The sequence below is a fragment of the Catharus ustulatus genome, chromosome 20, assembly GCF_009819885.2.
Source record: "Catharus ustulatus isolate bCatUst1 chromosome 20, bCatUst1.pri.v2, whole genome shotgun sequence".
NCBI lineage: Eukaryota > Metazoa > Chordata > Aves > Passeriformes > Turdidae > Catharus > Catharus ustulatus.
Window position 1 is genome coordinate 9,462,550 of NC_046240.1, and position 57,668 is coordinate 9,520,217.

The 57,668-nt window shown below is 50.7% G+C and overlaps 2 protein-coding genes across 3 annotated transcripts; both read right to left on the reverse strand.

Annotated features, from left to right (window-relative positions):
* Window positions 1–19,689: 19,689 nt before the first annotated feature.
* On the reverse strand, window positions 19,690–25,368 carry RGS9 (regulator of G protein signaling 9). Its single transcript, XM_033076643.1, has 2 exons — window positions 22,138–25,368; window positions 19,690–20,715 (listed from the first exon to the last, which is right to left on the reverse strand). The coding sequence occupies exons 1-2, from the start codon at window positions 22,758–22,760 to the stop codon at window positions 20,565–20,567; spliced, it is 774 nt and encodes a 257-aa protein (XP_032932534.1). The 5' UTR covers window positions 22,761–25,368; the 3' UTR covers window positions 19,690–20,564.
* Window positions 25,369–25,744: 376 nt separating this feature from the next.
* LOC117005202 (regulator of G-protein signaling 9-like) lies at window positions 25,745–51,632 on the reverse strand. Of its 2 annotated transcripts, XM_033076641.2 has the most exons (17): window positions 51,470–51,632; window positions 45,506–45,602; window positions 43,036–43,086; window positions 42,771–42,877; window positions 42,292–42,343; window positions 41,220–41,278; window positions 40,760–40,836; window positions 39,317–39,398; window positions 38,934–38,996; window positions 33,576–33,605; window positions 32,895–32,956; window positions 30,343–30,456; window positions 29,385–29,500; window positions 28,748–28,835; window positions 28,112–28,250; window positions 27,440–27,525; window positions 25,745–26,216 (listed from the first exon to the last, which is right to left on the reverse strand). In XM_033076641.2, exons 1-17 carry the CDS (start codon window positions 51,530–51,532, stop codon window positions 26,045–26,047), a joined length of 1,458 nt encoding a protein of 485 aa, XP_032932532.1. In that variant the 5' UTR covers window positions 51,533–51,632; the 3' UTR covers window positions 25,745–26,044. The 2 variants fall into 2 exon arrangements, with proteins under 2 accessions (XP_032932532.1, XP_032932533.1); XM_033076642.2 differs by lacking the exon at window positions 25,745–26,216 and having other exon boundaries at window positions 27,444–27,528.
* Window positions 51,633–57,668: the final 6,036 nt, after the last annotated feature.

Below are 57,668 nucleotides of genomic sequence, written 5' to 3' on the forward strand. Positions count from 1 at the left end.
TTGTGTTTCTCTTTCCATTATGCATACCCTTCCCTTTCCCCTTAATGATTTAGTGATGTTTGTTCCCTCACACTGCGTGCAGACCTTGCAGATCAAAATAGCCAGTCATCTAAAAAAAATTCTTTATCCTTTGTTCTTCAAAGAAACCAAATAATCTCAATCCTTTGAGAGAACTCAAAGGGTGAAGGCAAAGCATCAGGACTGATGAGAACAATAGCGGTGCATCCCCCGACGGACCAGCATCTCCAGTGCTGTGTGGTTATTAAAAAAAAATATAAAAATTCCTTCTAGTGAAAATTCTTGGGTCAATTACTTGTTGCCACAGGGAGATTTCCTAGGAATTTTATTGTTGTGATCACCGTTGGGTGATTATCTGCAGCAAAACAAAGGTGAATTTTGATGCGAGGAGATGCAACGTTTGGTAAATCTTAAACAACAGAAAGTAGAAGGGGGTGGAGTGATGGGAGATCAAAGTCACTGTGATTCCTGTAAGGTTTTGGAGCCAATGCTGGACATTCAGTGCTGCTTTCAGGGGTCTGAAGTGTTTTTTCATCACTTTGGAAGGTTAAACAGTGGGCAAAGAGCAACTGGCCATAAAACCACAACATTTGTGCAGCCCTGACCGTGCCAGGGTCTCACTGCCCATTTCTCACTCCTGGAGGTGCTGCAGGAAAACCCTTCAGTCCCCATGGGATGAGAAAATCAGAGTTTTCCAAAGCACACACCAGACTGTCATTTGGAGAAGGACAGATCTCTCTGGGCTGAGAGATTTCAAACCATCATTTCCCTCCAGTTTGGCTTTTGCCCATCACATTTTGGGCCCCTTCACAGTGCCCAGACCTCAGCCCCAGCTCCCAGAAAATCAGGAACAAATGCAAAATGGAGTGGAGATGCTCCTACAGATCGATTCCCCCTCAGCTGAAAGAACCTTTTGGATCCAAATATAAATCACCTATAATTAATTCCCTTTCCCTACAGGTTTGCACACAGGGAGCAGCTTCCTGCAGGATGTGGCAGGGGCAGAGGCTGATTTGCTTTTTCTTTGTGACCAAAGGCAAAAGGAAATATCAGAGAGGGACAAGGCTGAAGCATTTCCCACACTCTGGACTGGTGCCTTCCTTTGACAAAAGCAGAACAGTAATTCCAGTTGTCTTTTTAAAAATGAAAAATAATATAAAATACAGTATATGGTGTGAATTGCTGTGGGTTTTCCAATGAGCTTTAGCAGAAATGCTCCAGTTCACACCTGAAATCTGCACAGATGGCAATGCCTTGACTGGAAGCACCTCCTCAGAATCTGACAACCCCACTGAAGGATGTGAACCCCACTGGTGTGATGGACACCAGACCTGTACAGAGATGGGATGGACAATCTTGGTGTCCCCACCCTCTTTTCCACGTGGCAGGAGTTTGGGGTTTTGCTCTGTTCGTGCTGCCACCACACAGGACTAACACTCCTCCCAGTAACTCCATCCTAATCCCCCCACTCCTGCTCAGAACAGAATTTACACATCTGAATCCATCCCAGGGGATCCTGGGGTGCCTGCAGTCACTCACAGAAGCAAAGGCACTGCCATGGCAAGCCTGGCAGGAGCAGGGCTGGGAGAAGGAATGGCTCCCACTGAACTGAAGAGAATTAATCCACTAAATGCATGTTCTGGGGAAGATGCTCTGGGAGAGCAGGGCTGGTAGGAAATGCCACCAGGAAGCTGAAATGTGTCTATCAGGGCTCTGCTCTTTGATCACTCAGCATTTACACATCACAGAAGGATGCTCAGCTCCACAAGGTGCACTCAGCCAAAAAGGAAGCAGGAGCAGCTGATCAGTATTTGTGTTTTAAAGGTGTGCAGTGATTCAATAAACACCAAAAAACAGTCCAGTCAGCCCCCCAAGGGCAGCAGCACCTTGCACTCAGACAATTTACAGATTTTACACAAATTTCAGCCTCACTGCTCACCAGAGCAGTGTCAGAGCAATCTCAGCTCCTCTTCCAGACCCATCCTGCAGGATCTCTGCTATGTTATTTACAGCAGGACAGTGCTGTGGAGACACATTTTGGGTCTAGGGATGGTGTTCTCACCCATATTTCAGCCCATATTTCAGCAGCACAGGCACCTGCAGCTCACAGACCCAGCACCAGACTGGGGGCTCTGGGGAGGAGAAGCTCCCCTGCACCTCCCACAGCCAGGGAAGGTGTGAAACACAGATCTGCTTGGCTTACACAACCAGAACTCAGTGCCATGGGAGGGATTTTTACACTGTGTGGTTAAAACCACGCTCAGAGGAATATAATTTGGGGTTCAATCAGAGAGCTGGTAACTCAGGAGGGCAGAGCCCTGGGGCTGCCTCTGCACCAGTGCCTGGACACAGAACCATGGAATAGGAAGGGACCTTTAAAGGTCATTTAATCCAAGTGTGCAGGGACTCCTCCCACTGTCCCAGGGTTATTCCAGCCCCATCCAGCCTGGCCTTGGACATTCAGGGATCCAGGGGCAGCCGCAGCTGCTCTGGGCATCCTCTGCCAGGGCCTGCCAACCCTCCCAGGGAAGGATTTCTCCCCAAAATCCCATCCAAGCCTGTCCTCTGTCAGTCTGAAGCCATCCCCTTGTCCTGTCACTCCAGGCCTTGTCCAAAATCCCTCTCCACCTCTGTCAGAGCCCTTTAGGGGATGGAAATGTCCAGTCCAAAATCCTGGGCTCTCTTGGATCCTTACAGGTCCAGAGCTGACCTGAGCTGTTCCCAAAACCTTTTGCTCAAGTTTTCAACTTCCTTGAGCAAACCTGGTCCCAATCTTGAGCTGATTTATAGTTCAGCATTTAAACACAACAACAACAAAAACAACAACAAAAACTGTTCTTTAAAACGGCAACTTTGGCCATAATTTATGTGAGGCCAGATGGAGCTTGTTGTTTCCAATTAAGTTTCAGCTGGATTTTGTAATTTTAGGGTTTTTTTTTTGTTCAGAGCAAAACATGAAAGAAGGAATGGAAAGCATCAATTAATTCACATCAAACTTAATGGGAGGGTGGTTATATAAATGTCTGGGAGCAGAGCAGGGTCCTTCCAGGTACATCCAGCTGCAAATGAAGACAACAACCCCTGGATTTCTTCCCAGTGCCAGCCCTGACTCCGTGGTCCTTGGATCAAGTGTGCCATACACAATTCTGTATCCAAGATATTCTGACACCATCTCGTAGCTACTTTCCTTGAGATCCTGGTATTTTAATAGCCAGGATTAGCTCACAGCAAAAGCTGAACCTTTGACATTTCTTCCTTGCAAGCAACTCACAAATTGATGCTAATATTTGGCTGTGCTCAGCAGAGACCGAGTCAATACTTACAAAACTCGCTCCTCCCTGAGCTTCCAAGGCTGGGTGTTTTGTTTTGTTTTGTTTTGGTGGTTTGGTTTTTTTTCTTTTTTTTATACAGGGGGGAATATCTGGAACCTTTTAATGGATTAAAAATAAGTTGCAGTTGATCATTTGTTTGCGAGACAGAAAAGGCTTCAAAGATCCACAAGCGGATTAAGCGGGAGCGTCGGGGATGATTCACAAGCTGATACAGGCCACCAGGCAGGAAGTCTCAAATGACTTGCTCCTTTGTGCCTGCTTCAAAGCACCCCTGAATGACTGGCAGCCCCTCTCTGGGGACACCGAGGTGGCAGCAGTGCCACCAGCCAGGTGTGCCAGGTCTGGGCAGCACGAAGGGAATTTGCCTCCCCACTCACCCCACCTGCAGTTTGAGGGGGATGTTGGTGCCAAAATGTGCTTTATAGCCAGAACCTTCTCCTCGTGTTGTTTTCCTACCTGGCTTTTCTTTCTTTGTCTTCTCATCCCTGCTTTATCTCTTTTATTTCTGGGCTGGGCAGAGGAAGCCGTGTGTGTGTCAGTCTGCAGCCTGACCGAGCGTCCCCTCGTGCCCCTGCCTTGTGCCAAGGCTCCTGAGCCAAGGAATGCCACCCCAGAGGGGACAGGGGTGCCTGGTGCTGGGGGAGAGGGCAGCTGAGGGTCACCTTCAGGATTTATGGCCCTCTGAACACAATGGGAAGAACACCCCTGACAGAGCTGGGCTGTGCATGAAGCCTGGGGCTGACCCACGCAGGAAAATCTGAGTCAAGGCTTGGAGGAGACAATTAGGAGTTGTAAAATCGATCCCTTTTTCTCTCTTTTTGCTCTAATTCTGGGGGTAAAAAAGGCGCTGTGTGCAACAGCACTCCTCCAAAGCTGGGTGGGGATGGGCAGTAGGGAAGGTGTGGGATAATTCCCAATTGCACTGCCCAGCCTTGGCAGCCACAGGGGGCTGGGGCTCAGGAAAGGGTCCTGCACTCCAAGGGACCCCTCCTGCCTCAGTCCTGAGTCTCTGAGAGCTGGCATTTCAAAAAAACCTGAAGGGAGGTCAATCCATCACTAGAATTTTCCCAAACACATCCCATCCCTGGAAATATCCAAGGCCAGGCTGGGTGGGACTCTGGGCAATCTGTTCTGGTGGAAGATGTCCCTGCACATGGCATGGGGGGTGGAACAAATGATCTTTAAGGTCCATCCCAAGCCAAACCAGCCTGTAATTCTCTGAAACTTTTACTCAAAGGCTGCCAAGGAAAAGTTGGACCACAGGGCAGGAGGCAGAGAGCTCAACAGATCCTGGAGGCCAAGGATTAAGCCCATTGATCTTTGCAGAAAGGCTGCAGGAGATGAAGGCTGCCCACATTCATTCCAGGCAGATACACAAGCAGCAGCCACATGCACCATGTGGCAGCAAAACCTCCAGAGTTCGTGGCAAAGGATGGCAAGGATTTAATGGAGTAAACTGTGAAATTAGCTGGGAAAACTCTGCATAAAGGGAGGAGAGATATTCCATGTACACGTGTGGGATCATTATATTACAGAGACTTTCAACACCATCTCATAAGGAACACTGAAAAAGACCTTACAAGAGACTAAAAAAAAATCCTGCACCTCTTCACATCCTGCACTTTTAACCAAAGGCCTAACTTGCACAGAGAGCAATGCTTTTCATATTTAAATCCCATCAGCACGTTTGCAGGCCAGGAGGAAATATATCCAGGCTTTGGAGCCCAGCTATGAAGGGGGAAGGTATGGAAATGGGGTCAGCTGGGAAAAGAGGCTGACAGACATCCCAGGGTGGCCACAGCTCAGTCTGGCTGTGAAAGGCAGCAGCCACTCTGCTTTTCTGAGCCTCCTCCATCCTGATGTGGGGCTGGTGCTCTGTGCAGGAGCAGGAGCTGCTCCCACATCACCAGGAGAGCCTCGTGCCTGCAGGTGGTTTCTAGCCATGGGAGGAGCTGTAAAAGTGATGGGAGGTCGTGGAGGTCTGTAAATGTTGTCTCCTGTGCCATGGAAATGATTTCTGCCCCAGGCAGGGCACACCAGGGGCTCTGGTCCCAGTGCCTGTCCCTCCTGTAGCTCTGGTGTCTGTGCAAACCCAGCACAGGAGCCAGCAGGGCCCTGAGCCTGCTCCTCTTGGATCCTGCTCCAAGTGCTCTCTCCTGGGTTTTGGCACTCTCAGATCCCTATCCCAGTGCTCTCTCCTGTGTTTTGGCCCTCTCAGATCCCTATCCCAGTGCTCTCTCCTCTGTTCTGCCCCTCTTGGATTGTGCTCCCAGTTCTCTCTCCTGTGTTTTGGCACTCTCAGATCCTTATCCCAGTGCTCTCCTGTGTTTTGCTCCCCTTGGATCCTTATCCCAGTGTTCTCTCCCGTGTTTTGGGCACTCTCAGATCCTCATCCCAGTGCTTTCCTGTGTTTTGCTCCTGTTGGATCCTGCTCCCAATGTTCTCTCCTATGTTTTGGGCACTCTCAGATCTTTATCCCAGTGCTCTCTCCTGTGATCTGCCCCTCTTGGATTGTGCTCCCAATTCTCTCTCCTGTATTTTGGCACTCTTGGATCCTTATCCCAGTGCTCTCTCCTGTATTTTGGCACTCCATCCCTGCCCCTCTTGGATCCTTATCCCAGTGCTCTCTCCTGTGTTTTGGCACTCCATCCCTACTCCTCTTGGATCCTTATCCCAGTTCTCTCTCCTGTATTTTGGCACTCTCAGATCCTTATCCCTGTGCTGTCTCCTGTGTTTTGCCCCTCTTGGATTGTGCTCCCAATTCTCTCTCCTGTATTTTGGCACTCCATCCCTGCTCCTTTTGGATCCCTGCTCCCAGCTCTCTCTCCTGTGTTTTGGCACTCCATCCCTGCCCCTCTTGGATCCTTATCCCAGTTCTCTCTCCTGTATTTTGGCACTCCATCCCTGCTCCTCTTGGATCCCTGCTCCCAGTGCTCTCTCCTGTGTTTTGGCACTCCGTCCCTGCTCCTCTTGGATCCCTGCTCCCAGCTCTCTCTCCTGTGTTTTGGCACTCCAGCACACAGGCAGCTTCCAGCTACTGGAGCTGTGGCTGCTTTCATTTGCTGCCAGAGAAAACTCTGAGCCTGCAGCCCTGACCAACCATCAGGCCTGCAGCTCCCAGCCCTCAGAGGTCTTTGAAAGCAGCTCTTTCTTTTGAGTTTGGGGGAAACCACTGGCTTTGGTGAGATCTGCTTCTTCTCTTTGGATCTGGGGTGTTCACGTGTGCACACTCCTGCTTGTGCAGACTCACAAGTTTGCAGGGAGCTGGGAAAGAGCTGTCCCAGCCCAGCCCTGCTTTGGGGCCCTGCTGAGCACCTTTACCTGGGCTCAGAGTGAGGAGGATGGGCAGGATGGACACAGCTCAGTGAGGATGGGCAGGATGGACACAGCTCATGGTGAGGATGGGCAGGATGGACACAGCTCAGTGAGGAGGATGGGCAGGATGGACACAGCTCAGAGAGAGGATGGGCAGGATGGACACAGCTCATGGTGAGGATGGGCAGGATGGACACAGCTCAGAGTGAGGAGGATGGGCAGGATGGACACAGCTCAGTGAGGATGGACAGAGTGGACACAGCTCAGTGAGGAGGATGGGCAGGATGGACACAGCTCATGGTAAGGAGGATGGGCAGGATGGACACAGCTCAGAGTGAGGATGGGCAGAGTGGACACAGCTCATGGTGAGGAGGATGGGCAGAGTGGAGATGGACACAGCTCATGGTGAGGATGGGCAGGATGGACACAGCTCATGGTGAAGAAGATCAGCAGAGTGGAGATGGACACAGCTCACAGAGAGGGGGATTGGCAGAGTGGAGATGGACACAGATCTGGTCACATCCTGCTCAGCTCTCACACACAGCCTGGCACTCACCTCCCTCAGCCCCAGCCAGGAGGGGACCTGTCTCTAACGTGTCTCCAAAGTTTACCTAGCCAGGCTAAAAGGATGGCATCTTAATTAGATGGGAAAAGTGCATCAAGCTCATTAACTAATTACAAGGGAAAGTCCCTGCAGCAGATGCCTAGATTGCCTAAAGTGCTGCTTACTCTTAACTGCTAACTTTGAAAAGGATTCTGCTATTAAAGCATTATTTTGTTCCAAAAGCACAACAAAGTCATTTATTTTTTATCGTGCCTCTCCAAACTCATCCCTTACAGCTTTCACAAAGCATTGTGTGGGAGAGGCAGGGGCTGGGGGCACAGGAAGGCATCCTCAGATTGCTGGGACCCTTCCTAGCTGCTTTGGGAGGACTTTCCAGTGCCTGGCACACTTCAGCTGCCTTCAACTGGTGCCTCTACAGCCCTGTCAGGAGCAAAATATTAAACAACCTGAGGGATGAGGGCTGAAGCATGGACTTATCAAGCAGCCAAGAATAAACTCATGCAATAACCTCCCTGTGATCAGCAGGAGATGCCCTCCTTTCCTTTCTAGTGGGAGCTGATAAAGCAGCAGGAGGAGATGAATCTTGTGGCTACTCCTCGTTGCACCAGATAAGGACATGAACTAGAAATGCCATTTCTATCTCTGAGCACCCAGCCCTGCTCCTGCACCAGCTGGGGAGGCACTGCTGGGGCTGCACTTGGAGATTTTGGGAAGGAATCCTTTCCTGGGAGGGTGGCAGGCCCTGGCACAGGGTGCTCAGAGAGCTGTGGCTGCCCCTGGATCCCTGGAATGTCCAAGGCCAGGCTGGATGGGGCATGGAACACCCTGGGGTAGCGGAAGGTGTCCCTGCCCATGGATCTTTAAGGTCCCCTCCAACCCAAACCCTTCACCCCAATAACATTTCCTCCCCACTAACTCCCAATGAGAACCAAAGACATTTCAGAGAGCTGCAAAAAGGGACACAAATCTTGCAGAAGCTTCCCAAAGGCTGAGGAACCCCAAATTCTCCCTGAGGACACAGCTGGAGCTCCCCAGTGCCCTTGGGGAGGAGGCAGTGCTCTCCATGATCACCCCTACACAGGAGAGCTCTCCAGGTGTCTGTTCCCCAAACCACAGACAGCAAACCCTAAATATCTTCCCTCCTCCCCTCTCGCTGAAGGAATGCCTCAAAACATTTCTAATTGTGTAATCTCAGCTGTCACACGACCTCAGCCACAGAAAATGGCCAGATTCAGGGGAAATTCTTTGCCTAAACCCATCATTAACTCTTCCCCCCACACCCCCCTGACCCATTTTAAACAAACAAACAAACAAATGAAAGACCCCACAGCCCCGTAGGGGTGTTGTTGTTGTTTCCCTTTCCCTGGAAAGCCTGAGGATTCCATGGTCAGGGGATCCCAGGCATTGAGGGAGCTGTGGAAGCCACCCAGCCCCAGGCACCACCCCAGCTCACGGGAGCATTGTCAGCCAGCAGAGCCATAAATCCCCCACAGGACAGGAACCTGGAGACCAAAGCCCTGTAACTCAAACAGGCTCAAAGCAAAAGAGTCCCTTTAGTGTGAGGGTGGTCTGTGTAAAGCTAGGAGACACCTGCTAGCAAGCCCTGAGACACAAGCATCTGTGTAAACTTGCCCCCTCCCTGCGCCCGCAGCCCTTAGGAGGTGTTGAATGAAGCAGTTCTCATGAAAAAGGCTCTGTTTGGGGCGGCTCTGAGGCTGCCATGCACCTCAGGCAGACAGAGGCAGGGCTGTGCAGCCCGGGGAGGATTAGCAGGGAGCACAGGGAGCCCTGGTGATGATGGTGCCACGCTGATGTGGTGCTGGCTGGGGGCTTGGGTTGGGTGTTGGGGTGAGAAGAGCTCGCTCCTGCCAGGGGCTGGGGCAGCACAACAACACCCAGGGGAGCTGGGGAAAGCAGGCAGTGAGGGGGGAACACCATGAGCAGATCTGAGAGGGATCAGAGCTTGGGGGGATCCCCAAGCACAGATTTTGGCCACCCAGCTCTGGTCCTTCAGCCCCTCGGATCAGCAGCCAGCAGGGTTTGAGCTCTGATTTATTTTTAATTGGGAAGCAAAAGCTAAACAGTGAACCCTCTATACACAAGGCCATCACACCTTCCTATGAATTAAACAGTGGAAATGCTTGAGAGCTGGCAAAGCTGAAATCTGGAAATACCAATATTTCACCAAAGCAGTTTTTAATATGCAGAAGTGTCATACACATTGCTCTGAAGTTCCTAGCTGTAGGTGAAATCTTCTCATCATCAACTCTCAATATAATATGTGCTTATCTTAAAGGACATTTACTTTCCTGTGCTTACAGTCTGTATTTGAATTGTCAAATGACACTTTGCTGAAATTATTAAAACCTAGAGGTCACAGGGAGCCCGACTTGAAAGCAGGAACACACATTCTTTCGTCTGAGCAAAAGTGCATATTTGGAATTTTAAATGCAAATTTTTTTTTGGAGGAAGAATCGCTTTTCTAGCAGCCAAGTACAGATGGAACGTTTGAAAGAAGGTTCTGCTTTAATTTTTGACAAGTGCTGTGAATAGACACCCTGCTCTGCTGGGAGAGGGGAGGGATGAGGCCCGACCCCAAGGGAGCCTGGAGGGGGTGAGTGGGGGTCTCACCCTCACCCAGCCCTCTCTGGAGGGTGTTTCACAGCAGGTCAGAGCACGCCAGACTGCAGTGAGCTGGCAGCTTGGTGCCCTGGAGAGGCTCTGAGAGCACTGGGGGCTGCCCCCACCAACCTCCAACCTCTGGCTCTTGTCCCAGCCCAGAGGGGAGCAAGGCTCTGGATGCTGGGATGTCCAGGTTCTGGATTCTGGGATATCCAGGCCCAGGATTCTGGGACACCAAGGTTCTGGATTCTGGGACATCTGAGCTCTGGATTCTGGGATACCCAGGTTCTGGATTCTGGGATACCCAGGTTCTGGGACATCCAGGCTCTGGATTCTGGGATATCCAGCGTCTGGCTACTGGGATATCCAGGGTCTGGATTCTGGGATATCCAGCGTCTGGATTCTGGGACATCCAGGCTCTGGATTCTGGGATATCCAGGCTCTGGCTGCTGGGATATCCAGGTTCTGGATTCTGGGATACTCAGGCTCAGGATTCTGAGATATCCAGGCTCTGGATTCTGGGACACCAAGGTTCTGGATTCTGGGACATATGGGCTCTGGATTCTGGGATATTCAGGCTCTGGATTCTGGGATGTCCAGGTTCTGGTTTCTGGGATGCACAGGCTCTGGGTTCTGAGATACCCAGGCTCTGGGTTGTGGGAGATCCAGGCTCTGGGTTCTGGGATCCCTGCCCAGCTCAGGCTGAAGGAAGGCAGGCTTTGTCTGGCTGATATACCCTGACTCCAGGAATGTTTTCTTTCTGAGGGATAAGGCTTATCTGTTCCCCTTGCTCCTAATTCTTTTTAGGGTGTTAAGTGAACAGATAAAAAGGGGAAGTAAAGATGTTCAGCATCTCTCTCAATAAAATTCCCCAGTCAGGCCTCTCATGTGACATTTGCAGGTCAGCTGTAACCATCCTGTTGTGTAGAGGCTCTCCTCAGGATGAGCATTCCAGGACATTCCCCCCTGTGAGGCCAGACCATGCCAAAAATGCTCAGGCAAGGTGCAGGGAGGCAGCAGCATGAGAGGGGAGGAGAAGCCACAGGTGCAGAGCTCATCCTGCCCGAGCAGTGAGGATCTGGAAACAAAAACCCCTGGGGCTTTGCAGGGCAGAGCTTTCCTGACACCTCTCATCTACCCCTGGGCTGGTTTTTGGTCCATATTGCACCAGCTCCTCTCCCCTTCCCATCCCTCCTGGAGAGCTCCTCGGTGCTGATCTGAAGTTTGGATGCAGTGTTGTTTTTATAATTTCACCATTATAAGCCGCACCATTTTGACTAAAATTTTGGTCCGAACCCAAAGTGCGGCTTATAATCAGGTGCAGCTTATATATGGACAAAGAAGGAAAAGTTGCTGTTTTAGTTTGGAGGACAGGTGTCTGCTGAGAAAGGCAGGAGCTTCTCTTTGAAATGGAGAATGTAAACCCCCTCTCTCCAAATTATTATAATTTTGAAATCAAGGGGTTTTCAGGCAAAAAATGGGAATTAGGAATAACAGTTCTTTTCTAGGGAAATTAAAATAGAAATACAGTACTACAAAGAACAAACCCCAAACCCTGACACAGTCAGAGTACAGCCTGACACCCGTCAGGCAGGGTGTTGGCAGCAGTCCCATCCCATGGTGGCTGCATCCTCCTGCAGTGACAGATGTGGCTCAGTTGGAGCAGTGCTCCTGTACAAGGTGCAGTTTCCCTCCGGAGCTCCAGTGGGGATGTGGAGAAATCCGGTTTTCCTCTGGAGTCCAGTGGAAAAAGGGGCTCCCTTAGTGTCCCAAACCTCTGTTTTTATCTTGGTAAGAAATGTTGGGCTCTTCCCCCTGGCTGGAGCAACTCCCAATGGGATGCAGTAATTTTATCAGTGCCACAGTGGGACTCAATGGCCATGAGCAGAAAATGACTGGCTGGAGGAAGGATGGGTTGTGAAAAGATAAAGAACAATGCCCTGCCTGGTTTCAATGGATGGCCCATTAGCAGAATATCTGCTGTTGAGATAAGGATCACTGCCCCCACCTTCAACAGATGGTGATAGAACAGATCCCTTTTATCACACTCTGGATTGTAATGTGCAGCTTATAATCAGGTGTGGTTTATGTGTGGACAAAGAATGAAAAATTACTGACACCCGGAAGTGCGGCTTATACTCAGTGCAGTTTATAATCATGAAATTACTGTAAATGGCATTATGACAAATGATGAAGGATTAAATTACACTTCAATCAAATCATGCCAAACCAGTAGGGATTGAGGTCCCAGTGGAAAGTATACATGGACTTCCTCAGCTTCCTGATTTGAATGACTTTGTTCTTCTTCCAGAGAAAAGGGGAGGGGGGGCACGAAGGAGAAGAGAGGGAAAAGGGAGAGGAAAGGGGGGATTTGGCCTAAAATGAAACATTTTCCTTTTAAGTTGAACATTTGAAAATGGCTGGGAGGAAAGAGCTGAAACACTGTAATGGCTGATACTGAAGAACAGCCTGGGACTTTTGCTTTTCGAGAACAGAAGCCAGGGCGAGAGCTGTGGTGTGAAAAAGGCAACGCTGTGTGCCTTGAAGGGGAAGGTGTTTGCAGCAGCCCACCTCCTGCAGGCACTGAGAGCCCCCTGCAAGGCACTAACCCAATTAGCTTTGCTAGAGCTGTGCCGTGCAAAGGCAAAGGACTGACAGTGGTTTTGGTAAAGGCTAAAGACAGCTTCCCTCTGCCTTGCACTCCATCGGAGGCGCTTTATTATCTTTGTGTTGCCACACCTTGCAGAGCTTGGCTCCAGAGCCTCCAGCTCTGCAGCTCTGGCCGGCCAGAACCTCTCTCCTCACTCTCAGCTCTGTTGTGAACAAATCCTGCAGAAACAGCCACTCCAGGGATGAGTTTGCCTGCAGAGAGACAGACAGACAGACGGACGGACAGCCAGGCAGACCCTGCACTTTAGGATTTGCTTTAAGCACTTTGCCCTGAAAGTTGTATTCAATACAGCCCACCTCGAGCTGATTTCTGAGTGCAAATCTTGGGTGCTGTGTCCAACAGAGCCTGTCAGTGGCCAGGCATTGATGAGATGCCCAGGGAGGTGGTGCAGTCACTGTGGAAGTGCTCAAGAGCACCTGGATGCACTTGGGGTCGTGGTTTAGGTGCTGGGTGATGATCCTGAAGGTCTCTTCCCACCTTGATGTTTCTGTGATCAGTGGAAGCCCAAATAAGCCAAGCAGAAGACACCAGGATCCCCTTTGGCTCAAAGGGTGTCACTGAGGAACAACTGGGTTGATTCAGGGGTGACCCAGTCCAGGATGGCATCAGTCTGACAAGCTCAGAGCAGCTCAAAGCCTCCCTGGCAGGTGAGAACAACATTTCAGTGAGTTCTGAGAGCTGTGGCTCCAGTCTGTGTGTGAACCACAGAGCCAGAGGGGGTACAAGGCCTTTTCCCACCTCCCCATTTGATTTTTCCTGTCCTCACACAGCACACACCACCTGCACACGGTATCTGTGATGGACAAGCTCCTCCCTGCTCACATTATTATATTATTGTAATAATCTAATCTTGCCAAAATTAAAGGCAAAGACAGCACTCCAGCAGGTCTAAAACACCGCTCTCAAGGCAGGACAAGACCAATTCCACTGAGGAAAGAGCCAAGCCCACAAAAGCACACATGTGCACAAGTATGCTCAGGCACACACTCCTGCACCTGAACAGGATAAAATCAGATCATCCCTTTCCCAAAGTCCTTTTGCCACGATTTTTCTCCTCATAATAACAGGCTTTGCAAAGTATTTTAAAGAACAATTCAGCAATAATTCCCAGGAAACCATTTGTTACCTGTGGCTAACGTCGTATCTGCTCACGTGGCAGCCCAACTTTCTGACACAGAAATCCAGGAGAACACTTGAAGAAATCAAGACCCAAATTGGTTCAGCCTCTGAGGATAATAACGACTTAGAAATATGTATAAATTTAAGTGGTTTTGAATAAGGACAGCGTTTCAAAAAGCGCTCGAATTGTTACTTTGAAATAAGCCATTATTTTCTGCTTTTTTAAATTCCAGTCTTTAATAGGGGATGAGACCCAGACTGCCAAGAACCAAGGAGAGTTTTTGATGCAAATGAAAGCGGCATTTTAGAAGTGCAAGTGTCCCATAATAGAGCCCACAGCACATTGCCAGCTCCCAGGAATATCCAGGGATCCATCCAGGCTGGGACACCAGAGCAGGGGGATTTAGAGGCCCCCTGACCTCAGGGCTCACACCACAGCCCCACATTCAACTGTTTCCAGCCACAGAAATCCCAACCTGGGGTCAGATCCAGACACACACAGGGAAGGGATGGGTGACAGGAGAGCTCCCTGGACTGGTTTTACTGGTTCTGCCCCTGCCCAGGGTCCCAGGAAAAGCTCAGTAGGGTTGATAAGGAAGGGCCATACTTGGAGGGAAAATCCTCTGGCAAAGAAGCATCAGTGGGATGAATCACTGGGAGTGACTCACACACCCAGCAAGGAGTTCAGGATCTCCACACTCAAACCCTGCATGGACACCATGGACACCATGGACAGCATGGACAGCATGGACACCATGGACACCATGGACACCATGGACACTATGGACACCCATCCTGGCAGTGCCAGAGCCCCCAAACTGCTGCCTGGTGGGTGAGAGGGGGAAGAAACAGCTTGTGGAGAAGGCAGCAGCAGCAATCAGGAACTCCCTGTCCTCTCCACACAGAGGGAAAGGAGCAGGACATGGAGAGAAAGGAGCAGGACATGGAGGGAAAGGAGAAGGACATGGAGAGAAAGGAGCAGGACATGGAGAGAAAGGAGCAGGACATGGAGGGAAAGGAGAAGGACATGGAGGGAAAGGAGAAGGACACAGAGAAAGGAGCAGGGGACAGAGAGAAAGGAACAGAGCAGAGAAAGGAGCAGGACATGGAGGGAAAGGAACAGGACAGAGGAAGGAGCAGGGCACAGAGAGAAAGGAGCAGGACACACAGAGAAAGGAGCAGGGCACAGAGAGAAAGGAGAAGGACACAGAAAAATAAGCAGGACACAGAGAAAGGAACAGGACACAGGGAGAAAGGAGCAGATCGTGCCTTGCTCAGCCCCAGCCATGCCATGGCTCCTCCCAGGTGGCCAGGACAAAGTTCTGTCCTCTGCCAAGGACAAGCTGAAGTGGTGGGGAGGAGATGGGGAGGGGTGAACCATGGAATCATTAAGGCTGGGGAAGAGCTTTAGGATCATCAAGCCCAGCCAGCACCCAGAACCACCCAGAACTAACCCAGGTGCCACATCCTCGGGGTTCTCGAGCACTTCCAGGGGTGGTGACCCCATCAGTGACTCTGTGGTGACTCTGCCTCCAGGGGTGGTCACTGTATACCTTGGGCAGGCTCTACAACCCTTCCCATGAAAAATTTCTGTTAATATCCAACCTAATCCCACCCTGATCCATCCCCAGAGGATCCCTCATGCCAGGGGCAAGTGGGAGGAGTGAAGCCTGGCACAACAGGGGAGTGACAGAACAGGAGCTGGCCCTGGACAAAAGGCCCAATTAAAGTGTCCTCCTGCAAACAAACATCCCCACAGCCCAACTTTTTCAAAGAGGGCTCAGGAAAGAAAAGGGCCACGGGATCGGCGGGATCAGCCTAAGTCATGTACATCTATTTAACAAGAAAACTCATTGATAAGCAAACCACCTGATGCTTGCACAGCAGAAAAGAAAACACCTGGTTCTGCCTGTGGGTTGATAAGCCAATATCTTTAATCTTTTTTTTTTCTCTTGATGACTGAAGTACACACTCTGTGCGGCCCTATGCTCCAGCCACATTGGTAATAGTAACAAAGCTTTGATGTCCCCCTCATTCAACAGAATGTTGTTTAGTTCAAAGCGAAGAACAGAGGCAATTCTTTGCTTTTAAATTATTAGCTCCCTAAGTCTTCTGTAATGATATAGTTTGACTGAAGTGTGCAGTTTATTAACTACATAAAGACGATATTATTAGAGCGGAGAAAGGCAGCCGAAAGTTTTGCCTTTCAGCTCAGCAGCAGGGGTTTTTGATACTTTGATCTCAATCAATGCTAAATGTCTTTGTGAGATAGAGGGAGCAGCAGAAATTACCTTTGGCACCATGACTACATCAATTATTTAGTTCTTTTTCTTATAAATTAAAGTGTTCTTCAACTTTTACCCCAATTTTTTCTTCCTCTTCCTCTTCTTTTTTTTTTCTTTTTTTTCCTTCAGTTATTGGGGGGGGAAAAAAAAGCTGACTGGAAGAAGTCTGGCTGTGAGTATTAATAAAAATTCCACTGACCTTTCCCAGTCCTGGTCTGGGAGGGTCTTCTCTGTGTGAGGAGGTGGATTCATGGGCACAACAACAGCAGAAGGGGGGCTTGGGGTAATATGCTGTTTAATCAAATGTCTGTGTAGGCTCTTATTCCAAATTTGTCTGTATTTAGCCTAATTTCCTTTTTTTCCTTTTTTTTTTTCCAGTATTGCTACTATGAATGCAGCTGGAAAAATGGGACACCTGACAAGAAAGGTGGAGGGAGACTTTTACAAGAGCAAGTAGTAACAGGACAAAGGGGAATGGCTTCCCACTGCCAGAGGGCAGGGTTAGATGGGATATTGGGAAATATCCTTCTCTGGGAGGGTGGGGAGGCCCTGGCACAGATTTTCCAGAAAAGCTGTGGCTGCCCCATCCCTGGAAGTGTCCAGGGCCAGGCAGGAGCACCCTGGGATAGTGGAAGGTGTCCCTGTGGGGCTGGATGGGCTCTAAGGTCCCTTCCAACCCCAACCATTCAGTGATTCCAGGAGGGCTGAAAGCAGAGCTGGCCCCTGGGGCTGCAGCAGCTGCCTGCACACTGATGCTGCGTTGCAGAAACTCTCATTAAAGCCTCTGGTGTCAGGGGATCCCACCCAGAGCTGTCACCAAACCCTACCCACACAGAACTCCTGTCCAGCCTGCAGTTCATCCCCTAGAGCCAGTAATAAACCATCCCCACAGCTGAGTGATCCCATCCCAGGAGGGGTGACAGACTCCTTCCCTGGGACTAGAGGTGAGCCAGGATAGCACAACTCAGCGCCTCCCTTGGATAACAATAAATGAGTGGATTTTTCAGTGGGATTTGTGCTCTTTTGGTACTTCAGGGGAGAGGCTGGAGCACAGCCAGGGGAGGAGGGGACCCCTGCAATCCTGGGGACAGCAGCTGGTGGTGCACCAGAGTGTGTCAGAAACCACTGCAAGCAGAACCTTGGCTGGGAACACGAGCAGCAGGACCACGGAGGTGCTGAGGAGGTGCCTTTAAACCAAGATTTAAAACACTGACCTCTGGCCAGGGGAATTCTTTGTGAGCAAGAAATAAAAGAGGTCTTTGCAGAGGTGTTGAGGCATGAACTATGAGAACTTCAATATATTTATGTGTAGAATGTGTTGGAGAACAACATAATTCTGTTTTCATGGTGATCAAAGTTTTGCAAGAAGGAGGACTTGAGACAGTGTGCTGAGCTGCTATGGCAACGTGAATTTTAAAAAGTAAACTGACTTGCAAGAGCTTATCTTTTCCTCTTTTAGTGTGGTGCAGAACAGATCAGGGAACCTCTACCTGAAAGGGATCCTGTGAGGTGCTCACCTCTGCAAAATGCATAAAACATGGCAAACCCATTCCGTGGCTGGGTTTGTCCTGCGCCCCAAAGAGCCAAGTCATGTTCCCTCTGTCACTGTGTGCTCATCACAGCTCACAGACCCACATGCCGGGCTGGATGCAGCGCTTGGGCTGTGCTGGCATCCTATTCTGGGAGCAGGGTGGGCTGCCAGGCCTGCTCAGGGTGAATTCCGCCCACGGGCAGGCCTTTCCAAGCGCGCCATGACGCGGGCTCGGCTTACGGCTCGCCTTTCAAGCCGCCCGCACAAAATGCGGAGGCAGCGGTGTCGGGAGCCCTCCCTGACAGCTCCTTTCAGGAGGGGATGCTGTGAGGAGCTGTCACGCTCTGAGTCAGCTGTTCTTCCAGGGCTGGCATTCCAGGCAGGAAGAGGAACCATCCCAACCACGCCGCCTGCCAAAACCACACTGGGAATCCCATGGGAACCGGGCCTGGCCCGGGCCAGCTGGTACTTCCTGCTCCCGAGGCCTGATCCTGCTGGATGCTGAGCATTCTTTGTTCCATTTTTAAATTAATGAGGCTTGAGCAATGCACAGGCCCAGATCCCAGCCCCTCGGTGTTTTCAGCGCTTTGGCCGCGTGGCCCAGCTGGAGAGGAGAGGGAATGTCAGGCTTTGAATGAAGATGAGAGATGCCTGGAAAACAAATCCCTAAGGTGGAGGTTTGAAGCAGGTTTTAAGCTGGCCATGCTCCCACACACACAGGCCGTGACCCCCAGGACGGGCAGCCCCATCTCTCCAGAGAAGGATGAGGATCTCCGGCATGGGATCGCTCCCATCCTATCCCAACAGTGTCCCCTTGAGGCTGCTGGCTGAGGCAGCTGGAGAACAGCCCTCATGGAACCCCAGAAGCTGCTCCAAACAACAAATCCCAGCAGCTGTGGGTCAGCCTGAGTGAAGGAGCCCACCCCATCGTGGGTGTGGGACCTCCACGCTTGGCATGGAGCGCTTGGAGAGACACTGGTTAAAAATCTCCATCCAAGTTCATTCTGTGATACCCAAAGCTGGAGGGTGGGAGCTCCTGGGAGGGTCTGTGCAGCCATGGGAGGTTGGAGAGAGGTTCTGCAGAGGGCACAGGGCTCCCTCACCACTGCTGCTGCTGCTGCTGCTGGAATCTCCTTTCTTCTGGCAGCCAAGCAGCAGGGAGTTTGCTGAGAAACTGCCCACAGGGAGCAATCAGTTTTTCCAGTCATTAACCTTACACATCCCTCACATTACAGGAATACCTCGGGTGTCTGAGCTGCTGCAGAGAGCTAATTCCTCCAGGTGACTGCAGGCAGATAAGTGGGCTCCTGCACAGCCAGGGGGTTTGAAGTGCCAGAGCTGAAAGCGCTCCCGACTCCGGCACGCCAGGCCTCCAGCAGGGGACACAGCCTCAGATGTCACAGCACGGTGGCAGGAGGGGTGGCAGGAGGGGTGGCAGGAGGGGTTGGGGGTCTCTGGAGCTGTCACTGCCAACCTGCAGGCAGCAGGCACCCAGGGGAGCCAAGGCAAAGGGAGGAGATGCACAGTGCCCCCAGGGAAAAGGGCTGCAGGTGAAGGGTATTGGGGGGAAAATATTTGGAAGAGGTTGGGGAATAAAAACCAGTGCCCTGAAGGGATAAATGTTGGGAACTGCCAGTGCTGGCCTCTGGGAGAGGTGTGGATGTCACTGCACAGGGTGTCCCAGCCCTGGCAGAGCAGATTTGCATCTGAACTCCTTCCTCTGCTGTGGAAGATGAGCAGGAGGAGTATTCAAAGGCAAGGAGGTGCCCAAGAGAAGCCCAAAACCAATGAGAGAAGTGTTTACAGTAGGATGGCTTTTATCATGTGTACATAATACTAAATAAAATATTATTTTCTCTGAAAAATCACAATGTCCCCCTGTCGTGTTTCCTGGATTATACATCACCAGCATCCAGGCTGAGTAACAATATTCACACAAAAAATTGCAGAAGATTTTTGTCTCTCATCAATAACAGATGTCCCTGTCAGTGACAGCAGAGCAGGACCAGGTCCCTCTGACAGAGCAAAGCCATCAAGAGCCAACATTTGTTTGTACAAGAGGAGCAGTGAGGGCCAGAAGCCCCCTTGGCTCCCCTGGGAAACTCTTGGGAGACAGAAGCAGCCTTCTGGTGTTCCCAAACTTCCCTGTGATGGGAAATGTTAACCCAGACCTGGGGAAAACAGGGAGCACTGAGTGTGTGTGAGGAGAGATTTAAATCCCACATCAGGACTGAGAGTGTGGACCCACAACAGCCACACAGGAAAAACTCCATTTATAACAAGAAAGTACAAAACAGCAACATCAGAAGTCACAGGTCATGGCCAAGGTACAGAACAGGGACCCACAGCACACACACACACAGAGGAAATTCCTCCAGGGAATAAACAACCACCTTCAACCACTGACACAAGGGAGGCAACATCCAACACTCAATAACAGCACAGCCTGTGGCAATGCATCAATCCCAGCTTGGAGGGGCCAAAAACACCACCAGGGATTGGGCTTGGATCTCCCTAGGTGTTCCCAGGTCAAACCATGGTTTCAAACCCATGCCCTGGGGAGCTGGAGCTGAAGGAGGAGGGCTCTGCAGTCCTTGATGCCTCTGGGATCATGTTTGGTTTGGTTTGAAGGAATAATGCTTTGCCACTCAGCACACAGCTGCTCATGAGGGCCACTCCATTTCCCCCAGTCTCTTCATCAGCACGCTTTAAAATTTAAAAATCGCAATTCATGGGAGGTGGGCCCAGGCTGGGCACACAAACACACCCCAGTTTTGGCACTGGAGCCTGAGCCCTGCCCTGGCAGCCCCAGCTGTGCTGTGTTCAGTGTGCTGACACCTCATGGCCAAGCCAGCAACTCTGATAAGACACTGCATCCCAGGAATCACCCACACATCCTCCATCTGCTGGAACCACGCTCGTTTATCAACAGGTTTGTCATGAGCACACCAAAGATAGGAAAGGGAACCAGTGCAGAGCTCTGGATCACAGCTGGGCACAGCTTGGATTCTGCACTGTGCTGGTGTGAGTGTCCCTGTGCTGGCTCTAAGCACTGCTCCCACTGCACAGTCCGTGTGCTGAGCCAACACCGGGCTCCGTGTCGGGGTTACCCCGCTCTCCCCTCCTCCCTGGGGGTCTCCCAGGGGCAGATCAGCTCCTTTGCAGAGTCCTTCCGAGCTCGGGGGTGCCTGTCCTGTCCCTGCCCAGAGCTCCCAGCGCAGGCTCGGCTCTCCAGAGGCGTTCTGACTTGGAAGAAGCTGCGTTGGGAAACACAAACTCATCACACACACGGCACTTTTTGATGTGCTCCAAGGCGGAGAACGAGCTCGGCTTTGAGATTTCCAGCCCCAAATCCCAAAGCAGAACTCCAGGCACAAGCCCATGGAGAAGGAGGGCGAAGGGGATGTGTGCTGCCACCCCTTTGAAGCTGCAACGCCGTGTGACACAGCTCCAGAGCCAGGTAGAGCAGGAGCCCTCAGGTTTGGAATTTATAATGTGGACTCATCCACTTGGCCAGCAGCAGAGGTGGGTTAAACCAGATCAGGGATATGCTGCTCCTGGGGAGGGACGTGGCCAGGGTTTGGTTCCTGCAGGGACAGCCTTTCCAGGCAAAAATTCCCCATCCCTGCCCTGGAACGACAAACACTTAGCCATTCTCTCAAGATTTCCCCTCGTCACTTCAGGTTCTCCTCTGACTTGAAATCACTAAACCAAACCTGAGTCAGTGCTCAAGAACACTGAGGTTTTCCAGATTCAGGGATTGAAAGTAAAACCCGGGGTTTTGCACCCTGAACAGGAGGTGTGGGAATAGCAGAGGCAATGCCAGCATGGGCTCCTGGCCTGTTCCCATCAGAAAACTGCAGGAATGGAGACAGGGAACAGACTCTTCCAGAGCCTGGGGTTTGGGACACGTGTGGCGGAGACGACTGTGAGGTTCTCAAGGATCTCTCCCTCTGGCTAATCCCAAACTGAAGTGGTCCTGGAGCTGTGACCATGTCCATGCAGTGCTCATGTGCTGTCCATGCAGTGTCCATGCAGTGCTCACCTGCTGACCATGCAGTGTCCATGCAGTGCTCACCTGCTGCCCATGCTATGTCCATGCAGTGCTCACCTGCTGACCATGCTGTGTCCATGCAATGCTCACCTGCTGACCACGCTGCTGTCCATGCAATGCTCACCTGCTGCCCATGCAGTGTCCATGCAATGCTCACCTGCTGACCCTCCTGCTGTCCATGCAGTGCTCACCTGCTGACCACGCTGCTGTCCATGCAATGCTCACCTGCTGCCCATGCAGTGTCCATGCAATGCTCACCTGCTGACCCTCCTGCTGTCCATGCAGTGCTCACCTGCTGACCATGCAGTGCTCACCTGCTGACCATGCAGTGTCCATGCAGTGCTCACCTGCTGACCATGCTGTGTCCATGCAGTGCTCACCTGCTGACCCTCCTGCTGACCATGCAATGCTCACCTGCTGACCATGCAGTGTCCATGCAGTGCTCACCTGTTGACCATGCTGCTGTCCATGCAATGCTCATCTGCTGCCCATGCTATGTCCATGCAGTGCTCACCTGCTGATCATGCAGTGTCCATGCAGTGTCCATGCAATGCTCACCTGCTGACCATGCAGTGTCCATGCAGTGCTCACCTGCTGACCCTCCTGCTGTCCATGCAATGCTCACCTGCTGACCCTCCTGCTGTCCGGCCGCCGCCGCTCCCTCCCGCCCAGCGGCTGCACCTTCCCGTGGGGCACGGCCGGACACCGGCCCGACAGCGCGGCCAGCCCGGCCGAGCTCCAGCAGCCCCTCCGGAGCAGGCGGGCCCAGGAGCAGGGGCCCGTGGGTCTCCTGGTGCCCAGCAGGTCCGGCTGGGTGCCCGTGGTGCTGCCCAGGGCCTGGCTGGTGGGTGAAGGGCAGGAGGTGCCCTGGGGCAGGGCTGGGGGCCCCGGGCACACAGCAGCCATGGCCTGGGGGATGGCTGGTGGTGATGCCGGGCTGCTGGGGCCAGGGGAGCAGGAGGTGAGAGGGCCTGGCTGTGGGGAGGAAAAGGAGAGAGGCTCGGTCAGGTCTGGGGGTGACACCCAGGGCTCCCCAGGCTTCTTTAGGAGGGGAATCCCTCTCCACCCCAGCCAAGCCTTGGCAATGTCCCTGTCCCCTGCAGCTCTGTCCCCATCCCTGCCCTCCCCTGAGAGCACTGAGGTGTCACAAGGTGCCTGTGGGGTCAGTGCTGCCACAGCCCCAGCGGGTGCTGACAGACCCAGCCCCACACCCTCTGGGATGCTGGAGGACACAGCAGCTTGTCTCATTCCTCACAACCATCAGCTCCAGGCACAGAGGAGGCTGTCATCCCGGGAATGTGATCTTGGTTATGAACAGCACAGCCCTGTCACACCCACACCCCAGCAGAGCCCGAGTCCAGCCCTGATGGCTCGCAGTACCAATCCCAGCTCGTGGTGGTGCTCCCAGTGCCCCTGGCTGGGGCTGGGAAGGCTCAGCACAGCTCAGCCAGCCCTCAGGACAAGCCCAAGCACAGACTGGACAGGACAAGGACAGCACATGCTGCATGCCAGGTCCCCTCCCATTTCTCAAGGATTTACACCCAGCAGAAATGAAATGCAGCTCAAGTGTCCAAGGAGAGGAGCTGAGAGCAAGGCACACACAGGACATGCACACACACATGCAGAGATGGCACACAGAAAGATAAACACACTGAGACACAACAGAGAAGGATGAACTCGGTTCTTTTTCTGTTTTCTACATTTATTTTTATTAGACAGACAAATGCATTGAAGCCATGGCCAAAAAAATGAAACACATGGAAACAAACAATCTCTCAGCTGGCACAAAGTAAAGTTCAGCTTGTACCAGGCAACTTTCCTCTTTGGGGACTGAGCAGCAGAGGATGAGGAGCAGAAGGATGGCTGTTTGTTCCACATGCAGTAACTGGTGTTATACAAGCACTGACTGGTGCTCCCCACACAGTAACTGGTGTTCCACATGCACAGTGACTCCCAAGCATGCAGCATGAACCCATGGCAGGGGAGCAGTGATGCCAAGCAGAGATGATAAAAAAAATCAGAGAAAGGAATGGATACAGAGAACATAACAAGCAAAGCAGCAGACAAAATAGAAGTAGAATCAGAGGGACTGACGGGAACACACAGATTTGTTATTTATTATTTATACCCTGACTTGATCTTCCACATGTTACTACATACTGGCAATCCCAACATGCTCAGTGCTCCATGTTACACAAACTCTGCAGAGACTGTAGAGCTCATCACAGCCAAGTAGCTTTGGGCCAACCCTGCCAGGTTCTGGAGTGTCTTCCAATGTTCTGATGTCTCAATAGGCTGGGGGTGCTCAGCACCTGATGTAACAAAGCCTTGGGGTTTAAGTAGAATTTTTAAAAGGCAGCCTGAGCCTGCTCCCCTGTACAGCAGTGCAGAGTGTGCCTGTGCTTCCAGCAGGAGTGAGAACAGACTCAGCACAGACATCAGGGGGAAAATCTGGCGTAATGCAGTTTGAATTCCTTTAAGGAGGTTTATCATGGATGGGGTAAGGAAGGGCAGGACAACCTCCTTGGCTCAGCCACAAGTGGAGGAGTGACACCAGATCAGAGTGCCCTGCCTCTGATGTCACACAAGGGGAGGGCCACAGTCACTGCTGGAGCTGTTGGGGACACAGTGACACCATGACTGTCCCCTGTTCACAGGGAGCTGCCCTGCAAGGACCCCAGGGCTCTGAGGGTCTGCATGCACCCCACTATCCGAGGGCTCCCATTCCTGTCAGCTTTCTGCAGAACTGGAAGTGTTAAAGGCCAGGTTGGATGTGGCTCTGAGCACCCTGGGATAGTGGAAGGTGCCCCTATGAGATGAGTTTTAAGGTCCTTTCCAATCCAAACCATTCTAGGATCTCCCATTTTCCCTAAAACCCTATCAGTATTAAAGAGGGATGAACAATGTGAACTGCAGAGAGGCATCTTCCCAGACCTCAGTGCTTCCACCCAGTTCCTCTGCTTCCCCAAAATTTTAACAAACAAGGAAGATTTTCTGCCCCTTCAATTCCCTTTACTTTGCATGGCTTTGCAGGAATCTTCACACTCCTGGTAATCATTGGCCTGGTCCAGGCATGCTGAGCTTTTCCAGCAAGGGCTGGACTCTCCCTGAGCTCTTTAGCCCTAATGTAGTATTTTAGCTTGACTCATTCTACAGAGCAAATGAAAAAACTACTTAAAGTTGAAATCAGCCCTTAACACCTCTACCCTGTTCTCCTTTGCCTCTGGGCTACAAGCCAGTGACAACTGCAGCTACCTCCTATTGGATTTTTAACAACAGAAAATAGAAGAGCAGGAAAAAGACAAGACAAGAGGTGGGAAGGTTTGGATAAAATCTCTCTTGGCCTCGTGTAGGCTCTGGCAAGGGGCAGCTCTGCACCTGCACACCCAGCTCAGCACAGGAGAGCAGAGCAGAGCTCCCTGCTGAACACCTGCAGCATCCAGGGGTGTGGGAGTGTCACTCAAACTCAGCAGGTCACCTGAACCTTCAGAAATGCTCCTGCTGCTGTTCCCACAGCCATCTCCTCTGCCCGTGGCCCCTGGTGCTGGCTGGAGGTGCAGGGCTCTTGGAGTGGGGGCTGTGCCCCTCTCAGGGGGTGCCAGATGCAGCCTTGGGAGGGTGCAGAGCCCCCCGAGGGGATAGGGCCAGCAGGGACACTCTGGGCTGGGTCACCTCACCCTGCTCCCCACAGGGTCACCCCTCTCTGTGCCAAGAAAGGCTCAGAACCCAAAGCACTGGGGCACAGCCTTACCCTGCCTGTGCCACCCCACTCCTGGAGCAGCAGGGAGAGGCAGCTGGGCTCTGCAGCCTCCAGGGGGATGTGGGGACAGCAGGAGGGATGGGGGGGACAGCAGAAAGGAGGGATGGGGGCAGCAGGAGGGAGGGATGGGGGGCAGCAGGAGGGATGGATGGGGGGCAGCAGGAGGGATGGATGGGGGGCAGCAGAAGGGAGGGATGTGGGGCAGCAGAAGGGAGGGATGGATGGGGGGCAGCAGGAGGGAGGGATGTGGGGCAGTAGGAGGGATGGATGGATGGATGGATGGATGGATGGATGGGGGGCAGCAGGAGGGATGGATGGATGGATGGGGGACAGCAGGAGGGAGGGAGGGATGGATGGATGGATGGATGGATGGATGGATGGATGGATGGATGGATGGATGGGGGGCAGCAGGAGGGATGGATGGATGGATGGATGGGGGACAGCAGGAGGGATGGATGGATGGATGGGGGACAGCAGGAGGGATGGATGGATGGATGGATGGATGTGGGACAGCAGGAGGGATGGATGCATCTCCCCCCAAGATGTGCAGGGTGCTGCCCCCCGAGCCTGGCACAGCAGCAGCCCGGCTGTGCCAGCCCTCCCTGCCTGCAAAGAACATCTGCTCTGCAGAGCCATGGCAACGAGAGGGAAGCTGCAGAGGGCAGAGCCAGCCTGGGAAACCTAAAGCAGCACTGACACCTTGAGGAAGGGGAGGCGAAGCTCAGCACCAGCCTCGCCTTGTCTTTTCCCTGCGCCCTGCGGGGCTCAGAGCCTACTTGGGAGGAGCTTCCTTCTGGAGCTGGTTCCTGCGGTCCAGCTTGCTCATGACCTGCGTGATGTCCACGGTGTTGGCAGCTTCCTTGGCTTTGGCCTCCTCCTCCTGCTGCCTCAGGATGATGGGGCTGGGGCTGGAGCGGAGGTGGCGGCGTCCGAACAAACCCGTGCTGGGCAGAGAGAGGGGGAGGAGAGGGGGTTAGTGAGGAGAAGGGCACCAAAACCTCACCCCTGGGGAGAAAAGTTACCCAGGTGGACAAGCTGGGACACAGAGGTGGCCAAAGGAGTGCAAAATGCGTTAAACAGCACGGGGTGACTCAGTGTCACACACTGCTCCTGAGGGACCCCAGAGCCCACCCACATCACTCACAGCCTGTGTGAAGCCAAACAACTCCCACCCGTGGAATTTTCTGCAGTGCCCTCAGGAAGATCAAGGCAGGGAGCTGCATGGGTGTTTCTGGAGGCTTTGATGCCCCCCAAAATCACCCAGCACCTGCTTCAGCAAAGGCAATCCCCCAGCAGTGAGAGCAGGTGCTAACCCACCTCTGGAGGAGGAACCAGCTCCAGGTTAATGGATGCTGAGGTTTGGGGAGTCCAGAACAAACACTGACAAACACAAAGGCAGCATCACTGGCATCAGCCAGCATCTCATGATGTGTGGCTCAGAAAAACTGCCCAAAGCCCAGGCCAGCCAGCAGCAGGGCTTTCTCCACTGACTCCAAACAGGCTTTAGAGAAATCAACAGTGTGAAAGTCCACGATTCCTCTTTATTGCCTGCTGGGTTGATGAGTGGAAGAGGAACAGAGACAGAAACACCACCCAGTCTGGCACTGCATGCTCAGCTTTAGGAGCTGGATTTGCAGTATAACCTTCATCTTGCTGGGGAAAAAACATTTCCAAGGCCATCCACCTTGTGCCAGCTGTCACTCACAGGGTGCTGCTTGTTGCCTGTCACCTTCCCTTACACCAGGGGTGAGTGGTTTTGTCCAGGCAGCTGAGCAGATCCTGTGGATTACCCCAAACCTTGGGTCTGTCTCTGCTCTGGCAGCCAATGTTTCATGGGCAGGAGTTTTCCCATGCTCAGGACACCAGTGCTCTCTCCTTCCAGGAAAGGAGCCATGAATTAACTCAAGAATCCCAGCCCTTCTCAGCAGACCCACCAGAGAAGGCAGCTGAGCAATCAGCAGCTCCATTCTGACTGTTCACAAGCCACTTGCAAAGGGCTCATGAATAAACAGCACCATCAGTCTCAAAGCAAAGCATCTTCTCAGTGCAAAATTTTATTTAATTAAGAGAACATCTAAATCACAGTAATTTTGCTGCAACTTGGGCTTTTTCTACCCTTGCTACAACAAGAAAAACAAACCCCACAATTACAGCCAGTTTCACTTGCCTTTTTTTGACACCCTCTTGTGGCACAACAGCCTTGGCCAGCATTTCCTTGTATATTGGAGACTTTAAATAGCGGCCATAGGAGTCCTACTAGGAGAAAAAAGAGAAACTGGTAGTTATGGGCTGCAAACACCCTTATTAAAATCACCACCAAATACAGCTGCTGAGGAGCCAGGGAGGCTGGGAACTGGATAATCTCCCCCAGCAGCCCAAGGGACTTTGCATCTCTCAGGCAAATGTAGCTATTTAAACCAATATCCTTTCATCTTGCTGTAAAATTCCCAGGATTTTCCACCTCACAATAAATCTTCACCGGTAAGACCCAGATCAAAAGATCTGAGTGAAGCTTAGCCAAGGCCAGCAGGGTCTCAGAGTCACTGCAAGGTGAGGAGTTTGTATTCCAGGAGCCAAACTTTTCATCAGTGGGTGAAAATCAGTCCAGTTCTGCTGCTGGTTCCCCAAGCTGGAAATGAAAAGCAGGCAAAAGCCACCTGACTCCCTCCACCTTGGAGGGAAGAAGCAGCAGCAAAATACAAATGCCTGAAGCAGCACTTGCTTAACTCAGCAAATTGGAGGGATTTTCAAACAAGGGCCCCTTGAAAGGGACAGCTGATAGCACACAAAGGCCCCGAGGGCTGGAATCCCCCTCGGGCTCTGGCAACAAACAACAAACCTTTTTCATCAGCATGTAAATGTGGGTCTGAGCAGCATCTAGAACGTAACGATGAGGGTGCTCCAGGCCTTTGACTGTGATGCCCATTGTTTTGCCATCGATGTTAATCCAGCGCCTGGCCCCTGGAGCCAGGAAGAGCCTGCCAGGAGGAGGAATCAACAGTGCCATTAGCAGCTGGAGAATTCACAGATTCCTGTCCATGCATGAAAGGAAAAGTGCCTGCAGTTCCCTGCTGCAATTTGCTGTCCTGGTCTTGGGCAATGTCCTCTTCATCACAGACTGCACTCACTTCCTCTTGCACACAACACAAGTCAAATTTTAGCTCACTGGAAGCAAAAAGCCTCTCCTCACTTTGCTTGTGGTAGCCTCAAAAACTTTGCTATTCCACACTGATATTTAAATAACATCCCAAGACTGAAGTGTGACAGAGAACAGAGAGGAAAAGTAAATATATATATATATTAAAAAAAAACCCCAAAAATTCTGTTTTCCTACATAGGGACAAAAACACAACCACATCTGATAACAGCCCACAAGTAAAAACCTTAGGAATAAATCATTTGGAGAAGGAGAATCTGTGGAAGGTGATGGGACTGGTGCACAAAGAGTTTAAGAGTGGAAAACTTTCACACTCACTTGTAGATTTCTTCTGCTTTTTCTTTCACCTTGGATTGGTCTCCATACTTCAGATCCTCACAGGCTTCCCAGAATCCCAGATTCTCTCCTGCATGACAATTGGCAGACAGTGAGGTTGAAGAAAACACAATCCCATTTACTAACTCCTGGATTTGTTTGGCACAATTTGTTGGCCCCAAACCAATCTCTCCAATTCTTCAGTGACCAAAGGAGGAAAACAGCTTTCCCCTGTTCTCTGCACACTGACACCTCTAAGAACTTGTGAGCTCAGCCAGCTCCAGCTTCTCTGGGAGCACTCATGGAATGTTTTGGGGTGGAAAGGAACTGAAAGTCCATCTCATTCCCATGGACATGAACACCTCCCACTATCCCAGGCTGCTCCAAACCCCATCCAACCTGCCCTTGGACACTTCCAGGGATCCAGAGGCAGCCACAGCTGCTCTGGGCAGTCTGTGCCAGGGAAGAATTCCTTCCTAAAATGCAATTTAAACCCTCCCAGCCAGCTCCCCGTGGGGCACATCCCGGGTTGTACCGTGTGTCCTGTGCCACTAGATGGTACCGCCTGCCCTGGCTGCACAGCCTGTGCACTGCCACCCGGCTGGGGACACAGCCAGAGACACTGCCCACCCACACCCACCGCTGAACTCCTTCTTCAGGAAGAGCTGGAAGTTCTGGCGGCCCTTGGGGTCCCGGATGAGCTCGCTGAAGTTGAAGGCCCATCGCTCCACGCGCATCCTGGTGGGCACCTCCACCCTGCGCGGGGACAAAACCGACAGCACCGCTGCTTTCACTAATTAGCAGGTTCATTAAAACCAAAATGCCCTTTGCTGCAGTGCCAAGGGACTTCTCAGCATTCTCTTGTTTTTTTCCAGAGTGGTGTAATGAGCTCCTGAAGTCAACCCACTAAGTAAGTTGTAATTAAACAACTCGGCCACAGTGGGATGAGGATTTAACTGGGATTTGTGCAGTTCTCAGTGACAGCCCAGCCTTGCCCTGAGGTTTGACTCTGTCCCATCCTGGAGGAGGCACTGGTTGCTGCCCAGAGCTCTGCTTCTCATAAAGGCATCCCCTGGGGATGTCTGATGGGATACAATCAGTCCATAACAGGATTGCTGCTCTCAGAACCGTCTCTGAGATGTTGGATGCTCCAAGCTCGAGATGCCACAGTGCAATCAGCAAACCCTGTCCAAAGGGGAGATCTCAGAGAAGGGATGGACCACCAGCCCAAAGCCTCTCCTTAGGAGCAGCCTGAGGGGTGAGCAGGGAGCAGCTGAACCCTGCACTGGTGCCATTCCATCCCTGTGCTGGTCCAGGTGGGCTTCACTCATCCAAGGGGAGGATCAGATCACTCAGCAGGGGCTGGGTGCACACTCCCACCATCAGCTCAGGAATTTCTGGGATGTTAAGGAAGGCTCCACTTGAAGAAGGCAGTGCTGAAAGTTCAGCATGGAGTATTCCCAATTTCAACATAAGTCTGCTTCTCTCAGCATCACAGATCAGATACCACAAGGAGAATCAGTGGTTCCCTTTCCTGATTTGTATCAGCATAAAGGTCACTGTAAACCACAGGCTGGCACAACAACAGAAATACATACAACTTTGCATTGAGATCCCAAAAGTCAGGGTCATCTGATATCCAAGGGTTGCTGGGGAGACATCCAGACAGGATGGGATCATTGGAGAGGAACTGCTCAGAGTACTTCACAATCCTGCAACACATCAAAAATCAAAATATGAATTGGGAAGCCAGAATTACAGCCAGGCCCATCATAGCCAAATAACAGACCACAGATACCCTCAGAGGTGCAGGACTCTCAGCACAGGGATCTGGAACATGGCCCCTGCCTTCTCAGAAAAATCCATTCATTAGCTCAGTTCATCTTTTCCATTTCCCAACAGAAGTGTCCTGGTTGTTTTTTGAAGCAGTGAATTGGTCAATTCAAACACAAGCAGATACAAGACTCCCTTCCATCACCTCCCTTTGCCTTTTCATTTTAAGGAAATGGAACTAAGCCTCCCCACAGTTTCTGTGTCCTGTTCTCAGCTGGCCAGGGCCTGATCCTGCACAGTTCTGGGAGGGAAAGGAACACAAGGGGTGTGGGTTCTCTGCAGCCTTCCCTTGAGCCATGGGAGATCTCAGGGAGCTCTGGGAAAGTGAGGGAATGCTGAGGGCTCATCCCAGCTTCTCCCTTCCTCCATCACCCACCACAGGGCTCATTCCCCTGTCAGTGGCTCTGAGGGCTTGGCACAAAGCAGAAATGTCTCTCTCCCATCAGGAACCAGACAAACACTTCTCCCACCTTCTAACTTGGCCAGACTTCTAATTACAACCGATTTCACTAATGTCCTGGAATTTTAGCTCCAGCCTCCCTTTTTCATTCTTGAAAAAAAAAAAAAAAAAAAAGAAAAAACCCTCTGCTTTCTGCATTTAAAATTCCTTCCAGGCCAAAGTGCTTTCATGTGCTCAGAGCTGGGAGTGCAGTGTCCAGAGCCCTGTTGCTAACAGGCACCTTGGCACAGATCCTGCAGTTATACAAAGCTCCTGCACAGAGCAAACCACAGGGCTGGCACACAGCTGCCCCATCCTGCCTTCCCACTGGGAATGCCAAGGCATCCAGCACCTGCATCAGCCACTCCAGCCCATCTTCTGATGAAGCAAATCTCAACCTGTCAGCTCACACTGCTGTGTGCTCTTGAAGTGCTTTGCAGCTTGTCCTGGATCACTGCAATGCTCTGAAGCATGCACACTGCCCAGCTGCTGCTCACATCCTCATTAATAATAATTTGATTTGGACCCAACCCTGCAGCTGACACAGAGTTCCAAAGTTCTGGAGATTTTTCATCTAGGTGATATTATCCCACCAGAACTAATGAGGGAAAAGCCCCATTGCCAAACAATTAAGCACCACAAAATTCCTGGACAGCAGCCAGGTGTCCCCAGCTCCAGCTCACAGTTTGCAGAATTTTAAGTCACCTGGGAGTCAGTGACAGACAAAACTAGCAGAGCTGCTGGTGCCCTGCAAGTTGTGGCTCTCATTCACCCATTTTCCAAAGAACTGGCCTGAGCACCTTGTTGATCTCAGATGTGACAGCAATCTCTGGTGGCAGTGGCAGTGTAAACCAGGCAGGTGCCTGCTCAGCAGGGGAGGCTCCAGGTTGGGAATGCCTCTGGCAACCTGCCTAATGCCTGGGCTGGATGCTTCATCAAGAACCTGATCAGGAAACACTCCCACTGGGAAGGGGAATTGCTAATTAATTGCTTGGATGTTTGTGGAGAGGCTGTTTCCCTTTGCAGTACAGAATAACCAGAGCTGAGCATCACCACGGGGCAGGGACACTCCTGGGGTGAATCCAGTGACAGCAGGGTCAGTCTGTCCTGGGGGTGACAGCAGGGTCAGTCTGTCCTGGGGTGAATCCAGTGACAGCAGGGTCAGTCTGTCCTGGGGTGAATCCAGTGACAGGAGGGTCAGTCTGTCCTGGGGGTGACAGCAGGGTCAGTCTGTCCTGGGGTGAATCCAGTGACAGCAGGGTCAGTCTGTCCTGGGGGTGACAGCAGGGTCAGTCTGTCCTGGGGGTGACAGGAGGGTCAGTCTGTCCTGGGGTGAATCCAGTGACAGCAGGGTCAGTCTGTCCTGGGGGTGACAGCAGGGTCAGTCTGTCCTGGGGTGAATCCAGTGACAGCAGGGTCAGTCTGTCCTGGGGGTGACAGCAGGGTCAGTCTGTCCTGGGGTGAATCCAGTGACAGCAGGGTCAGTCTGTCCTGGGGTGAATCCAGTGACAAGAAGGTCAGTCTGTCCTGCTGGTTGCTCCTCCTGGGGGACAGACACACTGCTGGATCCTCCCCCAGCATCACAGCCTGGCATCACAGCCTGGTCCAGAGCAGTGCCAGTATCTCCTGACTTCAGTGGGATTCTCAGCCCAGAGGCTGCAGCAGAGCTCCCAGAGAGCCTCTTCATCCTGCCTGGGACTCTGATTCCTCCTCAGCCTCCTGCTCCTGGTGCAGACAGCACAGCCCAGACAGCACTGGGCCACCACATAGATTCCCTGGCTGAGTCACCAGCTGCCACAGCAGACAGCTTCAGCAGCTCATCAGGAGATAAGCACTGAAGACTAATTAATGTGTGGACAGAAGGAAATCAGGACTTACCCTCCAAGAGAGACAGAAGATTTCACTCTGGTCTTCAAGATGGCCTGCTGATAGTACATGATCTGAGGGGAGCAGACATGGCCATGGTTAGGAGCACTGAGGTTTGAAGATAAGGCCTATCTAAACCTCAAAGAGGTTCTCTCCCAGGTAGTGGGGCTAATTACAGCAAGGACTGCTTCTTCCCTAATTACTGGATGTCCAAGGAACCAGAGAATCCCTGAATTGTCTCAGTAAAATGTCTGTTTTCACTGAGCTTACTGCAAACATCAGAAGCACACTTTGCAATGTGCAAATAATTAAAAAGCACTCCCCATGTTATATAGAAATTGAATAATAGCTACCATCCTCAGCACCTACAAATGCTCTGGATGATTTAGCATGTAATTATCATTGATTCTTGGCTGTCTCTGTGCTGGCGCCACCGTGATTTCCCCACCGCTAATTTTGATCTATTGGATTTCAGCCCTGGTGTCTGTCCTTGCCTGAGCCTTCCCGTCACTGGGAGAGCTGCTGGCTGCCTGCAGTGGGAGGGGATGTCCTGAAATCACATTGATAAAAGCTCCATGAGGCTGGGATTCTGCTTTTCAAAGAGCCCATCCCCTGCACAGAGGGCTTTGAGCCACACCAGTGTGAGCAACTCACACAGGATGAACACCAAGAAGTGAGGGAAGCACCACTTACCTCTCTCCTATAGAATTCCATAGTAGTTTTCTGTAAAATCAAAAAAATCATCATTAAATTGGGATGGGTGATTAAGTTTGGGCTTTTTTTTTTTTTTTTTGAGACATGGAAACACCGTTGCAGCATTGCCGTTGTGCAGCGCTCTCCAATTAATTCAGATTACAATTAAAATCAAACACAGCAGCTGAGCTAATCAGGGTATCATCAAAGCTAAAAGCATCCCCACATGGTAAATTGTCCCATTAGCTGTATTTACTGTTTAGCATTGCTTCTCCCATCACAGGCTGCCTGTATGCCTTCAATTAAGGGGTTATTCTAATGGAGCTAAAATAGATTCATTTACGAGACACAGATTAGATCATTCAATATTAGCTAAAGGAGACAGGAACCAACACATTGCAAAATATAAACACCACAATTAAAAGCCTCAGAAGCAGTATCTGCTGTGCAAAGGGTGTTTACGTTGTGATTTGAATAACTTAAGACTATGTTACATGTCATCCACAAATGAGCAGGCAAGAAATTAACTGCAGGGTGTTTATTCACAGAGCTTCCTTTGAAGCACAGTTACTTTGTGTGGAATAAACTGGAGAGGGGAGAAGCAAAGACAGGCTAAGTCAGGGATGCTCCCAGCAAGCCTTTAAAGGCTCAGGCAGGGTTTCAGCTCCTGTTTCAGTCCTGCATCCCAAAATTATTCTATCAAACAAACCCTGTGGCAGGTGGGGTGCCTTGCTGAAGTGCAGTTTGTGAGGGATGAGGGATGAAGATGCTGGTACTGAATGCCACAGGCAGCCCTGCTCCCCAAATTCCCCCAATTTTGGGAAATGCAGGATGCTCTCCCAGGGCTGATCTGTGAGGACACCACTGTGGGGACACTGATCTGCTTTTGCACTTGAATCATCGTCACCAGTCCTGCTCAGGAGGGAGAAACTCTTCTCCACGTGGCAGAAAAAACACACAAATTCTGCTGACACTTGGTTCTGGGGGGCCCACTCACCATTTCAGCAGCAGGAACCAGATGTGCAGCAGATGAGCCCAATCCCTACAGCACCACCAGAGAGCCAGCCCTGACCCTGACCCACACCCAGCCTGGCCAGTGGGGCACCAAAAAAAAATCCTCAGAGTGGTATTGTGAGGGGAGGAAACTTTTCCTGCTGGGAATCCCATGGCCATCCCAGCAGGGACAAATAGGGCAGCAAAACCCAGCAGTGATGCTGTGCTGGCTACTGAGAGGGGGACAGGACTCACACATCAGAGGAGAAAAAGTTCCTGGGACACCCTTATAAATAAATGATGGAGGAACTGAGTTTTTCACTCTTCTCTGCATCCCTGATTCCAGGTCACCATTTAGACACCATTTCTTCCCTCATTTCTACAGTGTCAGTGTTTCAGACAGATTGCAGAAATGGAAGGGGAAAATCACCTGCTTGCACAGAGAAATTTATTGCATTTACTGTCCCAAAGTGTCCTGTTTAGGGAGCTGTGTTTCTGCTCCAGGCCAGCTGCCTCCTGCACAATAGGAATTCACTGTCTCCTTGGGGAATCTGAGATACAAACCAGATAAACCTCATCAGATTTACAAGTGCCAGCTGAAGGACTCCATTGGATGGGACTTGTGGCTAAATAATTTTAAAACCCTATTTTCTTCCACTTTTTTCTCAACTGAGGCCTGGTGCAGTGGGAAGGAGAAGTGGGTGCTGGCACAGTGGCTTGAAGGCAGCTCACGTGGCAGGAAAGTGGAGTTATCTTCTAGAGGGGTCTGAGAGGCTGGCAGCACACCACACACACACGAGACAAACAGCTGTGGGAAAGAGAAAGAGAACAGAGTCAGTTCAATGTTACACAGAGACAGAAAGGGATCCATTAAAATGCCATCACAACAGAAAAATTATATGTGGGTGAAGAAAAATCCGTAAACAAGGGAAGATTTTATTTTCTCAAGTGCATCACACACCAGGGATCTCCTCCTGCCACAGTCTGTGTGGAGGGCAAACAAGGGGGTTTTGCTGGGATGCTGCAGGTGTGATCCCCCAGAAAAGGGGCTGAGCATCTCTGAGCAGTGACACAAACTGAACTGCAGCCAAACCCAAGGGGAGCCCAGTGCTGAACACCCTGGGAGGCTGCAGGTGCTGGCTGTGCTCAGCCCCTTCCAGTTCTCAAATCAGCACTAAGTGGGAAGAATCTCAGCTATTTCACCCCAGAGCTGCTCATCATTTCATCTCCCTTTCTCCCACAGTGCCCCCACAAGCAGTTCCCAGCTCAGGGCTGCCACAAGTGGCCCTGGGCACTCTCCATGTCCCACTGAGCACTGCCAGCTGTCCCCAGCATCCACCCACCCTGATCCCCACCACCGACTGCAGCAGTGCCAAAGCGCCCTGCCCCACCCACCCACTCTGCCTCATTTGGAAGGAAATCATATTTGGAACAAAGGAGCCGTTTCTCATAATGAGATTAATTTTGCAATGCCCTTAACGAGTGACTTATCGCAATTACTGCGGATCAGCTCCCCAGCCCTGCGGGCTCCCAATCAACATGGCAATTAGTGAAAGGCCTCAGTCTGGCTCAAGTGAGTGCCACGAGCTGTTCCACATCCTCTGACACCCCTGAGACACCCCGTGGCACTGGGGCACTCTGCCTGCCCTGCTCACACCCTGGTGCCACCAGCTCGGTGGCACTGGGGCTGCAGAGCCCAGCTGGGAGCCAGGACCTGCCCCAGAGCTGATCCACATGGCTGAGGCCACCAGCTCCTACAAGAGCTGGCATCTCTGCTAATTCCTGTTTGCTCCTCTGCTCAGTGTGAGGCTTCCTGACCACACTGGGAGATGGTGGTCATGGTGTTTCTGCCTGCCTGGCCACTGTTCCCTGTTTACAGAGCTCATAAACACCTGGAAACAGCTTTGGGTGGATGCCTGGAGGGAGCTGGGAGTGGAGAACAAGCACAAGGTTGTGCAGAGTTTGTTTGGGACCAGGACACTGCAGATGCCACCCTCACTCTGCCCCAGGTGCTCCATGCACAGAGCTTGGCAGGCTGAGGCTGATCCCAGGAATTTCCTGAGCAGGAGCTGGCCACTGAGCACGGGGCAGAGCCAGCCCAGCCTCCCTCCAGAGCTCTGGGCAAGGAAGATCTGCCTCTCCAACCCTGCACAGTGCACCCCAGCACACACCCAGCTGCCTCTGCACACCCCAACAGCCCAGCTCAGTGCAGAGCCAGCCTTTCCCTGCACTCAGCCAGCTCAGAGCCTGCAGAGGCAAATCCTGACTCTGGCATTAGATCATCTCAACACTCATCTCCACTGTGCTGGTGCATCCAGCCCTGCAGCTGGAAATCAAATCTGCCACAGTCCATGCACCAGTTTTGCTCAGATGGCCATTTTTCCCTGTCTTGTTTATCTGCCCCTGAGCTTTCCAAACTTGTGGTGATGCAGCAGAAAAGTGACAGGGATTTATGAAATTAAAGGCCAGCAATGACTCCCTGATCTGTGGCTGATTTGCTGTGTACAACAAACCAGGGCATTTCACTCAGCAGCCCCTGAATCCAGCACAGTGATTCTGGGGGGAGCTAAAGCACCTTTCAGGAAGGTTTCAGGAAGGTTCAGGTACCTGCAGGCACTCAGTGGTCATTCTCAAGCAGTGAGGCTTGATGTGAGCCTGAAATCCAGGCAACAAAAGGCCAAAGCATCTCTTAATTAGCTGTTCAATGGGTGGCTACTTCTGCCTGACTCCTGCTGCCCATCCACAGCCCCTAACTCATTTTAACCACAGGGATGCCCATGGATCAGTAATAAACATCCTTCAGAGGAGTCTGAGCACCTGATTATCCCCAGAGGACTCTGAGGAAGGGAGCAGCCCACCAAAGGGTCTGAGCAAGACAAGGAGAGATGTTCATGTGAATGTCACCTCCAAAGAAATCAGAAATTCATTATTTTCTTTCCAAGATAAAAATCTCCATAATTTGACCAACAAAGTGAAGGTGGACTGAGCAGGAACAGGGACACAAATCAGAGCTTGGCCCATTCTTTCTGCTCACCAAAGGCATTGGTGAGAGCAGCCTGCAGAGCACAGAACTAAAGCTGCCAGTCCAAAGGGGGCTCCATGAGGGCTCTTGGCTGTCTCTTGTATTCTCAATCACTCAAAAGCAAAAGGAGGAGCAAGGAGAACCTTCCCTCTTCAGCTCAGAGAGCAGCTTAAAGGAGAAGGGCAGGGAAGTCACCCCAAAGCTGGTGTCCTTTGGTTTCTGCCCTCCTTGGAGCCTCCCCTGAGGGGGGAGCTGACCTGGGTGGGACTGGGCAGAGATCCCTCAGCTCCAGGCAGCTGGCACATGGACACAGCTCCTGAGACTGTCTGCAAACCTAAAATCCCTTCCTGTCAGCTGAAAAACTGTGGGCAAGAAGTTGGCTTCCTCCTCTTTCTATCCCTCTCTCTTTCCACTACTTTACTCTTAAAAGAACAAAAAAAAAAAGGCTTTCAGCAGCTACTTACAGCAAGGAAAAAAATAAAATACACCCCAACCCTACACTTTGCTCCTTTTCAGTCTCTATAGCAACAGAACACAGCTGGCCAAAGCAATTATCCTGCCTCTGGCTGCCGAGATGTTTAAAGGCTGTTACAAAAATGGGAAGTTGTGGGAATACTGTGAGTGTGGTGGCAGCAACATTGGCACTGAATTGCTGAGAGATGCTGTGACTTTGCTTCCAAATGAACACCGTTAAGGGTACAAAGACAGGATCATCTCAGAGGGTTGATGGAGAAGGAACAGCAGCTCCAGCTCCTCATCCACTGTCTGGATCTGTGTGATTTCACACCCCAAACCAGCTCACCCAGTCACAGCCCTCATGGTCTCAGTTCATTGATTCTGTTTCTTTATGGTCTACAGTAAACATTTTTGGGCAACATTCTGTCTCCTATCCACCACACCAGCTTCTTCATCTTCTTACCACACATCAATTACCCTTTGGGAGGTATTCTGTAATTTTATTTAAAACCTGGATCTTTGCACTGACCCTTTACACCCCACAAAGTTCATTCAGCACTAATACAAAGGCTGCAACGAGCACCTGGAGACAGAGGATTCCTTAATGCAGTTTCACCAGCAAAGAAAACATGTCCTGCAGCCAAGCACTCACACTAACTGGTATGGCAGGAAAGCTGAGAAAGTCTTTTCAAGGCTATTTTGAGAGCTTCACCTCCAGGGTGAGACAGCTCCAACCTCTGGCCTGTTAAGCTCTTAGAGCTGAGCTGACACACTCAGCCTGCAGTGCCCAAAAAATGACAACCCCAGGGACATTTTCTGGGTCCTCCCAGACAAATTCAGTAGGTGTGTTAAAAAAAAAAAACCCAAGGCTGTCTCACCTGGTTTACCTTATTTTCATTGGGATCTGTGACACGGTCTATTCCGTACTCGAGCACGTCCAGCATGCCTGGCTGTGGTGAACAACAAAGCTTTGTAACTCATTTGGTTTAAAGGCTGTGGATCACACAAATGCAGGAGGAGACCCCCCCAGGCTCCACTGCCAGCAGCTCCCAGCCAGCAGTGCCTTGGGAGCCCCCAGATTTGGGAATGCCCCTCTTCCAGCATGGGTGCTGCACCTTTGAGAGCAGCCAGGGGAAGGTGGTGGGGACTGAAGGGAAGGGCTGACCCTTCCCTGGCACACAGCCCTGTCCCTTTCCATGGGAGCCTGTCCCAGGTGGCTGCAGGGAGGGCACCACCAAGTCACTACAGCACCCTGTCCCCCTCTACTCACAGGAGTTCTGTTCACAAGCCAGTAGGCTCTCTCCTGGCAGTCCAGGGCATACCTGTCCTCCTTCTTCCGCTCCTTCCCTGCCCTGCAAAGCCAAAAACAGGGGAATTCATGAATTTTACCCTCCTAAAACCAGTGGGATGAGAAGCAGGGCACACCTCCAGCCCATGGGTCCCAGCCTGACTGCACCATGGATGCTCTGATGCTCCCTCCTGACCACATCCTGCCCTGGCTAATTCTGGGCTGCAGACATTGTTCACACAGCCACACATGACTCTGGATTTTGAGAAATCCTCATCTTCCTGAGCTGAGCTGGGAGCACACACATCCCCTTTTGATCAGGCACACAGCCCTCTGGTAGCTTTCTGCTGACTTGTCCTCAGTCCTGCTGTCCCATGTCCCCAGGCAGAACCCAAGGACTGCCCCCCAGAGATACATCCTGGACATGTCTCACCCCTGTCTCTCAGTAAAGCAGGGTCATTTCTCACAGAAACTACTTGGAAATGGTTCTGAGGAGTTTTCCCAGGAACTAAAAACCCAAATCACCTCCACAACTAAATAGAAGAGGCACGGTTTGGGTTTGGACCAACTAATTCTTTCCCAGAAAAGTCCTGAGCACAATTTGGGCCTTAGCGAGCATGGGGAAGGGAGCATTCCCAACAGGCTGTTTGCATGTGGCCTCCCTGCTGTGGTTAGCAGGGTGGGTGCTCTGCACCAGTCTGCCCCAGCAGCACCATCAAACAGCCTCAGACGAGTTTAATCGACTGCTCCAGACACAGGCTGGGTATCTGACTTTGAAACTGCATTTGGCATCTCCTAGCCCAAGTCTGACCTCAATTTACAAGAACAACAGTCTCGTGTTTAATGAGGCAGTTATCTGATGAGCTGCACTGCCAGCACTTGGCTGCCAGCCCAGGGAAGACTGAGGCTGCTGAGCAGCAGAGGCACTGCCTGCTGTGCCAGGAGGTAAAGGAAGGTAAGAGGAGCCCACAGAAGTAAGCAAAGATCTCTAAAGGAGTAATCCCATCTCATCTTCACCAAGTTTCCTGGGAATTTGAAAGTTTCAGCTCCTACAATCAAGTCGTTTTAGCTGGGTGCTTAAGAATGCACTTCAGTTTTCTCCAGAAGTCCCTGCTGGGAACATTTACTGCTCCTTGATTCACTCATTCAGCTGAGAGATGTGCAAGGAACTCCTGACCCAGACCAACAACAGGCCCAAAGTCCAGTGCCTGATCCACAAATACTCATGGAGAGCACTGAGCTAAATGAAGTTAATTCTAGTGAGGGCTTGCAGCATCAGAACCACATCAAGTGCAAAACCTAAACCTCCCCTCCAAGCCATTTTAGAGCTGCAGTTTGAGTTTTTAATGTGTGATTTAACTGTGCACTAAGACAGCCAAGCTCTGCTCCTCACCCCAGTGATGCAAACAAGGGAATGCAACTCACTTATACTGCTCCTTGGCCTGCATAATAACAAAATCCCACTTGTAGTTTATTTTTTGATTGAGCATGTTGTAATGTTCCTGGAATAAAAATAAAAAAGCAGTTAGTGTGAAAATTCTGAGCAGGGCACTCCCATGCTGGGGTTTTCTTGACTCTCCATAGTTCAACGAGGCCAGCCAAGAAATCTGGATTGTTCTGCACGTAATTACAAGAATTGCAACAGTTCAAAAATACCATTTGAAGGAGAGCAATTACCCCTGCTAAAATTATAATTGACTTCACAGTAGTTTTTCTGTACTGGTCATTTTTTTACTTGCAAAACGTTGGCTTTTGATACTGCTGGAGTAACACCTCATACAATTGAAGAGGTGATTTTTTTGCTGTGCTCCACTCATTAGCAACAAAGGGCTGAAGTTGCAGCAAATGAGGGTCTTGTAATGGAACAAGTGCAGTGTCTCCTCACCTTTTCATACTCTTCCAAAATCCCTTTCCTTTTAATGTTCTTCTTTGCTAGATAAATTGCTGTGGAGGTAGAAGCAAATTAGCAGTCAGTTATACTTAGAGCAGCAAGTCCAAGAATAATTATAAATTTACCCACATTACAAACACAGGAGCCTTTGTCTGCTACAATATCTTCCCAGGCATGAGCTCCAAGCTCACAAAAGCTCAGTGAAGAAAAAAGAGCTGAGTGCTTTAGGGCTGTCACTGATGGCCAGGCTGGAGCAGGCAGGCAGAACAGGCAGTGTGTGCCTCCTGCCACTCTTCTCCTGGAAACTCAGCCAGGTTTCCATGGGTCAAGGGACACTGCACCAAACCTCCCAGGTGTTGATGATGCTCAGGGTTTGACCTCCAGGTTTTCTGAGCACAGTGCTTTTTGCTCAAGTTCTAATAAAAACATTCCAATCTAAAATGGAATTTTATTTCCTTTTTTATTTCCTCAGAAGATCTACAGCATAATGCAGATAAAAGTCACAGAGGACAACCCTGGTATGGACAAATCAGTCTGAGCTGCACAGCCAACAGGAGCAAACCCAGCTGATCACCCAAGATTCACGATTTCTACAACAAAAAGCACCACAAAGGCAACAAGAGATTCACATGGAAAGGCCATCAGGAGATACTGGAAGGCACTGTGCTTTCTATAAAGAAAGGAGCATCTCTGAATGCAGGGCTTGATCCAAATCTACAGGAAGACAGCCTTGGGCTCAGCTCCAGGAACACACTTAACTACTCAGGGAAATCTAATCTTGTGTTTAAAGTCTTCCCTCCCCAACAAGGTAATTCAGATGTGTTCCTGAGTGATGGATCTCAGTGAAACAGAAGAGCTTAAAGCACTTTCTCTCACCAAGGCCACCACAAGATGGTCACACCCTCAGTTCACCATTACTGATAATTATTCACAAAACAGCATGGAAAAAGAATGCCAGGGCTGGTCACTGCAAGCAGAGATGCAGCACAAGAACATGAAGAGCAGGTGTGGAACAGGAGTGAGTGACAAACCCACAGCCCTGGATGTGTGCAGTGCCACCACTCACCATAGTCTGTGTCATCAGCAGCCCAGCTCTGCACTGGCCAGAAATAGGGGGTCTGCAAGGAAAGGAGCCCCCTGTTAGTGCACAAAGGCCCTGAGCTCATGGACTCCTCCTGCCATATCCCAATTTCCCATAGCAGTGGAAACAATCTAGCCAGGAACCTTGATACCATCCCTGTGTTTTTTGTATATTCATTATTCAGTGCCCCCACACCATTCTATTTCCAACCAGCAATTCCATTTGCTACTTTAAGACCTGGAAGGGAACACTCTTTGGAGGAAAGCACTGCTGTTCTTAGGTTGAACAAGTACACTAATTTCATTGAAGAAACTATCACAGCTTCCCTGTAAGCTGCAATCTCAGTTTCTCTGTGCAGATTTCTCTGCACAGCTCCCCAGCTCTGGGAACTGCCCCAGCTGCCTGTTTTTAATAAAAACTAGTGCTGAATTCTCTCTCAGCAGCTTAGAGGAGCTGCAACTCACTTGAAACCTGTAGAGGCTGCCATCTGCCTTGAGGGTGAGGTTCTTTGGCTCCTGAAGAGGGTAGATGTACCCATATTTGACAAACAGGTCTCCCAGGTGGAGTGCCTCTGGAAATGGAGAATGCAGATGTTTTCATTGCCCAGAAACACTTCACTGGAATTAAAAGTGAGCTCTTATGCAGAGGAGAATTCAATAAAAGGTTTTGTCTCCTGAGAGCTTAAGTGAAAGCTGAGAAAGCCTCAATTTTCACATTCTTTTTACCCACCTTCTGCAGTGACCTGCAAGCGCTGAAGAATCCACTGCATTATATCATTACCTGCAAAACAAAGACAAGGTCAGGAACTGGAATCAGGACTGTGCCCAAATCCATGTGTGGAAAGGAAATCTCTCCAGTCTTCACTGTGCTCTGGATCCCTCCTTTTCTGCAAGTGTGCTTTCAAATGCAAGGAGGCACAGACAAAATGCACTGCTGGGCTCCCACTGGCCAGGCTGGCACCCCCAAAGGCAGGGAGAGGGACCCTGGAGCAGGCAGGGATGGCACAGACAGAGTGTGCACCAGCTCACATGGCCTGAGCAACATCCAAACCCTCAGCAAGGCTTACAAAGGGCTGAAGGATGCAGCAGCTTTCACACCCAGGGAAGGAGAGGTTTTGCTCACTGCAAAGAAGCTCCAGACTGACAGAACACAGTCCTGTCTCAGCTCTACAGTGACTGATCCTCTGAGAGTCCTTTATTGGGCAGGAGGGATGGCCAAATCTCAGATCCAAGCTGCAGTGGTTACAGGATTTATCAAAGGGAAACAAGATTTCTGCATTCACACACATTTTATCTCTCCCAGTTCTTGTGCTGGACTGTGAGTGGTTGTACCCATAGGTAGCATAAACATCCAGCAGTTTTAGTTTTATGTTCTAAGGGGCAAATTTCATGAAACTCCTTCCATTTAAAGAGGGCAAAAATGCACTTGTTCCCTGATCAGTTGCTGGCCTTCTCCTCCAGACCTCCCCCAGGACTGCAGACCGAGGTGTTGACCTTTCTTGACATTGCAGTGATGACTTAACTTTCTAATAGGGGCTCAGAGCTCTTATCCTACTGCCTGCTTCCTGAAATAGATGAAATTAAAGGATTATCTCATCACTCATTTCTAGACAGCTCCCTCTGTAAGCACTTTCCCCCAAAGGTGAACATTTAACATTGAGGTTTTTACTGACTTTCACTGAATTTAACTAGTTAGCTTCCTGCACATCCTCTCCAATGGATCTGTGTCCCCTGCTCCAGTATTCTCACCACACCCTCACCAAACATGAATCAGCCTCTTTTGCAACACCCAGAAGCCAGTCAGTATCCATGCAGCACTAAAAATATCAATTTAGAGAGGGATGACCAGCACACAGGGGGAGTGGAAGTCACTTGCCTGTCAGAGGTGAATTTCTGAATTTATGACTTGTGCAAGAGGGAACTTGCAGCAATTCTAGTTAAGGAACACAGCAAAGCAGACAGCACACAATGAGGGTGAGTGCTAACACATCAGGCACCAGAGCACTTTTAGGAAGTGGGATTTTACATTGGGCAGACATCAAGAGAAGTTCTCGTTCCCCTGCTCTACATCTGCGTGGGACGTCATCCCCAGCACAGGGAATCTCCTCTTTGTGCTGCCTTAACCATTCCCTGACAGCTCTGGGGAGCTCCTTTGTACAGCAAAGCCTCCACCCAGCTCAGCTGCATGACAGCAGTGTGAGCCAGGATGTGGTTTGCACTGCAGTGCACAAAGGGTGCTGCTGACAGCAGCTTCAGAAGTGTCCAAATTCTCCTGACCCTTCCACTGACTGGCTCTTCTCATGGGCAAGTGACTTCAGTGCCTCTGCAGCCTCATTTTTACAAAAGAAATTGGGGCAAACAACACACTGGGCTCTGCAATCAGTGGAGAAAGTCTCTTGGCTTGCCTGGAGCAAACTCACTGGTTTCAGGGGGAGTTTTTGTTCTGAATTTCAAAGTGCTGAAGAAAGATCGAAGCAGGGGGAGGAAAACTTGGGTATGGAGTACGTGTGAATATTTCTAGCAGAGGATTCCTCACAAGAGCTTTTGTGGAGGCTGGGAGGACAGGGAAGCAGAGGTACTGAGAGTGCTGTGACAGGAGGAGCAGGCACAGGGAGCTGTGATAAGAGCTGCCTGTAACACCGAACATGACACAGCACAGCTCCTGTCTGCTGCTCCTCCAGCCTCCTCCAGGGAGGCAAAGCTGTCATTTACAGGCACAGAAGTGGGTTGAGTATTTTGTTCTTTTCCTGCCTACTCAAGAAAAATTAGCAGCAGTAAACATTAAAAGGCAGACTAATTGTTTACTGCTCATTTCTGAAGTACCATCTTTCAGTCTGCCTCCAGGCTGCTTGTTTTAGCTGGATTTTAATATTTATCTGTGATCCAGCCTCACTGGGAGCATGAGATGGAGGCTGCAGCATGTCCTCATCTCTGTGCTAAGAGAAGGCAAGGTCACTTGAGTTAACCCCCATGAGACAGCTGGAAGTGCCTGGGGATCACTTTGTGTCTGATTCAAAGAGAAGGAATGAAATGAGACCGAGTGAGAACAAGATAAAGGGAGCAGGTACATTTCAAACCATGTACAGCTGATATTTATTGGGAACAGAGCTCCAGCACACTGGCATTGGCAGCCCTGGGGTCCACATGCAGATTTTCTGTGCTGAACTCAGCCCAGTCCCTTCCCTTGGGGAAGCTCTTACCTGTCACAGCGTGGGGGATGCTGGTGACCATCACAGCCTGTGCCTGTGTCTTGATCCCTGTGTCTGGGCTCTGCATCTCCATCATCAGAGTTTCAATCTGCAAAACATGGGATGGATGTGAGGGGTGGGCAGGAGGGAGCCCTGGGAGCCAGCACTGCAGAGGGGTGGGCACTGCAGTGCCACAGCAATGCATGCAGGGGCCACAGCCCTCTCTGAACCTCAGTGCCACCTCCAGCCATGGCAGCTCACACTGGAGACACACACAGCCAGGGCCAGCACAGGATGGAACCACTCCAGGAGAGCTAAAGGGAAAATACAAAATAAAATCTCTGCTACCCATAGCTCACACTGCCACTGCACACACACACAACCAGGGCTAGGACAGGAGGGAGAGCATGCAACCACTCCAGGAGAACTAAGGAAAAAACCAAAATAAAATCTCTGCTACCCATAGCTCACACTGCCACTGCACACACACACAGCCAGGGCCAGCACAGGAGGGACAGGATGGAATCACTCCAGGAGAGCTAAGGAAAAAAATAAAATAAAATCTCTGCTACCCATAGCTCACACTGCCACAGAACACACACACAGCCAGGGCTAGCACAGGAGGGACAGGATGGAACCACTCCAGGAGAGCTAAGGAAAAAAATAAAATAAAATCTCAGCTACCCATAGCTCACACTGCCACAGAACACACACACACAGCCAGGGCTAGGACAGGAGGGACAGGATGGAACCACTCCAGGAGAGCTAAGGAAAAAATACAAAATAAAATCTCTGCTACCCATAGCTCACACTGCCACAGAACACACACACAGCCAGGGCTAGCACTGGAGGGACAGGATGGAACCACTCCAGGAGAGCTAAGGAGAAAATACTAAATAAAATCTCTGCTACCCATAAAGGTTCCTCTCTGGCTCACTGGGCACTTAGAAAAATGGGAGGGAATAAAATCTGTGCAGAGGAGGTGTGTGAGGGGCTCTCTGACCATCCCTGTGCAGGGCTGCACTCACACCCAGCTCTCAGCCCCTCCAGGGATGGGGCAGGGACATCCTCCTGGCCCATTTGGCATCTCCCATCAGGAGATCTGGCAGCACCTCCTGCCTGGGACTCCTCAGGGACCCTGGTGACTCATTTTTAACAGAGGACGAGTCTCACACTCAGGGACAGACAACTTCTATTTCTCATTCCCAATTATCTTTACTTTTTAAAAATTATAATAATTTTTAAACTTATTTGCCTCCTCTTTGACTTCCTACCAACACCATTCCAAAAGCAGAAAGCTTTTACTTTCACCTGGGGTCTGTGCTTGGATGGGTGGAGTTGGGGCACACTCCTCATCTCCTCATTTTTGATTATCTGAGTGCCATGAGAGCTTTGGGGAAGATGTTTTTTTTTGCCTTCAGCTTCCAGGGATATTAAATCAAAACTGGTCCAACAGGACCAATTTGGTCTCTCCACACATTTGTTTTGGGTGAGGCTGCAGCTTTTGAACTGAGAGTGGAGGATTTAACGAGTGTGACTTGATGACACACACACATAATGGAGGGCATTGTCTTCACAGGCACCACAGCGACTTTGGTCCCAAGTCTTGCCAAGTTCTGTGAGGATTTAAGCTGTAGTGACAGAATACACTCTGGGCTTGTCAGTAAAACTGGATTTTCAACTGCTTTTAAAGGCAGTGACAAATTAATGCTAAAACTGAGAAGCCTGGTAAAATTTAACATAAATATTTGTATAAAATATTTTAAAAGAACAAAACCAGAACAGAAGTGATGGAATATAAAGATATATTTTGGTCTTTTAAGAGAACTCACAATTTCAGCCTCAGAAAGTTCAACTGTGTGGGATGAGATGAGGCAGGCAGCACTCATTTAACAAACTGGGATTCCAAGCAAACCCAGGTACCTTGGGAAGTCCCCCTCTGTGACTGCACAGTCAAGAACAGATTCTGGGGGCAAACACAGCCCTGTCACCCCCTGTCCCAGAGCTGGGACCCCCCAGCAGAGCCCACCAGGATCCCCCAGGGTTTGTCCCAGGCAGGCAGCACAGCACATCCTGCTCCAGCACACGGCTGCTGTTCTCCAGGTGGGCTCCAGAGACACATCTTGGAGCAGGGAATTGGCTGAGAAAGCCCCAGAGCCCTGCAGCACAGCATGTTGCCTTCCTTTAACCAGCAACTCTCCAACTCCCATCATGTTCATGCTCTGCCACACTCCCTCTTGTCACTGCAGAAATGACAAATAGATTAAAAAGCAAAGAGCTGCTCTTGGGGGGTGCCTAGCTCTGGCTGCAAACCATCCACCTTGCTGATCAAAACTCAGCCTGTGTCTCTCTGCTCCCAAGGGAACAGCGGATTAGAGCCATCAGGAGCTGCTATCAGAGCCAGGAGGGCTGCTCCACACACAGCAGGAACATTTCCTTGCTTTGCTAAGGGCTCCAGTACGTTTTGTCACGCTTTCAGCCAGGAAAGAGCTGTCTGGTTTGAATTTTGCAGAGCCAGAAGCCACTTCCTGACTGGCTGATGGGTGGAGATGCACACAGAGGTATCAGGAGTGCCAAAAGAGCCAGGCTCAGGGTGAGCTCACATCACACGATGGAGATCTCCCTTCAGATCAGCTGGAATCTCTGCCTGGAGGGGAACTCACCCTGAAAGCCATAGAGGAGACAACAGGAAAATTGTCTGTCCCCTCTCTGATTGCACAAAGTCACAGGGTTCAGTTCACAGAGTGCAAAGCAGAACTCAAACTGCCATAAAGTAAAAAAAAAAAAAAATCACTGGATTTCAGGAGGCTGTGGGAAGCCCCAGGGAGAGGCAAATGGCCAGCAATTGATGGGGTGTCCGTGGTTCTGGAGAAGGAGGATGGATGATTTCCTGCAGCAGGGAGCAGTGGGGCAGATAATCACTGAGGGATTGCTTGGTTGGGTTAACCTGGGTGCAGGGCCCATCCCTGTTTGAGCTTTACCCTTTGGGGACCCACCAGCTCTCCAGGATCAGGGCATCCACAGTGCAGAAAAAACAAACTCCAGGGGCTGAGACTCCGAAATGCAACAGCAAAACACTGCCAAGGTGAGGAGTTCAGCCCTCCTCAGCATCAACCCAGACAGAGGCATCTTTGCTTCAGACATGAGAAAGATCAATTTTCCCAGCAGGAATTCCCAGTTCCCAGCTGAGTGCACAGCCCTGGTGCTATAATTAAACATCTGCTGCTTTCTCTGTTGTATTTGCCTGGTTCTAACCCCTCTCACTGTTTGCAAGGATCAGCCCTACCTGCTCTGATTTCCAAGGTAACAATACAGTCCTTATCCCCACTCTGGCCTCATTCAATTGTTTTCTAGATCTACAGCTACCAACCTTGCTTTGCACATTGATGGATGAACTGAAAAAAAGAAGAAATGAAAAAAATCCATTGTTAACCACCTAAAACTTCCTGCTTTTTGTTAATTAAAGCTGAGGGGAAGTGGCTTGTTCCCACTGAGTGATGACTTGGCTAAAGGAAGTAAATCTGTGAGTGGGGAAGGCAGGCTTGTAGCTGGCTCTTCCCAGTCTGGAGGGGAATTTTTCCAAAAAAAGATGCAGCACTGGCATCTCCCAGCCTGGAACAGGGAAAGGGGGGATAGGATGAGGCTGAGCTTCAGCCATATCCAGGGCCTCACTTAAAAAGCAGGAGTCTGCTGGATTCCAGCAAAAAACACAATTCAGGAGCTCACACCTTTTTGGAAGTGCCCATGAAGATGAGGGCCAGCAGCTGCTGGAAAGTCTAAACCTGGAGAAGCAAAGCCAGGCTGGAAAAGCCCCCAGCCATGCTGCAGACCCTGAACATTCCCTCTCTGGTTGCTGCACAGCTTGGGAGAAGCCACCAGGGACCAGAGTGAGGAGGAGGAGGCAGAGGAAGAAGGAATCCATCAGCCCTACCCACAGGTGTGAGTCATGGTGCAGCTCTGCAAGGAAAAACAGGCAGCCCAGCAGCTCCTGGAGAGCACAGCCCAGCTCTGCCAGCTGATGCCCAGCAGGGCCAGATCTGGCTGCTGGAGCAGGCACAGACACAAACAGCTTGGGGTCATTCAAGCTCTCCACACAAAATGCATTTCAGAGGCTTGCTTGCTATCCCAACAGACTTTTGGGTCATTCTTCTTCCAGACAACATGGTTTAATAGTAAAACAACCTAAGTGTTAGCATGATGAGCAGGTGTTACAGGGGCCTCTGATCCCATAAAGACCAAGCTGCACATCCAGCCTGTTCAGAGCAGCCTCAAAGCAAGAACAGGGCACTGCCACCACCCCTACAACATCCCCCTGTCCTCTCCCCGTGCCAGGACTGCTGCTGTGCTCACAGCTCCATGCTGGAGAGGCAGCACAGGGAGCTAGGTGCTGGGAAAGCACAGGGGCCCAGGGGCTGAGAGCACTGCAGGAATCCCTCCCTGCAGCTGCAGCAGCCCAGGCACAGCCAGTGTCAGCTGGCAGCAAGGCGTGAGCACAGGCTTAAGCAATTCACAAAGCTTCTTTCTAGGATTTTAGCTCCTCATGGGTCTAAGCCTGTAAGGTGCTCGCTGGGAGCATCCTCAGCTCCCACCATGGACAGCCAGGAAAGGTGGCTGGTGTTTCCAGGCAGCTCTGAGGGTGTCTGCACACAGACCACAGTGCCAAGGCTCCCAGCACGGCTTCTCCAAGGTCAGGAAAAAACAGAGCAGGAATGAAAGCAGAGATGAGAGCCAAGGGTTTTCCCTGATTTTCACTGACCACCAGGAGCTTCCCTTCCTACTGCAAAGCTCTCAAGTGCTCAGCCCCCCTGGCTGCTCTCAGTGTGAGCTGTGCCCGCTCTCTAACAGTAATTCCTGTGTTTTCACTGATCTTCCCACCTGAGGAACTCGGAGCACTTTGCAGACACTGCTGCACTCCCACGGAGCAGCTGAGGCACAGCTGCAGGCAGCTGTTTGCTCAAAGCACACAGCTTCTCCTCTGCACCCCCGCACACAGCTCCACCGAGCATTACTCAGTACAGAATCTGGCCTGGAATATTTCCCTTGGCAGGGCTCCCCAGCCAATTTACCCTGCAAGACACAGCACCAAAGAAAATACCCTCTTTACTTCCTCTAGTGTAGTAAGCACAGTGTATGTACTGCCAGGCTCATACCTCAGCATTGAATATCCCCAGATTCCCCTCCCTTTATCCCTGGAATCCTCTTTAGGTTGTGGGTGTTGAGGAAAGCTAACTACAATTCCAACAGCAACTTGCTGGTTGTACTTGTCACTGGAAATTCAGTTAATTCCATTCAACAGGAGAGGTGGGTGGGAGAAAAGCTAGCTTAACACTCTGCTTTTGAAAACCTGCAGATACCAGCTACACTACAACTGGCTATGCTTTGAATGAATGCGAGAGAAAATGCCCACCAAATGCCTTAGGAAATCACGCATTACACCCAAAAGCGTGGGCATACACCAGCCCACTCCTTCTGCTGCTTCTGGCCACAAATACACTCATTTCTGAAAAACTGGAGGGAGGCAGAGAGCAGGCAGCTGGCTGTGATACACCCTCTGAATGTGGACATGAGCTGAAAGCACCGGGAACACGCACTGGACAGACTGGACAAGAGCTACAGAGTGCCCTGCCTCTGCAGATGATGGGTTTTACCCTGGGAACCGACACGGCTTGGAAAAAAAATAATGGAAGAGGGAGGAAACGTGTCAGGGAACCATTCAGCTGAGATAAGACAAACAACATTACAGTCCTGTGCTCTCCATCACTTCAGCACAGCCTGCCCCCCGAGCCAGCCGGGATCCACAGTGCTCTGCAACAGGTCCTGGCCCCAAACTCCCGGCGAGGGGCTGGCACCCCGGACCCCACACTCCCACAGGTGCCCCAGGAAGCCGTGACCGAGCGAGATGCTGTGAACACACACATCCCAAGCATCGCTCCGCCCGGCCGCGGTGTGCCCATAACGGCGCGGCTGAGCGCTCACCTTTTTCAGGAAGGCCATCCGCGGGCGGTAGCGCTGGCCCTGGTCGAGCCGTGCGACGGTCATGGTGGTGGTGGGGAGCGGTGCACGGCGGACAGCAGGAGCGGAGCGGAGCGCGGTGCGCAGCGGAGCAGCCCCCGCTGGCGGAGCAGCCCCGGCCGGGCGCACCTGGCTGCGGACACCGACACCCGCCGGGGGCGGCGCCACCGCTGCGCGCCGCAGCCAATCAGCGCCCGCCAAACGCGCTCATTTGCATAAGGGAGCAGGGAGACCGCCGGGGGGCGCTCGTGGGAGAGAGCGGATGGGGAATGGAGCGGGATGGCAATGGAATGGCAATGGAATGGCAATGGAATGGCATGGCATGGAATGGAATGGGATAGAATATGGAATGAGATGGAATGGAATGGGATAGAATATGGAATGGAAATGGAATGGAATGGAATGGAATATGGAATAGAATACGGAATGGGATGGAATGGAATATGGAATATGGAATGGAATATGGAATGGAATATGGAATGGAATGGGATGGAATGGAATACGGAATAAGGAATGGAATATGGAATGGAATATGGAAATGGAACATGGAATGGAATATGGAATGGAATAGAATATGGAATGGAAATTGAATGGAATGGAATATGGAATGGAGAACGGAATGGAATATGGAATATGGAATGGAATATGGAATGGAATGGAATATGGAATGGGATGGAAGGGAAATGGAATGGAATATGGAATGGAATAAGATGGAATGGAATATGGAATGGAATATGGAAATGGAATGGGATAGAATGGAAATGGAATGGAATGGAATAGAATGGAAATGGCATGGAAATGGAGTGGAAATGGAGTGGAATGGAGAATGGAACGGGATGCAATGGAGAATGGAATATGGAATGGAACTGAGAATGAAACGGAAAGGAATGGAACAGAATGGAATGGGGAATGAAACAGAACGGAATGGGACGGAATGGAATGGAACAGAATGGAACAGAACTGAACAGAATGGAGAATGGAACGGGATGGGATGAAAAGGAATTGAACAGAATGGAGAATGAAACAGAACGGAACAGAATGGGAGGGGCAGGGTCTTGGGTCTGGGTTTGGAGCAGGCACAGAAAGCGATGGGGGCTGATTGTCCATGGAGGCTGTTGCAGTGCCCAGACAGCGTTTCAGGGATGATGCATTCCCAGGGATTCTTGCCCTTTGTGTGAGTACCTTCCTGCACAGCACGGAGAACACACACACAGAAGGTGTGCTCACAGCTGTGTGTGCCTGAGTACACCTGGACACATCTGAGCAGGCACTCACACCACTCTGCCCATGGGCTGATCCCACCCACCACTGCTGGCATTCTCCCTGTGTGCCCAGGATACACAGAACAGACTGGACAGCACCTTTGTACCCCAGCCATGTGTACATCACACACTCCACATCCACACTGCCATGTCACACGGGGAGCACCCACACTCCCGACATGTGCAGCTGCTTCTCAGGGCACTGCCTTCCCCACCACGGTGTTTGTGACTGCTCTGGATTTAGGATCTGTGGTTCTCACACTTGAGCTCAGAGCAGAGCTTTTTCCATGAACAATAATGCCCTGAAGGCACAGGCTGCTTTCTCAATCGCTTTGCTGTCCTTGTGGAAGTGTTTCATCTTTAGCTGTGCTCTTTCCTAGCACCCAGACAAGCCAGTGCTTTGGAAAGCCTTTCCCCTGTATCTGCTCAGCCATTCCCATGGGAATTCCCCTGTAAATCACAGCAGCTGCTGGATCAGACACTCTGCTCCATGGAGATGATGAGCAACCTCTGTCATTCCACACTGGTATCCAAGTTATCCTGCCTCATGCTTCAAGGCATCAGCTGACAGCCAAAAGGAGCAGGAGAGTTCCTCATGTTTGTCTCATAATCCAGGGTCTGAGGCGCTGTTTGGTTCTGCCAAACCAAGCTCAGATCCTGGTGCCCCTCTGAAAGGCTAAAGGTGACAAACTCCAGTAGCACAGATAGTCCTGGAGGCAAAAATCAGGAGAAAGGGAGTCCAGAGGGGAGCTAGGAAGCAAGAGAAAGGACAGCAAAGGTATTTTGATGATGCTAGCGAACTAAAGTGCTTCCATCTCTTAGAGAGACAGATACTGGCAGGAGTACATGCAAGGAATTCTTTGGGAAAGTAATATCAGAAAACTTGTTATAATCTACAATGATTCCTCTGAACCATTTGCAGTTTAAAACCAACCAACCTGGTCTGTTATACAAGTGGTGGTGAAAGGACTCAGAAATAATCCAGGTGTGGTGCTAACACTGGCCTGAATAAAGGATCAACTACCAACTTCCTGTTCCCCACTTCCTTAAAGGAATAAAAAATAAAATAAAATTTTATCCCAAAATACTGACTTCAACAGTTCCACTGAGGAATATAAGTGTCTTATTCACAAGAAACATTTAAAATCTGGGTCTTCAAGTGAGTTCAGAAATAAAATGGTCATGCAGGATATCCAGGAGAAACAGCTCTGAGAAGCTCACGCTGAGGTGTGAGCTCTTCAGCCTCGCTGAGCTCCAAAGATTCTGATAATTTAAATCCTTCCGATCCCCAAACACCCCCTCACAGGTCAGGTGTGAGGTTTTTTTCTATTTCTAGTCTTCTCTGACAAGCTATGATAAAGGTTTTTAGATATTCCTCTATAAAAAGCTACTTTGTGTAATTTCTGCAAGATGTCCAGGGTAAATTCAGCTTTGTTAAGATCTGTGAGTGACCCACAGCTCCAAACACACGGTCAGAGACGGGCTGAGAGTTCACCTGTGCCCAGGTGAACCACCCCAGCAGTTAATGCTCTTTGCCAGATCTGCCACATGAAGCACGAGGCATTTAAATCAGATTATAGAGGCTTGTCTAGAGCAGACACTCCTGGGCCTCTAATCACGAAACCCACACTTGTGGAAAGCAAAGAATTCTCCAGTCCTTGACCCAGCCTGGCTGATGTGTGAATTTGTTGGTCAAGAAAACAAGGGATTCGAACAGCAGGAAGGCAGCAGCTGTGCTCCCTCCAGATTTCTGACTCCCCACGTTCATCCTGGCCTTTCTGCCCCTCAGATAATGCAGGAGGGACTCTGGGGAGTCCCCTTCACCTCCTGTTTTGTATGGTAAATGCAGTGGTATTTATGTAGCTGCAAGTTTCCATGGGTGCTCTACCACACTCAGAGGGTAAATAATGCTATAGTGGAAGAAAACTCATGGTTATCACATCATAGTGATGAGTGTCCATGGGCTTCCAGAGCCCACAGATCCCTGCCAGCCTCTCACACAGAGTGTGTCCAGGCTGGGGAAAGGTCTGCTGAAAAGATTTTATCCCTCTGGTCTCCTTGTGAAGCACCACGAGCTGTGATTGTTCCCAACAGACCCACTCTCAGTTCCCCAGGGTTTCTCTTGTGGAAAGCACTGCCAAGGGAATCCCCCCCTTTTCTTTAAAAGGTCACATTTCCTACGTGGTTGCCCCTTCTTCACACATCAGAAAGTTGAATCATCCAACACAAAAGGCATGTGGTGAGTAAGCCACCTTTCTATGTCAGGAAGCTGGGGACGGCCCTGAGGGGAAGGAAGGGGAACGTAAGTGAAGCAAGTGGCAAAGTGGAGCTTTGCTTTCAGCACGCAGTTCCTTCCAGGAAGAGTTCAAAGCAGTTAACAAAAAAATTAAAAAAATTAGAAAACAAAAAGTGTAAACTGTGGCATAGAGGCGTGACTTAAGCATAGGTCTGCCAGCAAGGCAATGGTTAAAGGAGAGTCTCCAGAGTCCATTGTCCTGCCTGGTGGGGCACAAGCACTCCAAATGAGAAGCTTCCTCAGCAGCCTCATGGGCAGAGCTGCGAGCTCAAACGGGGAGCATTTGTTTCCCGTAATTCCTGGGCTTTCCAGGAAAGCTAAGGAAAGAAGTGGTGAAGAGGAAGGGAAAAAGCCAAGCACAGAAAGACCTTATGCACCCTGCCTGAGAGATGAAGCCTGGCTGCTGGGGTGGGAGGATGCAGCTGGCTTCACACCTGACCTGGCTGGTGTGAACAGGGAACAGGGTGATGCAGGGCAGGAACAGCCAGGCTCAGAGCCAGGCTGCTGTGCCAGGACACAGCAATGGAGCATCGGGGCTTTTGGAGAGGAGTGGGGAGGCCAAGGACTCCCCAACACTGAACTGACTTGATTGTAGGAACTCACAGTCCTCTGCAGCTAGGGAGGTGAGATGAGAGCTGACCAGAGCTCAGGAATGACTGGCTTCCACATCTGTACCAGAGCACCAGGATGTGCTCCTTGTATTAATTTTATACTACATCCTGCTCTCTTACAAGAAATGCTCTTTTTCTTTTTTTTTTTTCCTCTTTCCTTGGTAAGGCCCTGTGAAATAATTCCCATGCAGTTTATCTCCATGTGGGACCAACCTAAGGTGAGAACCCTGATATCCATTTCAGATTTTGAAGGTCTTTCCAGTTGGGGCCAAGTGACATTTCCTTGTTCTAAACTCACCTCACAGTCTCCACATTTATTTCTTTCATTTTCTAAGTTATGTTTTATGTTAGCAAAAAAACCAGAAAACGATTGAGAGGAAAACTCAGCAGGTATCAGACTAGGAGATGTAAGGAGAGACAAATGTTTAATGCAATCTTTGCACTATGATGGTGTACTGATGGTAGTTAATTTATTAAACAAACGACTAAAGAACAGCTGTGCTCAGGGTTGGGCTGAATGAAGTGTGGGATTTTCAGTCCTTGGGATTTTCAGTCCTTGGGATTTTCAGTCCTTGCAGGTTCCTCAGCCTATGAGTTGTCCTGCCCCTCACATGAAGGGGTGCCATTGAAAATAATGTCTTTGCTCCTTTTAACTCAGAATCAGATAGAGTCCCACTTTTTCGCTCATTGTACAGCCTCAGGAGAGGTTGTGCCTCTCAGACCCAGGGTGTTTGCTCAGCTTGGTGCTGCAGCCCTGCAAGTACCAAGAAGCTCCTCTCAGCCAGGCAGAGAGGAAGGACGTGCCAATTTTTCAAAGTGTTTTAACAAAATGACTCTTTCTGCACTGAGAACAAAACCTGCTTAGCTGGCAAGCACCATCCTGCCCCGCTGACCGAGGGCTGACCTCCCCGGGCCGCCTGCCCAGCAGCTTCCCTGCAGCCAGCTGAGCCCTGGATTTCCATGGAATCCCAGAATCCCAGGTTTGTTCAGGTTGGAAGGCACCTCCTGAGATCATCCAAAGCAGGGTCATCCAGAGCAGGTGACACAGGAACAGGCCCAGGTGTGTTTGGAATGGCTCCAGAGAGGGAGGCTCCACAATCTCCCTGAGTAGCTGTTCCAGGGCTCTGCTCCCTCTTTGGAAAGAAGTTCTTCTTCATGTTGAGGTGGAACTTCTCATGTTTTAGTTTTTGGTCATTGCTCCTCATCCTTTCACTGGGTACCACTGAAGAGTCTTTGATAATCCTCCTGGCACTCACCTTGAAGATATTTATATGCATTAATGAGATCTCCTCTCAATCTTACCTGCTAAACATACCCAGAAGCAGCCAGGGACAGAACAGGGATGAGGACAAGGACAGGGACAGGAGTGGCTGTGTCAATTCCTGGGTCTGGTTCTGGGTCCCTCAATTTGGGAAGAAGTTTGAAGGGCTGGAGCATGTCTGGAGAAGGGAATGGAGCTGGAGCACCAGGAGCTGCTGAGGGAATTCAGGGACTCAGCCTGGAGAAAAGAAGGTTCAGAAGGAACTTTCTCACTCTATAAACCCCAACAGGAGGGTGCAGCCAGGTGGGGGTCAGGCTCTGCTCCCAGGGAACAAGGGACAGACAAGAGGGATTGACCTCAAACTGCTCCAGAGGAGGTTGAATATTATGGGAAATTCCTCCATAGAAAGTGTAATTAGACATTGGAATGGATGTGGTGGAGACACCCTGGAGGTGTTTAAGGAAAGACTGGATGTGGCAATTGGAGCCATGGTCCAGTTGACAAGGAGGTGATCAGTCACGGATTGGGCTGGCTGATCTCAGAGATCTTTTCCAACCTAATTGATTCTGTGTTTCTATGATTTAGTCTCTCCTGCTATGCCTACAGCGAGAGGATTGGCAGACATGGCCTCAGGACAAGACATGGGAGATTTAGATTACAGATTTAAAAAAAAAAAAAAAATTAAAAAATAACTGTTAAGTTGGTAGAATAGCATTGGAAAGGGCTGCCCAGG

Bases quoted from the DNA above. Each gene is read 5' to 3' on its own strand.
- RGS9 (XM_033076643.1), bottom strand. From the start codon at position 22,760: ATGAGACAAGCTGCTGTGTCCTCCAGCATCCCAGAGGGTGTGGGGCTG. The intron at 20,716-22,137 runs GTGAGCATTGCA...TTCCCAACGCAG, and splicing joins GACAGCAGGAGGGTCAGCAG to CTTCTTCCAAGTCAGAACGC.
- LOC117005202 (XM_033076641.2), bottom strand. From the start codon at position 51,532: ATGACCGTCGCACGGCTCGACCAGGGCCAGCGCTACCGCCCGCGGATG. The intron at 45,603-51,469 runs GTGAGCGCTCAG...CATGTTTTGCAG, and splicing joins GGATGGCCTTCCTGAAAAAG to ATTGAAACTCTGATGATGGA. The intron at 33,606-38,933 runs GTAAACCAGGTG...TTGATTTTACAG, and splicing joins CAGATCCCAATGAAAATAAG to AAAACTACTATGGAATTCTA.